The 72,089-nt window shown below is 36.7% G+C and overlaps 1 protein-coding gene and 1 long non-coding RNA gene across 2 annotated transcripts; one reads left to right on the top strand and one right to left on the bottom strand.

Annotated features, from left to right (window-relative positions):
* Window positions 1-28,318: 28,318 nt before the first annotated feature.
* LOC109169122 (probable trehalose-phosphate phosphatase H) lies at window positions 28,319-28,985 on the bottom strand (the record flags this gene model as incomplete). The annotated part of the gene is made up of 3 exons (XM_019317996.1): window positions 28,319-28,590; window positions 28,729-28,821; window positions 28,917-28,985. Coding segments are annotated over 3 exons (231 nt in total), but the record flags the coding sequence as incomplete, so codon positions are not given.
* A 1,900-nt stretch (window positions 28,986-30,885) lies between these two features.
* Window positions 30,886-53,268, top strand: LOC109169151. Its single transcript, XR_002052178.1, has 3 exons — window positions 30,886-30,918; window positions 46,671-46,672; window positions 53,190-53,268. It is a non-coding gene; the product is annotated as an uncharacterized LOC109169151 (long non-coding RNA).
* The last annotated feature ends 18,821 nt before the right edge of the window (window positions 53,269-72,089 follow it).

Raw genomic sequence — 72,089 nt, 5'->3', positions numbered from 1 at the left:
TAAATATCACCACACAAGAATTCCCAAGAATCCCCCCACCACCAAACGTAGGAGAAATCAAGAAGAAGAGATCTTAGAGAAAAGAGCCTTAATAGCCAAGGAATCTAATTAAGGCTAAGACGTAACCCATGTCTCAACAAAACCTATTTTCCTTGCTATAATCTTCTTCTTTGGCTCATTCGATATGTTTGTGTCTTGATGAAATCTTCTATGATAATTATGATATGATCTTGATGATTGATGAGATGATTTTATGTGTGATCTTGATGATCTTGACGATGATAAGTGGATCTTGATGATTGTGTGATGTTCTTGATTAATATGGATATTAAAGATGAACTATGTTCTTGTGGTGGCCACTTTTGGGCCACCATGTGTATAGACACTTGTTTTGATTTAATATACGCCGGTACTTTGTATAAAAAAAAAAAAAGATGAACTATGATCTTGATGATTTGAATGGGATTAGAGCCCTAGGTTAAATTGGGAATTTTATATTGTGATGTTCTTGGTATATATTTTGGTGGGATTTCGCATATTCGGGTGTCAATTATGTTTAGAAGTCATGCTAGGATATGTTCAATATGATTCTTGGTTTTGATCCATTATTTGACTACGTGGTATCGTCGTTTGTGTTTAAAAGTGTCGAAACATGGTTTCGGGTTCCACGAAAGATCCCGGGACCCAAGAATTGAAAAAGAGTCAGTGGGGGGTAGGGGAACCTGCCACCTACCCGCTGCCCCATTTGGGAGTCGCCGGCAGCGGGCAGGCAATTGCCCGCTGGGCACCCGCTGCCCGGTTTCTCGCCGCCGGCGGGTGGTGGACCACCCGCCAGCCACCCGCTGGTTTTCCCACTTCGGGATGGTGGTTTCCCCCGTTTGATGTTTCCCCGACCTTCGTGGTGTCCCAACGGATTCTGTATATCGTGCCTAAGTCTAGTTTGATGTTTCGAGTACCGTTCGTTGGATAAAAGAGTCTTGTGTATCACATTCTAGTCAAATTTGCATCCTGTTGGCCTAGGTGAAAGAAGTATGAACCCCTTAGGATTATTCCTAGTATGTGGATGACCACGCATAGGTTTCATTATACGTTTTCTCCCCTTTCCCAATGTGTTAATATGGGTTGCATGTGCTTGCTATGTGTTATGTGTGCATGATACCCCAATTTGGTTGCGATCAAATTTGTTATACCTGAGCTGCGATTCAGAAGCTGGCTGCGGTCCACCGTTTGGTTGCGATCAAACGTTTTACATGAGCTGCGGTTCATATTCCTGGCTGCGGTCTGAGGTTCACTTTTGGGCTGCGGTCCACTGTTTGGTTGCGATCAAACGTTATGATGAGCTGTGGTTTATCGGTCGGTTGCGATCGACCCCTTCGTGTTGCAATACGAGGCAGGGTGCTGCGGGGCCGTGTTAGCGCTATATGTGCTGACCCCCATGTATGGGCATGCGATTGGTCCTGTGGCGCCACCAAAGTGTGCTTATGTGATAAGATATGAATTGATGATGATATGAACGATGTGAAGTGATTCTGTGACCCTATGATATATGCTAGTGTCTTTATATGCTTGATTATAACTGTTGAATATGCTTATCTCTATTTGTCAAGTCTATTCCTAGTTTTTAAAGCTAAAGTCTCCTAAGTATATACCTTCCTGCTTCAAAATGGTTTTCGTATATCTATGTCTATATATATATATATATATATATATATATACTTATATTGTATTTCAACGCGTTGGAGTGGGTTACCAGCATCATTCACTGAACAGATATATTTGGCTTTCAAGCACAGATGATTAGCTACCGGAGTGCGCTAGAGGACCTCGGCTTAGATAGTTAGTCTTTCCTTTCGGCCTGCGCGCCTTGATGATGTAACGACAATGTTTAAAGGATAGTTAGTTAGAATAGCCTGTGCATCTGAGTTCTCCAGCTCAGATGTGGCATAACACCCCAGACCTTATGTTTAGAATACTCCATTTGGGATTTATTTAATAGAATTGCTTTCATATTATAAGATTGAAAATTTTAAAATTTTGGGGTGTTACAGATGGTATCAGAGCCTAAGTTTGACCCTAGGATAAGACTCTTAAGACCAGACTTTAGGACATTAGACTTGGATTCTAGGTATTTAGGAACATAGGATTCCGAAATCATAGGACGCGCGGTGAGATTGTGAGTATACCCATCATCACGTAACCCTCCCTCACTCTACCCTTCGTTTAATTTAAAGAACTCTCCCCTTCGCTTATCGCATCAAGGTAAGGGTGCAACACTCTAACTCAACATTACTATAAACATTGGCCCAGTAGATCAGCAGCATGGCACCAAACAGAAGACAGTCAAGAACTCCGGAACCCGCCACACACGATCCCCTGGCTGAAACTCTACATCAACTAACACAAGTCGCCCAGGCACTGAGCGACGTAGCTCTCCGCAACAACAGACCACCACCGCCTCCACCAAACGCAAACTCAGAAATCCCTCGACAAGTTTCAAATCATCGACCACCCACTTTCTCGAGAGAAGAAGATCTTGCAATCCTTGAGGAATGGATTCGGACCTACTTCGGACACGAGGCAGACCTTTGGTGGATCCACGAGGGGCCCACTTACAGACAGGAATCAGGGTTCAACTGGGAAAACCTAAAAACACGACTACGAGAACGATTCTACCCAGCACACGTAAAAGCATCCATGCACGAAGAGTTCCTCCACCTGAAATAAGGAATGACTACCGTCGTGGAATACCATAAGCGGTACCTCGAGCTGGCGCGCTTCGCGCCAGAATTAGTCCCCACAGAGGCAACCAAGATAGAAAGATTTATATCCGGCCTCAACTTCGAAGCCCGGAAGGCACTAGTCGTAAGCGGACCCAGAACCCTCAACGAGGCTTACTCCAATGCCGCCAATCTCTATCGAATCCAACTACTACAACGTGGGGTCCAGGAACAGATTAGTAAAAGGAACACATGAGGTGTGGTACCACCTATGAAAAGAACGAGAAACGACACTAACACATGGCCAAGCAACCAAGCTGGCCAAAGGCCACCCCTGGAAAACAACGAAGCCAATACAAGGAACCTCCCTTGTAGAAAATGCAACAAAGACCATAGAGGCAAAGATTGCATGGGCAACCCCTGGCGATGCTTCAACTGCGGGGGAGAAGGATACAAGTCCTTGCAGTGCACTCAACCCCTGAACTCGCGGCCCACAATCATGGGCCAACACGGGGGAACGAACAATCAAGGGAATTACGGTGCTCCCGAAAAGGTGTTCGTCATGAGCCGCACTCAGGCCGAATTCGAAAACGAAGGCAACCTCGACGAAGAAAACATGGCTCCAGGAGACAAGGACCCCACAAACCAATCAGAAGAAAACCAAGGAGACGAGTTCTTTTTAGGATAATTAGTGAACCCCCTATAACCACCCTCATAATAAAAAGTTACTTGTTTAGTTTAACTACTTCGGAATTATTATAAATAAAGAAGCAAAATCGAAATAATTTAGCATAAGGAAAAGGACTAGTCTACCCCAAGAACCCACGAGTCACCAAAGTCAACAAGGAAGACCAGTCAAACCTTTTACCACTAGAAGACAAAAGAAGGAAAAAGACAAAGACACCCAAAAAGGGTACACAACAAAGGGGATTAATGCAATCAATAGGAATAGAACCTTGGACCTCTCACCTACAAAACTAAACCCTTAACCACTACGCTATAAGTGTTTCTTGAAACCTTAGGGGAACACTCCCTTCTTAAACCCCTACAAATCCCCAAAACCCAAAAAATCCCCAAATCAAAACCCTTCTTCTTCCTCCAAACACACAACACACTCTCTCTCTCTCTCCCCCTCCTCTCCACAACCTGCCGCCGCACCACCACTCACTGCCCAATGGTCGCCGCTCCGCTCCCGACCAACAGAACGCCACCGCAATTGGCCTACGACACCATCCGCACGCCGCCACCACAGCCCCGGTAGCCACCTGTCGCTCGCCCACTGCCGCACACCGCCCGGCTTTCTCCCGCTGCTACACGACCGTCTGCTCCGCCTAAGACCAGCCACGCCTCGCCATCCAAAGAAATCGAGCCGCACCGCCGCCGCCCGGAATCCTCGCCAGAACCTCACCGGAGCTTCACCGGAAGTTCGCCAGAGCCTCGTCGGAAAAAGTATCACCTGGAAAACACCACTTAGGAAGATCTCACAATGCTAAAGAAGCCCGTTGGTATCTGAACCCCGGAGTGGAAAAATGCCGACTACACGGTGATCGGAGGTAAAGCCCTCGAACCCGACCAATTCTCTCCGGAGTTGGTCGATATGCTTAAGTTCCAAGGGCTCTTGGACACCTATCTCACAATTAAAGGGGATACGTACCCCGAGTTGGTGAAAGAATTCTATCGCCACTTGACAGCCGTCAAACGGGGTAACAAGTTAGAAATCACCGCCAACGTCCGAGGCAAGGAGATCGTACTCTCCGAAGGCCGCTTGGCCAAACTCTTAAAACTGACCACCACGGGCGTGTCAGATTATGACCGGAAGGGATGGATCGGTACCCAAAGCACGGGGTACACGGAGTACCTCGGTTACCTACTAGGAAAGGATGAAGGTTTCACCTCGGCCACCCAACCTAACAGGAAATGGCTAACCGTTGAACAAAAGATACTAGTCATGATTGTAACTGATAGCTTGTTGCCTACAAACAACAAGAGCAAGGATGTGGGAAGCCTGGAATGTAACTTTGCCTACTTTTTAAAGTACAAAATCAAGTTCAACCTACCGGCCCTTATGCTAAAACACATGGAGTTTTGCAAGACAAGCAACCGGCTTAGTCTACCCTACGGGATGATCCTAAGTTGGATCATGGAGAAAAAGGGGGTAGACTTAAGCCACACAGAGGTCAAACCGGTAAGCGGGATGATTTTCAATGCCCAGAACCTCCGCCGCAACGACATCTACTACACCGATGGGGGACAATACATCACCCTCGAGGAGGTTTGTCTAAAACCGGAGGAAGAACGTAGAGAATTGGTGGACCAACTAGACATCTCCAACAAGAAGCTAAGAAGAGCAATACAAGAGTGTAGAGGGCAAGGGGAACAGGAGGAACAGGAAGAGGAAAGCGAGCCTAACCCGCCAGCCCCCACACAAGAAAGAGAAAATCCAGGGAGCCAAGATCAAGAATCCATCAACGAGCGCATCCTCGCGCAGCTCACCCGGCAAAACCAAATCATGGACGAAGGGTTCTCATCCCTAATCCACACAACGCGTGCATTAGATCGAAGGGTGGCAACAATCGAGGCCATGTTGGGCACGCTTGGGGCATCTAGCTCAGGAGCAGGAAACCAAGGTAGACCCAAAACCCTTCCAAACACCACCGCACCAAAGTTCCACTCTACCCCATCAACAAATGACACGTGGGGCCACATTTCCTAACCAGGGGAGCCAAAGTGTAACACCCCCGAATTTCAACAACTTTTAAAACCAATTAAAGCTTAGAAAAGAGATGCAGTCTAAACATTAACATAAGAAAAGCTTAAGCTAACTACACCAATCCGGGAGATGTTATGCCACACCTACACAACAATAAGTGCACAGACAAACACTAACCACTAAACAGTCTAACAAATCAACTACTTAGGCTCACAGGCCTCAACAACTATTAAAGGAAGAGATCTAATCTATCTACAGACCACTAATGCGCTCTCCAAAGCTACTCAACCTGTAAAAGATAAGGGATAACACCCGGTCAGCGAATAATGCTGGTAACCCACCAATACATGTGAAATATCATACATAGATAAGATATATGTTTGTAAAATCATTTGCGAAACGGAATATGTATATATAAGTTCTAAATCCGAGAGCAGAAGTCAACAAAAGACTCTAAGCAGTCACAATCAACAATACGGGAACACATCCTAAGACACGAAATGTAATAACGACTCACAAGAACGGCTCAAGGCATAATCTACCATCACACAGTAGATTAACACCCGACATGCATAACACAAGAAAATAAGAACACAACCAATGGCAACACATGCCTTTGTGACTACACACGTCACAAGAAGAGATACTCACAACAACAGCTACGCAAGCCTTCGTGACATCACTCATCACGAATTGATATGCCTTCCTTATGCCCGGTTCCAACCTTATGGCTACCCCCAACCTTATGTCTAGTTCCAACCATTATCTCCAGGACCCCTGTACTTCTTAGTCCAACCTTTTCCCTCCTGGGACCGTCGTCCCCCACTAACAAACCACCAACAAGACCACCAATTCATAGTACACAAGGTAGCGATCACACACACGACGACAAACGCCTCGGCGACACACGCCTCTCCAAAATACGTGAACCCGACACACAGGTCACAAACTCCATATTCACATCATGGCCACCACGGGGACCACTGTCGTACCTTGGTGACTAGTGTCCCATACCACTAATCGTGCAATCCAGGTACAGCCACACACAGATCACACCACAATATGAATCAATCAACGGATCACAACGAAGATATGAAAACATACTCAATCAAGGAGTGTATCATAGTCCAACAACAACAACGATGAATAACACAAGACATCATCAACAATAAGAAGGTACAAACAATACACACGCTAGCATTTAAACACTGAACTAGCATGCTTATCAAGCGGGTAAACCAAACGTAGTTCCGAAGAACACACAAGACTCATCATGGTTCAATGAATAACAATGTTGAACGCTTAGCACGATTCAAGAAACAAAAACCTACATGGATCCCTACCATATAGTTCTAGGCATACGAAACATCAAGAAGACGCTCAAATAGTTCTACAAAAGAACAACGGGAAGTCAAAAGACCAAATACCGAGTCAAAAGAATCACGGGGAACAAATCCCCCAACAACCACATATTGTTCCCCGCGGGTGGACCCACGGGTAGGCTCCCACCCGTGGTTCCGCCCGCGGGTACACACCCACCGGCCTTATGTTCCCCGCGGGTGGTCGGCGGGTAGGCCACTGCCCGCCGTTCTGCCCGCGGGTACACTCCTGTGCCCAAAATCATCCCTTCGGGGATTTTCAACATCAAGTTCAAATACAAGTCCAAAACATGCCAAATCTCACCCAATACAGCAAAATGACTTGAATCAAAGGAATAGGCAAGCAATGGCTTACAAGAACCCTAATAACAAGCTCTAGATATGCATTTTCACAAGACAATGCATAAACACTCACATTTCATAGCAAAACACATGTAGAATCCAAGAAATCATCATATAGGTAAGCAAAATAGATTTTGTAGAGCATGGGTTACCTCTTGTAGACCAAGAACGCCTTCTTCAACCTTAAAGCAAGACCAAAGCTCCTCTAGATCAACCTAGCACTTCACCCACCACTTGATCTTCTACAAACTCCCAAAACCCACAAGGTAGAAGAAAGATTTAGAGAAAAGATGGGGGAATCTTATAAGGAAAAGGTAGGGAAGGATAGATGTAACACCCCAAAATTTTGAAACTTTTAAAGCTTATATAATAAAGGTAATTTCTCATAAAATCTCAAACAGAGTAATACTAATCACAAGCGTACGTGGTGCTATGCCACATCTGAGCTGGAGAACTCAGATGCACAGGCTAAACTAACTAATATCCTCAATACCTTATTATGGCACAAAGGCCGAAAGGAAAGACTATCTATCTAATCCACGATCTTCTAGCGCGCTCTGGGATCTACTTGTAACACCCCGAAATTTTTAAACTTTTGAAGTTTATATAATAAAGGTAAATTCTCATTAAATCCCAAAACATAATATAAAGAGTACGGGGTGCTATGCCACACCTGAGCTAGAGAACTCAGGTGCACAGGCTAACTAACTAATATCCTCAATAATGTAAATGTATAAGCATGGCACGCAGGCCGAAAGGAAAACTATCTACTTCTACGCTTCAAGACTCTAGCGCACTCCAGTGTCTACTCCTCTGTGCCTGAAAGCTAAATATACCTGTTCAGCGAGAGATGCTGGTAACCCACTCCAACGCGTTGAAATACAATACATATAGATATATACATAGATATACGAAAAATCATTTCGAAGCATGAAGATATATCCTAAGATACTCTAGCTTTCAAAACAGGGAATAGACTCGACAGATAGGGATAAGCACAGCCAACAGTCATAATCAAGCATATACAATTCACAAGCGTAGGGAACAGACTCAACAGATAGGGATAAGCACAGCCAATAATCATAACCAAGCATATACAGTTCACTAGCATGTATCCTATAGTCATGCTTTCATAATATTCATAACATCAAACCATCCATATCTCATCACATAGCACACTTTGATGGCGCCACAAGACCAATCGCATGCCCATACATGAGGGTCAGCGCATATAGCTCTGACACGGCCCCGCAGCACCCTGCCCCATATCGCAACATGGAGGGGTCGATCGCAACCGACCGATGAACCGCAGCGCATCATAATGTTTGATCGCAACCAAACAGTGGACCGCAGCCCAAGAGTAGTCATCTGACCGCAGCCAGGAATATGAACTGCAACTCATGTAAAACGTTTGATCGTAACCAAACGGTGGACTGCAGCCCAAGAGTGTAAATCTGACCGCAGCCAGCTTCTGAACCGCAGCTCAGGAATAACCAATTCGATCGCAACCGAATTGGGGTATCATGCACACATAACACATAGCAAGCACATGCAGCCCACATTAGCACATTGGGAAGGGAGAGAAATCGTATAACGAAACCTATGCGTGGTCATCCACATACTAAGAATAATCCTAAGGGGTTCATACTTCCTTAACCTAGGTCAACGGGATACCAATTAAACTAACATGCAATATATAAGACTCGTTTATCCTACGAACGGTACCCGAAACATCAACTAGACATAGGCACGATAGACGGAGTCCGTTGGGACGCCACGGGGGTCGGGGGAACATCAAACGGGGAAACCGGAATCCCAAAGTGGAACAATTTCCAGCGGGTAGCCGGTGGGTGAAGGGTCACCCGCCGGCTGCCCGCCGGTGGCGAGGTTCCGGGCAGTCGCCTGCCCGCTGCCGGCGACGTCCAAACTGGCCGCGGGTAGGTGGCGGGTCCCCTACGCCCACCTACCCCCCACTGACTCTTTTTCACAAATAACGCCCCGGGAACCTTTGTGGAACCCGAAACCATGCGTAAACACTTTCAAACGCAATTGATACCGACACATAGACAATTAACGGATCAAAAGCAAGAAACATACGGCACATATCCTATCATGCTTTTCTAAACATAATTAACACCAATCATGCGAATTCCCACCCAATACATTAAGAATAACACCATACGAGTTTCACGTTGCATCCTAGGGCTCTAATCACAATTAAATCATCAAGAACGTAACCCATCTTTTAACATCAAGAAACAATACAATTTATCAAGAATATCTCATAATCATCAAGAATCCGAATTCCTCAAGAATATCACACAATCATCAAGAAACCCTTTTCATCATCAAGATTATCAAGATAAAAGCATATCACCAATTATCAAGATCACATCATCAATATAAACAATTTATCAAAATACAAGAATATAGAGGGATGCCTAAGAGGGAGATCATAGCTAAGAAAATAGGTTTTGTTGAGACATGGGTTACCTCTTAGCCTTAATTAATTCCTTGGCTATGAAGGGTATTTCTTTAAGCTTTCTTCTTTCTTGATTTCTCCTAAGGGGATTCTTGGAACTTCTTGTGTGGTGAGAGATTATTGTGGTGTAAGATTTAGGTGCCTCCTATGATCCTATATATATATATATATATATATATATATATATATATATATATATATATATATATATATATATATATATATATATATTCCTAAGAGTCATAATTGGGGTCTAAATACTATGGGCTTGCTAATTCCATTCCTTGTAGGACTAAGGACTTGTTTTAGGGATAAGGGTCCATGGTCTATAGTGGACCATATTAATTAATTAAAGAGAATCCTAATCATAATCTGAATAGTAAAAGGCCTACTTCCTTTATTCCTAATAGATAACTAGGTCTAGGATTCCTAATTAGAATCTGAATAGTAAAAGGTTTACTTTCTTTATTCCTAATATGCTTAAGACTCTAATTTAGGCAAGGGTTCACGGTTCATGGTGGACCTTATTAATTAATTAAAAGGAAACCTAACCGAATTAAATCATATTTAATTATTATTAACGGGATTAATTAAATAATTAATCCGGGATTGAAGGCCGTAACACGTGGTGTTACACTACTCGTCTGTGCCTGAAAGCCAAATATATCTGTTCAGCGAGAGATGCTGGTAACCCACTCCAACGCGTTTAAATACATTATAGATAGATATATATAGATATAAGAGAAGTTATTTTGAAGCAGGAAGATATATCCTAGGAAACTCTAGTTTCAAAACCGGAATAGACTCGACAGATAGGGATAAGCACATTTAACAGTTATAACCAAGTATGTAAAGATACTAGCATATGTCCTATGGGGTAAGCATATTCAACAGTTATAACCAATCATGTAAAGATACTAGCATATATCCTATGGTCACAGATTCACTTCATCTTATTCATGTCATAATTCGATTCGTATCTCATCACACAAGCATACTTTGGTGGCGCCACTAGATATAGGGTTGCATTCCAATACAAACCCCCTTAAAATACAAATCCCCCTTAAAATACAAACTTGAGCTCGTGCACACATTAACATACATACATGCACACAAGGCGCACTGCCAACCAATTCCTAATTAGGGTCTGAATGGTATGGTTTACTAATCCTATTCCTTATAGGACTAAGGACTTGTTTTAAGGATAAGGGTCCATGGTCCATAGTGGACCATATTAATTAATTAAAGAGAATCCTAATCATAATCTGAATAGTAAAAGGCCTACTTCCTTTATTCCTAATAGATAAATAGGTCTAGGATTCCTAATTAGAATCTGACTAGTAAAAGGTTTACTTTCTTTATTCCTAATAAGCTTAAAACTCTAGTTTAGGCAAGGGTCCACGATTCATGGTGGACCTTATTAATTATTTAGAGGGAAACCTAACCAAGTTAAATCATATTTAATTATTATTAACGAGATTAATTAAATAATTAATCCGGGATTGAAGGCCGTAGCACGGGGTGTTACAATAGATCTTACCATTCCTAGCCTTGTAGTGTTGGAAAGTTGTAATCTTGGTGGAAGACTATGCAAAGCTTGGAAGTTCCCTTTTTGGCTTGGAGAGCAAGCTAGGATTCTTTTAGAGAGAGGTTGGAGAGTTTTTATAAGTTTGGCTAGCATGGAATGAAGACAAGAGGTCTTGCTAGGGCAACATGAGCACCTCTCATTAGTGAAAAGACCAAGTTACCCTTACTAAGGTTTGGATGAATAAGGGATTGAGGTACAACACACAAGGCACAAGGTACACCAAGAAGACTAGTCAATTTCTAGACCTTCGACTATGAAATTTCAGGATTTTAGGAAGAAATTACCAAGGGAGGCTAGGATTAATTCCTTAATTAATCCCAATTAGCATTTAGATTTACGGGGAGTCACACAAAGCACGTGATGTCCCGGGGGTGAAAGAATGGATCCACGCACCGGCTTCGGGGACGAAGCTTCTTGTAGGGGGGGGGGGGGAGTGTAACACCCCGTGTTACGACCTCTAACCCAAACTAATTACTTAATTACTTACCCTAAAAAGAGAATTAAAATCCATTAATTAACTAAGAAGGGTCCACCATAGTCCATGGACCCTCATCCCTAAAACCAACCCCTTAGTCCTATAAGGAATAGAATTAGCAAACCCATACCATTTAGACCCAAATTGGGACTCTTAGATATATAAATAGGGGCATAAGGAGGCACCTAGAACCCACACCATAATAAATATCACCACACAAGAATTCCCAAGAATCCCCCACCACCAAACGTAGGAGAAATCAAGAAGAAGAGATCTTAGAGAAAATAGCCTTAATTGCCAAGGAATCTAATTAAGGTTAAGAGGTAACCCATGTCTTAACAAAACCTATTTTCCTTGCTATAATCTTCTTCTTTGGCTCCTTCTATATGCTTGTGTCATGATGAAATCTTCTATGATAATTATGATATGATCTAGATGATTGATGAGATGATTTTATGTGTGATCTTGATGATCTTGACGATGATAAGAGGATCTTGATTATTGTGTGATGTTCTTGATAAATCTTGATATTAAAGATGAACTATGATCTTGATGATTTGAATGGGATTAGAGCACAAGGTTAAATTAGGAATTTTATATTGTGATGTTCTTGGTATATATTTGGGTGGGATTTCGCATGTTCGGGTGTTAATTATGTTTAGAAGTCATGCTAGGATATGTTCAATATGATTCTTGGTTTTGATCCATTATTTGAGTACGTGGTATCATCGTTTGTGTTTAAAAGTGTCGAAACATGGTTTCGGGTTCCACGAAAGATCCCGGGACCCAAGAATTGAAAAAGAGTCAGTGGGGGGTAGGGGAACCCGCCACCTACCCGCTGCCCCATTTGGGCGTCGCCGGCAGCAGGCAGCCGGCGGGCAGGCGATTGCCCGCCAGGCACCCGCTGCCCAGTTTCTCACCGCCGACGGGTGGTCCTCCACCCGCCGGCCACCCGCTGGTTTTCCCACTTCGGGATCGTGGTTTCCCCCGTTTGATGTTTCCACGACCCTCGCGGTGTCCCAACAAACTCCGTTTATCATGCTTAAATCTAGTTTGATGTTTCGAGTACCGTTCATAGGATAAAAGAGTCTTGTGTATCGCATGCTAGTCGAATTGGCATCCCGTTGGCCTAGGTGAAAGAAGTATGAACTCCTTAGGATTATTCCTAGTATGTGGATGACCACGCATAGGTTTCATTATACGTTTTCTCCCATTTCCCAATGTGTTATTATGGGTTGCATGTGCTTGCTATGTGTTATGTGTGCATGATACCCCAATTTGGTTGCGATCAAATTGGTTATACCTGAGCTGCGGTTCAGAAGCTGGCTGCGGTCAGAAATACACTTTTGGGCTGCGGTCCACCGTTTGGTTGCGATCAAACGTTTTACATGAGCTGCGGTTCATATTCCTGTCTGCAGTCAGAGGTTCACTTTTGGGCTGTGGTCCACTGTTTGGTTTCGATCAAACGTTATGATGAGCTGTGGTTCATCGGTCGGTTGCGATCGACCCCTTCGTGTTGCGATGCGAGGCAGGGTGCTGCGGGCCGTGTTAGCGCTATATGCGCTAACCCTCATGTATGGGCATGCGATTGGTCCTGTGGCGCCACCAAAGTGTGCTTATGTGATAAGATATGAATTGAATGATGATATGAACGATGTGAAGTGAAGTCTGTGACCCTAAGATATATGCTAGTATCTTTATATGCTTGATTATAACTGTTGAATATGCTTTTCTCTATTTGTAGAGTCCATTCCTGGTTTTTAAAGCTAGAGTCTCCTAAGTATATACCTTCCTGCGTCAAAATGGTTTTCGTATATCTATATATATATATATATATATATATATATATATATATATATATATATATATATATATATATATATATATATATATATATATACTTATATTGTATTTCAACGCGTTGGAGTGGGTTACCAGCATCATTCGCTGAAAAGATATATTTGGCTTTCAGGCACAGATGATTAGCTACCAGAGCGCGCTAGAGGACCTCGGCTTAGATAGTTAGTCTTTCCTTTCGGTCTGCGCGCCTTGATGATGTAACGACAATGTTTAAGGGATAGTAAGTTAGAATAGCCTGTGCATCTGAGTTTTCCAGCTCAGATGTGGCGTAACACCCTAGACCTTATGTTTAGAATACTCCATTTGGGATTTATTTAATAGAATTGCTTTCATATTATAATATAGAAAAGTTTTAAAATTTCGGGGTGTTACAATTAGTGGTAATGAATTGTTGGATATTGGCACCACTGATGAAGACATTTTTCACACATCCATCAAGTATCAAATCACAGTATAGAGTTTAGATATCGTTCCACTGGAGATGACTCTTGTAATGTTAGAAATTGATGTAATGTGGAGTTAAGCACAAGCTAGAACTATTCTTTTAGAATCTAGACCTATCGATAAGGAGTTACATTAAGCTAATAACAAATAAGACAAGTAAAACAACGGACCGGGACTTGGTTGATTCAAGCTATGTTGCCAAATATTGTACTAAAGATTAGGTAATTAAAACAAGGCAAAGGGTAAGTGAGAAGCACAAAAGTATCCAAATACCACTCTCGTAGCTATTTGGACTTGCAACATATCCTTAAACTCCACTCTCGTGGCAATTCAATCCATCCTTAAACTCCACTCTCGTGGCAATTCTATCCAAGTTTGCTCAAGCAAGAACACAAAGCATAAATTCTCCTTAATACTCGAAATACTCTCGTATTGAGCATTAAGTGTGTGAATGTGTGGCTAGTGTACAAGCTCTACTCTCGTAGCAACAAACACACTCCAAATGAAGCATATAATTGGGATCCAACAATCATACACAAATTTCTCAACAAACCCATTTCACACAACAACCCTAGATCACCCAAATTATGCCCTTTATGCAATACAACTCAAATATGCATCAATAGCAAGAAATCAAACCAAATCCAAGTCCTAAAACACTTGAAAGAGTAATTGAAAGCATAGATGAAAAGTAAAGAGAAGAGATAATAAGAAAACTTCTCTATTGAAGATTTGGAATCCAAGATTTGCAATGTTCTTGAGCTTGGAAATGGAAAGGAACCACAAATCTACACTAATCAAACCTATTCTAAACTAACCCTAACTAGAGAAGTGAAAGGGAAATGAAAGATAAAATGAAAGATAAGTTTTGGGGTGGAAAAATCCCCTTAAAATGGGTCAAAACGCGCTAAAATGAGTTTCCACGGGCGTGGCTTCACCCGTGGCCAGAAATGCAGATCACACTGCCCAGTGGCCACGGGTGTGGACACGCCCGTGGCCATGCCCGTGGCTACCAGGCAGTGATCTGCCTGTGCATTGCGATTGTCTTCTAGGTACTTTTTGGCCTTCGAAACATTTGTATTAGCCTTTGGTGATAGAATCAAAGTTGTAGCTTTTCAAGTTAGCTTTCCAATGATATAAAATTGATTTGATTTGGACATTCCTACGCAGAGATATGATCAAAAAACCGAATAGTAGACGATTTGTGCGGAAATTTCAACTTCTTGCTCTTTTGCTCCACTTTTGCCTTTGTTTGTCCAAATGACCAAGACCAGTAAACACACCATAATTTGGCTCTCTAAAAGGTGTTTCCCCCATCTTCATAGCTTCTCATTGGCTCCCATTGACTCTACATGCATCCGAAATGCCCCATAAATCATTCAATTCAACTCCTCCACACTTAAACCTTTGCTTGTCCTCAAGCAAAAACAATAACTGAATCACCAATATAGCACTGAAGTTGATCATACTCCCACTTTGCACAACTTAACAAACCACAATCCAATTCAACACAACACAACTTATTTCAAGAATCATCTTAGCATTCCACACAAGTTCCATTCTCAAGCCAATAACCATGCACCAAAATTATTATAGAACGTGAGGATCAAGTGTGCACAAATACTAAGTTGAAATTATGCAAAAATTGACTTTGAATGAGATTCCATAGGCTTGCCCTTCATACTCCCACTAGTTCAACTCTAAGATTTCATGCTAAGATCAAGTAGGACTTTTATTATTAGGCTTGTAATGGGGTTAAGGGTGAATGGTTGACAAAGAAGGGGTAAGGAAATCAAACAAAAGAGAAAACTTCACACTTATTCACAATTGAGATTGAAAGAGATATGACGTCAAAGAACTAAGGAGCAACTAACAACTAAACACAAAAGCAACACTCTAAAGTAGTGAAGGTTGAGAACAAATTTCAAAGCAAACTATCCAACTGGGTTAACAAGGTCATTGGCAAGAGAATAGATCAATCATGCATTACACCTTGACTCATCAATCACAAGTTGCATTGTAACAAGTTCCACCAAGCAAACCACAAACCAACAAAGAGGAGTAATCACAAATTCAAGTATATCAAGGAAATTTATTCAACACATTTACAAAGAGTCATCCAAGCAAGGTTTCAAAAAGTTCAATTTTTTTTTTAAGAAAACAACCAAATTATCCCCTCTCCCACACTTAAAGGCTACATCGTCCTCGATGTGAAAGAAAATAAAGCACAAGGGGGGAAAAGGTGGCACAATAAACACAAGGAGCACATTCTCTACTATCTACACTAAGTAAAGCACTATAGACATTGGAATTGAAAGTAGAGAAGGTAGATGAGACTCCCCTAATGAATCTTCTTGTGCCAAAGAATCATCATGAAGCCTTCTTGGAATTGAGCATACTCCTTAGTGTCACTCTTAGAGTCTAGGGAATATACACATGAAAGCACAAGTGAAAGCATAATATATCAAAATTCAAAATATAAAGAAAAAATAAAATAAAATGCAATAAAGTGAAAGATAACATGGGGTGCCTCCCATGAAGCGCTAAGTTTAACGTCTCTAGCTCGACTCAACCTCTCAAGTGTTCAACCATCAATGGATTGGAGGAGAAAAATTCCCATCTTTCTATCAACCTTTTCTTCTAGGTATTTCTTCAAGGGGTGGCCATCAATAAATTCACTTAAGCTCATCTTCACCACTTGAAAGTTTAAGACACTAAGCTCATCCAAATCAAACTCCAAGAATATCCCTTACTCAAATCCATTTTTGATCCATAAATCAAATGAGGTCTTCTTCTTAAAGATTGGGTCTTGATAATACTCAAGAGCTTATTCATTTCCTTGGTCTCCACTTCTTTTCTCTTCTTGACTTTCTTTTTCATTTGCAAATAAGGAGAGTCTTGGATAATTCTCATGCACCAATAAGAAGTGGGAATCCTTTGATTCAAATATAGGCCAATGCGGGCCTCCACTTTCAAGAACATCAACTCCTCCCGGTTCTGACACTCTTCTAAAGTCTTTACTAATGAGAGTATCATTGATTGGAGAGTATTCATCAAATTCACCGTGCATGTTATCAACTTCACTCTCATTAACTTCTTCTTCAAATGGGGTGCTTTGCAAAAATTCCTTGCCACCATCATCTTGAATCTCAATTTGAGTCTCAATCTTGTCATCTTCTTCATTCAAATGATTGGATTCAAGACACTCCTCAAGCACTTCATTTTCAAGATTTTCCCTTACATTCTCATCTCCATCAACCTCATTCCCTTCATTAGATAAGGGAAACTCTTGTTGAACCTCTTCATTGGATAATGAATCTTGAATCGGCTCTTGAGTTGCCCAACTTTGTACTTGAGCCATCATGTTTTCCGACTGAGTTTGTAACTCATCCACTCATGAAGACGTTTGCATTATCAAACTCATCAACTTGGACATCATCTCGGGCTCTTGATCAAGGGATTGATATCCTTGTTGAGGCTTTGGTAAGAGAGCCCTTGAAATTGGCACAAATGTTGGTAGTTAGGAGCGAATGTATAGCAATTTTCGACATCATGTGATCCTTCACAAATGGTGCACCATAAAGGTTGTGGCATAGTAAATGATGGTGTGCTTCCTTGAAAAGCTTCTTGACTCATGTAGGCAAGATTGAGATGTGTTTCTTGTTGTTCAGTTCCTCCATATGTTTGGCTCATATTCCAATTCATTTCATATCCATAGAGAGGAATTTGGAATGGTGGTAAGGATTCTTGAAACTCATACCCAAACATATTTGAGCAATTAGCACTTGAGCACATAAGGCAAATAAAAAGAAAATAAAAACATAGAAAAAATGGTCTAGTCTCCTAGAATAGTCATTCACTAATGTTAACTACCACAAAAAAAATTCAAAACCAAGCCATCCCCGGCAACGACGCCAAATTTGATGAAGACATTTTTCACACATCCATCAAGTATCAAATCACAGTATAGAGTTTAGATATCGTTCCACTGGAGATGACTCTTGTAATGTTAGGAATTGATGCAATGTAGAGTTAAGCACAAACTAGAACTATTCTTTTAGAAGCTAGACCTATCGATAAGAAGTTGGATCGATAAAGAGTTGGATTAAGCTAATAACAAATAAGACAAGTAAAACAAAGGACAGGGACTTGGTTGATTCAAGCTAAGATGCCAAATATTGTACTAAAGATTAGGGAATTAAAACAAGGCAAAGGGTAAGTGAGAAGCACAAAAGTGTCCAAATACCCACTCTCGTAGCTATTTGGACTTGCAACATATCCTTAAACTCCACTCTCATTGTAACACCCCGTGTTACGACCCCTAAACCAATTAATTATTTAATCATTTACCCAAAAGAAAGAATTAAATTTCATTAATTAATTAGGAAGGGTCCACCATAAGCCCATGGACCCTTATCCCTAAAACCAATCTCTTAGTCCTATAGGAAATAGAATTAGCAAACCCATGCCATTCAAATCCTAATTAGGACTCTTAGATATATAAATAGGGACATAGGAGGCACCTAGAACTCACACCACAATAAACTCCCACCACACAAGAATTCCCAAGAATTCCCATAAGAGAAATCAAGAAAGAAGAAATCTTAAAGAAAGACCTTTCATAGCCAAGGAAATTAATTAAGGCTAAGATGTAGCCCTTGTCTCAACAAAACCTATTTTCCTTGCTATAATCTCCTTCTTTGGCCCCCTCTATATGTTTGTGTCTTGATGAATTCCCTTATGATAATCGTGATATAATCTTATTTGATTGATGAGATGATTTTATGTGTGATCTTGATGATCTTAATATTAAAAAGAGGTTCATGATATTTATATGATGATTCTTGATAAATCTTGATGTTTCTTGATGTTAGAGATAAAATATGATCTTGATAATTTGGATGGGAATTAGAGCCCTAGATTGGATTGGGAATTTGTATTGTGACGTTCTTGATTTATATTTGGGTGGGAATTCGCATGTTCGGGTGTTGTTATGTTTAGAAGTCATGTTAGGATGTGTTCAATATGATTCTTGTTTTTGATCCATTAATTGCCTATGTGGTGTCGTTATTTGCGTTTAAAAGTGTCTACGCATGGTTTCGGGTTCCACAAAGGATCCCGGGACGCGATATTTGATGAAAGAGTCAGTGGGGGGTAGGGGGGGCCGCCACCTACCCGCTGCCCGAGAATCACCGCCAGGCAGCGGGCAGACGTCTGCCCGCCGGCCACCCGCTGCCCGGAAAACCATCGCCGGCGGGTGACCCCCACCCACCGGCTACCCGCTGGTCTGTTACCCACCCCGGGTCCTCGGCTTCCCCGTTTGATGTTCCCCATTCCCCGTGGTGTCCCAACGGACCCCGTTTGTCGTGCTTGAGTCTAGTTTGATGTTTCGGGTGCCATTCGTAGGATAAAAGAGTCTTAGGAATTGCATGCTAGTGAATCGGTAACCCGTTGGCCTAGGAGAAGAATGCATGAACCCCTTAGGACTACTCTTAGTATGTGAATGATCACACGTAAGTTTATTTATACGTCTCCCCCTTCCCAATGTGCTATTATGTGCTACAATGAGTTCTGTGATGCATGATTCCCCAATTTGGTTGCGATCAAATTGGTTGTTCCTGAGTTGCGGTTCAGAAGTTGGCTGCGGTCAAATGGGTTGTTTATGAGCTATGGTTCATTTTCCTGGCTGCGGTCAGTGATTCACTTGTTGGGCTACAGCCCGCGGGCCTCGTGTGCGGATGGTCCACCGACTGGATGCGCCAGCGGTGTGTAGGGCCACCAACCTGAGGAAGCCATAGGCCACCGAATGAGTGATCAGGCGGTGTGTAGGGCTATGGTCGGCTACAATCCACCGAGTGAAGAGCCAGCGGTGTGTAGGGTCTTAGTCTCCGAGGATCTTCGCCCACCGACTGAGTCCCTTAGCGGTGTTTAGGGCTTGATTTGCTACGATCCACCGACTGTGCTCATCAACGGTGTGTAGGGTCGTAGTCCCCATAAGAGGATCGCAGTCCACCGACTGAGTGCGTCAGCGGTGTATAGGGTTGTGGTCCGCCGTCGAGCTATCGGCTGTCTGTAGGGTTGGTTGCGATCAATCCCTTCATGCTGCGGTATGAGGTAAGGTGCTGCGGGGCCATGTTAGTGCTATATGCACTAACCCGCATGATCGGGGCATGTGATTGGTCCCGTGGCGCCACCAAGGTGTTCTTGTGTGAGTTGAATGATGATTGAATGATGATGTGGATGATTTGAAAGTAAACTGTGACCTTAGATACATGTTCTTTATGATGTTGTCTCTATATAACTGTTTATCATGGTTGAATATGCTTATCCCTACTTGCCGAGTCTATCCCTGATTTTAAAGTTAGAGTCCCCTAAGTATATCTCTTCCTGCTTCAAAATGGTTTTCGTATATATATATATATATATATATATATATATATATATATATATATATATATATATATATATATATATATATATATATATATATATATATATATATATATATATATATATATATATATATATGTGTGTGTGTGTATTCAAATGAGGACAAGTATATTATAGAGGATTATGAGGACAGATGTAGTGTGTGCCATTAGCCGGTATGTTGTGTGCATGGCCGAATGTACTCGTGTGCCACAGTTTGTATGTCGCGTGCTAGATTTGTTAATTTATAGAGCCTGGGTTCGAAACCTGATGTTTACATTTATTCTTGTGTGCCATTATGTATTAAGTTGTGTGCCTGGTATTAATTTGTTGTGTGCCCATTATTTGTCCTCACAGTCCTCTATATATTGTTGTCCTCATTTGAACTCAACCCTATATATATATATATATATATATATATATATATAGAAGAGCGCTCATATGCGGCGGGGTCTTACGGTGCGGCGGTGCGGTCAAATTCCAGAATACACCAACAGTGTTAACAATATGCACCAACAGTGTAATAAAAACACACCCCAATGAAATGTAATAAAACATCACAAAATACACCACAGACTCAAAAAAACACACCATATAACTCACCACCCCCAATGATGTATTTCCGAACAGTGTATGCTGTTTTTACTCACACCTAATGGTGTGTGTTTGGTGATGCAGGGCTCTGTTTACTCTGTTTTGTGTGGTGTATTTCCTAACGTTGATGGTGCATATTTGGTGAACTATTGGTGTTGCCGCACCGTAAGAAATAACCGCACCTTAAGACACTGTCGCACCTGAACCCGCCTCTATATATATATATATATATATATATATATATATATATATATATATATATATATATATATATATATATACCTATATTGTATTTCAACGCGTTGGAGTGGGTTACCAGCATCATTCGCTGAACAGATATATTTGGCTTTCAGGCACAGATGAATAGACACCGGAGCGCGCTAGAGATCCGGAGCGTAGATTAGTTAGTTTCCTGTTCGCCCTGCGTGCTATGATTATGTATTGACATTGCTTTGAGGTTTTTTATTTCGTTTGGCCTGTGCATCTGAGTTTTCCAGCTCAGATGTGGCATAACACCCCGCACTCTTATGTTGATTTTGGGATTTAATGAGAATTCACCTTTATTATATAAGCTTTAAAAGTTTCAAAATTTCGGGGTGTTACACTCATGGCAATTCAATCCAAGGTTGCCCAAGCAAGAACACAAAGCATAAATTCTCCTTAATACCCGAAATACTCTCGTATTGGGCATTAAGTGCGTGAATGTGTGGCTAGTGTACAAACCTACTCTCATAGCAACAAACACACTCCAAATGAAGCATATAATTGGGATACAACAATCATACACAAATTTCTCAACAAACCCATTTCACACAACAACCCTAGATCACCCAAATAATGCCCTTTATGCAATACAACTCAAATAGGCATCAATAGCACGAAATCAAATCAAATCCAAGTCCTAAAACACTTAGCTAATCATAATCTAACAATAGATACACAATATTGAAAAAGTAATTGAAAGCATAGATGAAAAGTAAAGAGAAGTGATAATAAGAAAACTTCTCTATTGAAGCTTTGAAATCCAAGATTTGCAATGTTCTTGAGCTTGAAAATGGAAAGGAACCACAAATCTACACTAATCTAACCTATTCTAAACTAACACTAACTAGAGAAGTGAAAGGGAAATGAAAGATAAAATGAAAGATAAGTTTTGGGGTTGAAAAATCCCCTTAAAAGGGGTTAAAACGCGCTGAAATGAGTTGCAGAGCGCTGGCCACGGGTGTGGCCACGGGCGTGGCTTCACCCGTGGCCACCAGGCAGTGATCTGCATGTGCACTGCGATTGTCTTCTAGGTACTTTTTTGCCTTCGAAACGTTTGAATTAACCTTTGGTCCTTGAATCAAAGTTGTAGCTCTTAAAGTTAGCTTTCCAATGATATAAAATTCACTTGATTTGGACATTCCTAAATAGAGATATGAATTAAAAACCGAACAGTGGATGATTTGTGCTAGAATTTCAACTTTTTGCTCTTTTGCTTCACTTTTGCCTTTGTTTGTCCAAATGACCAAGACCAATAAACACACCATAATTTGGCTCTCTAAAAGGTGTTGCCCTAATCTTCATAGCTTCTCATTGGCTCCCATTGACTCTACATGCATCCGAAATGCCCCAAAAATGATTCAATTCATCTAAATCATCAAGAATTACTCATAAGCACACAAATGAATCAAATGAGGACACTTTGGGTAAAATTGTAACAAATAACAAGGAAAATAAGCTTAACTGCAAGGTGAAAATATTAACATTTTGGCACTTATCAACTCCCACACACTTAAACCTTTGCTTGTCCTCAAGCAAAAACAAGAACTAAATCACCAATATAGCACTGAAGTTGATCATACTCCCACTTTGCACAACTTAACAAACCACAATCCAACTCGACACAACACAACTTGTTTCAAGAATCATCTTAGCATTCCACACAAGTTCCATTCTCAAGCCAATAACCAAGCACCAAAATTATTATAGAACGTGAGGATCAAGTGTGCACAAATACTAAGTTAAGATTATGCAAAACTTGGTTAGTTACCCTGTGCACCTAGGTTCTCAAACCTAGGTGTGGCATAGCATCCCGACACTTATGGATAGCTTTATGCTTTGTTTGGTATTTAATTGATAGTTTCGTCTTTATTTTATAAGTTTTAAATATCTCAAAATTTAGGGGTGTTACAGTGTTGACTCAAGAAGTTTAGTCAAAATTGTTAGCAAAAGGGAATCCAAGTTCATAAAGGATAAGCATAAAGGATATAAATCAAAAACATAAACAAAGTATGAATAATACTTCTATTGGGTGTATAAGGATTAGTTAGCTATATAAAGACCTCTCATCTGAGCATTATGATTAGTGAATTCCCTAGCTTATTCTGTGAGGTCTGAGAGTCTTTGTGAGTATTCTAAATTCCCCTAGAAAGTAGTACATGTGTTTAGGTTACAATAGTTTGGTAGAAAAGATCATTCTATTGTGTAATCTCACGTTCCAAACTGTGTACTTTAAATATTGAGCTTTTAGTGGATTTAGGCAAATTCTCAAATTGAGAAGTGCCTCGCAGACTAGGGTTTCCCCGAACTGCGTTACCAACTCCTTGTGTTATAACTGCTACGTTTTACATATTTCAAGTGGTACTTTAATTTCAATGGATTTGATCACAAGAACAAACCAAGGAAAAAGTGGAGCAAAAGACCAAGGAGTTGTAATTCCCGCTGAATTTGGCGACACCTTAGTATTTTCATCATATCTCATGCTAAGAATGTTCGATTTAGGTGATTCTTGCCCCATTGGAAAGAAGACTCGAAGTAATACAACCTATGATGAAGTAGAAAGCTCAACGTGTCGAGAAATTCTAGAATGTTGTGAAAAGATTATGCTGTAAACTCGATGCATTGAAAATTTTGGGGAAATTTTAGAAAGTTGCGCGAAAAAACTTCATAATCTCTTCCTATTGAGCTCCATCTATAAAAAGCCCATCTTCCCTTAACTCTAAGGACTTAGAGGCTGCGTTTTGGAGACAAGAAATAGGAGAATCAAGAGCTACAAGCTGTCTTGGGAAGAAAGAAGAAAAGCTAGGGAGATTTGGGAGAATCACTTGATTTATTCTATTACTTTCTTTGATTACTTGTAAACTCTTTATTTCATTGCAATGAATTCTAGTTTAGCCATGTGTGGCTAAGTTTTCTTAGAGATTCTTGGGTAAAAGTATTTATGAACCTATGTGCCTAGTTCTTTAATTCTTTAATATATTGATATTTGGGTTTTATGCTTGTGTTGCAATTGTGTTTTATATTGTTGTTGCGTATAATTTAGGCCCTAATTACTCGTATCATAGTTACCTTTATGTCATAATGGGAGTTAGGCATATTCGAGAGCACCCACAATTGCACTTAACTGTTGCACCTTGGGAGATGGCATATTTGTTAGGGAGTTAATTCTTAGTTATTGCACATCAGGAGATGGTAGTAGTTAAGAGTTTATTATGAATGCTTGTTCTTAATTTGTGAAGTGTTTATATCACGGGAGTGAATATTCACTTAAGATAGAGATTACGGGAGTAACTCTTTTCTCTGTTTGCATTCTCACACTTGTTTAACCTCAGATTCAATATTGTTCTTAAGGGTAGGCACTAGGAGATTAATTACTTGAATCCCAGGAATCTCATTCTCTCTCTCTACTGTTTTCACAAACCTGCTACCTGGCTTTTAAATTAGTTTTATTCTAAATCAACCACCCATGTCTTTCGTTAGGATTAGCTTCACAAGAATAAATTAGTAGCTAGTGCTTGACACACCCCGCTTCCCTGTGGATCGATAACCCGATATTTCGAGTATTTATTTGTTTGAGAAATTTATTGCAATCAAATTGCCGCCGTTGCCGAGGAAGTGGCATTTTAGTATTGACATTAGTGAAAGATTTATTCTAGGAGTCTCTAACCGAGTCTTGGGAGAGATTTAAGGAGCTAAGAAGGCAATGTCCACACCATGGGATTCAAAGTTGGAATTTAATGATGGCATTTTATGAGGGCTTGCTTCATAACTCAAGGATTTTAGTTGATGCTTCTTCGGGTGGGTCATTCACAATTTTGGAACCAACACAAGCTGAAGAACTATTTGAGAAGATTGCTATGAATGGATCAACATGGTATTCAGAGAGATCTTCACAAAAACTTGTAGGAGGAATCTATGAGGCGGAACAAATTTGCGCCTTGTCTGCCAATGTGGACAATGTGGCTTCTTTGGTTCAAAAGCTAACTCAATTCACTTTCAAAAATCAACCTGTGAGTTATGTTTCTTCTCCTTCTAATCTTGATTTGTGATCTTTGTGGTGGATGACACAATATGGGAGAATGTCTTAATGATTCGAACCCTAAATCCCTCATGGAGCATATTAATTTGATAGGTCTCATTTATTTATAAGAATATAATGGGGCCACAAAAATCTAAAAATCGGTCCTGCTTACAATGTCATCCACTCAATACATGCACATTTGTTGGAACATTAATTTTAATATATATATATATATATATATATATATATATATATATATATATATATATATATATATATATATATATATTGCAGATCAAATAAAAAAGCTTCATCATGTAAAAAATGCGGACAGTTTCCAGCCATAGATGCAATCCAAATCAATAGCACAAATTGAATTTGATTTAAAAAATGTGCGGTGACATATTTGTAAATTTGAGTAAATACGTCAGCTTGTCTTTTGTATCCGAGTGCACATTTTTCCTTCTTCGAGTGCACACTTTTCCTTCTTCAAATGTATATTTTTCTTCTTCAAGTGCATCATTTTTATTTCAGTACTTAGTTTATACTTTGAGTGCACATCTTTGTACCTTTGAGTGCAAATCTTTGGCCTTCAAGTGTACGTTGTGTAGCCTTCAAGTGCATGTTTCCATTTTTAAGAGTGCATAATTAATTTCCTTCAAATTTTCTCTTTTAGTGTTTTTTTTTTCTCTCTTGCTGTCTAGTGTTTTTTTTTTTTTTTTTTTTGTGCTAGACCAAAAACAAAAGCAAACAGAATGAATTGGGGACTATCCCCTTTATGCTTTCAAGTGCTCAATTTAATGCCTACAAGTGTTTGTGTGTATTATTACTGTGTAAAAAAAAATAAAAAAAAAATAAAAAAAAAATACTTAGCATTCAAGTGAACCTTTTTTTTTCTTCGGTGCAGATTTTTTACCTTCAAGTGCACATTTTTATGTCTTCAAACCATGTTTCTTTGTCTTCAAGTGCACAATTCTGGGCAGTATTTGTCATATATTATGCATTCTTTTCAATAACATATAACTAAATTTCTCTTGAAATTTGTAGATTTACAAATGATTTGTATGGGTAATTAGTTTAATAACACTAAAATTGAATAACCTCTCTTTTTGGTACAATAAATTGCATCAATTGCACATCTATTTACCTTCGAATGCAATTTTTTGGCCTTCAAGTGTACATTATTTTTACCTTCAAATGCATGATTTTGAGTTTTTAAGTGCACATACTGCATTTTCGCACGGGAAGTGGCATGCGTACCTGATCCTAGACCTAATATATATATATATATATATATATATATATATATATATATATATATATAATTCAGCAATAATTTCATTATTAAGGTACAAAAACTTCATTGATCACATGTGAGCCGGAAGGACCCTAGCCACATGTTTTTATTAGATGTCCAATAATGTAGATTATCCCATTGGATAATTGCAAAATTAGGAAACAATTTCCCAATATTGAACATTAAAGTTTTTAAAGACAACCTTCAGCAATAATCTCATTCTAAGTACATGTACAAACATTTATTTCGATACATGTGAAAAGAATCCGAGGGAATCCTGTTTCCATATGTCAAATAATAATTGTTCCCAAACAATTTTAGATGTCCAGTAATTAATGTACGGAGTGCTGTAATTTGACCTATCAACTAGCTCAGTTTTCGTGTGATGATTGCACGGTAATTGTCTGAAGGTTCGTATATATGTATGCGTGTATATATAAAGAGTAAATTGAGAAAAAGAACACAAGGAGTAGGGCACAAGAATATATGTCTTTTCATTAAGCCTTCATTCAAATATATACACATCCATATGACCTTTCAATTCCCATGCTCTACATACATATGTACAAGCCCAACACTTTGTGCTCAGATGGCATATAATGACTCTCCCATATAGGAGGGCATGAGATCGAGCCTCAGTTGAAGTAGTGTTAACTTTTTGTGCTTCAATAGATTTAGAAAGTATAGATGAACAGATACTACAATATAATAGAGTACGTAGCCACGTTTAGTTGCAAAATTAGGAAATGATTCCCTAATTTGTTGAAGCAACAATTACTCAAGTTGGGTTAAAGTGAGCAGCAATATATATATATATATATATATATATATATATATATATATATATATATATCTTTTATTCTATTAACCGTAGATAATATAATATTACAAATTAACTGGAGTCCATGCTGCGGATGGAGTCAAAAGGACGAGGGACAAGCTGGGAGCATTATATGTTGTTCATGGTTAGTAATTAGAGCAAATTGTTCACGAACCACGGTTTCTAATTAAAGCACACGTTGTTCAGGTTTTGTAATTAAGTGAAGTAAACGGACAAAGCATGTTGTTCAGGTTTACTAATTAAGTCAATTAAAGTCCATACTGCCAAGGAGATTATGTCTAGTCCGTGAAAGCTATTGCCCACCCCTATAAAAATCATCTAATCCCCATTAGAACACTCTCTTAATTTAATTTTTTTAAAGACAAACAGTCTCCTAATTGAAATCCAAATGACTCAACAAAATGTCGTCCCCAAATCCAATCTGAACATCGGCGCCAAAATCAACTCGTGGGTTGAGTCAATGAGAGCTTCCTCCCCTAAGAGAAATAAAAACAACAAATTAATTGATGGGGTTGGTTGTAACTTGTAACATACAGTTGCAACATCCATCAGCTCTAGACATGTTCGAGCAGATTATAAAAGCTTCAAAAGGAAAGAAAATCGTGATGTTTCTGGACTAACAAGGTTGACAAGTAGCATGGACTCCAATTAATTTGTAATATATTAATTTATTTATTTTTAAAAAAATATTATCTACTATCCTATTCTGAAACATCAAATAAGAAAGGGTTAAATTTTAGTCTGAGATGGGAACAAGTAGACAAGGCAGCTGGTTGGGCTTCGTACATCTCACCAAGGTTGACAAATTTTATTTATTTATTACAATTTTTTAAGTGAAATTTTCCGTTATTATGCAAATTGATTGTACAGTGGTAGAATATGTACTGAATTCTATTTTGCATTTAGACAGGATAGCTGAATTACAAATTGCCCACTTGTACAGTGCTGGTTAAACAAAGCCCGAAAAAAACTTAACTAAACCCTGAAACGCACACCCCTAATTTCTATTGCCAATAATTCCTTAATTCATCAAATTTATCACTTTGTAGATGCCTTCATCTCCTCAAGTTCTCTTCTCAACCTACATTGCCTCTTTAGACCTTAATGCCATTTTTCTGCACTCTACTAACTGACGCAAAAATACCATGACCTGCAAAATACCAAAAAAGACAACAACAACAAAAATAAAAAATAAAAAAAAAAACATTAAAAACAGCAAAAACAAATTTTGAAATTCTTAATATATACTGATGATATGAAAACTTTAAGGTTGATGGATCTATCTGACCTCGGATGGTTCCTGCAAGAAATAGGACGCATGGGTGTCTTTTGGAGTTTTAGAGACAAGAATGTCAAAACCTTGTCCTCTTTCTCTCAACACCTAATCATGATTAATGAGTTCATAATTAGTAATTAGTCACTAATGAAATATAAAAAAAAAAAAAAAAATGATGCTAATCTGGGAGCATTGGATACTTTGAAGGCATCTTCATCGGTTCTATCATCTCCAATATAAACAGGGAAGACGTCAGTACAGTGCAAATTATGCTATAGAAACAGGGAAACGTGTCCATAGACACCAGTGTTTGCCTTAACCTTATAACCAGCCTTAGACAATTCAAATGGTGAAGATGATAGAACCGATGAAGATGCCTTCAAAGTATCCAATGCTCCCAGATTAGCATCATTTTTTATATTTTATTAGTGACTAATTACTAATTATGAACTCATTAATCATGATTAGGTGTTGAGAGAAAGAGGACAAGGTTTTGGCATTCTTGTCTCTAAAACTCCAAAAGACACCAATGCGTCCTATTCCTTGCAGGAACCTTCCGAGGTCAGATAGATCCATCAACCTTAAAGTTTTCATATCATCAGTATATATTAAGAATTTCAAAATTTGATTGTGTTGTTTTTAATTTTTTTTTTTTTTTTTTGCCTTTTTTTGCAAAAACGGCGTCGTTTTACTTTTTAAAAAATCATTTTCGATTGCAGTTAATTACGTAAATATATGTTCGTAATTTTATAATTTCACATTCTGAATGTATAGTTATGAAGTTATGGATGTGTAGTTATGAAATTCTGAATGTATAGTTATTAAGTTATGGATGTGTAGTTATGCATGCAATTCTGAATGTATAGTTATGAAGTTATAATTTCACAGTCTGAATGTATAGTTATGAAGTTATAGATGTGTAGTTATGTAATTCTGAATGTATAGTTATGAAGTTATTGATGTGTACTTATGCATGCAATTCTGAATGTATAGTTATGAAGTTATGGATGTGTAGTTATGCAATTTTGTATGTATAGTTATGAAGTTATGGATGTGTAGTTATGCAATTCTTAATGTATAGTTATGAAGTTATGGATGTGTAGTTATGCAATTCTTAATGTATAGTTATGAAGTTATGGATGTGTAGTTATGCAATTCTGAATGTATAGTTATAAAATTATGGATGTGTAGTTATGCAATTCTGAATGTATAGTTACGAAGTTAATGGATGTGTAGTTATGCAATTCTGAATGTGTAGTTATGAAGTTATGGATGTGTAGTTATGCAATTCTGAATGTATAGTTATGAGGTTATGGATGTATAGTTCAAATTATGCACAACATAACGCCATTAACGGCAATCGAAACTGATTTTTTTTTAAGTCGGACGTCAAAACGACGTCGTTTTTGCATCTGTGTGCACCATGCATAGTGCACACGGTTGCACAACATAACGACTCCCTGATAAGCAACTTTATCATTTGAGTCCAAATACAAAATTTTGTGTATTAGAGTAAAAATTGTGAGTAAAAAATGGGAATACATATACTATTTTCCCCAATAAAATGTAAGTAAACCTCTAAAATTGTAATATAAAATGTGTAATTAGCACCATTTTATCAAAGGTAACATGCTGATTAGACATGCTAAATGATTTTTTAAATTGATTTGGTATATTTTAAGAATTGATATATAATAATAATAATAATAATAATAATAATAATAATAATAATAATAATAATAATAATAATAGTAATTATTATTATTATTATTATTATTATTATTATTATTATTTGATATTTAATTTATAGAAAAAACATAATTGTCAATGCTAGAAAACCTGCTCCCGCTAACATCTGGCGTTTGTCTAAATTTGTAAAAAAACACATTTTTCGCTCATATTTGAACTTGTATCATTCGATCTGTTTCATGTTCGTTTGAGCAAGAACGAAGACAAAAACCATCGTCTTTAACTGCGATGGAAGCCAACCTTTCTTATTTTTAATTTGTAAATATCAAAATCAAATTTATTATTTGAACTTGTATCATTCGATCTGTTTCATGTTCGTTTGAGCAAGAACGAAGACAAAAACCATCGTCTTTAACTGCGATGGAAGCCAACCTTTCTTATTTTTAATTTGTAAATATCAAAATCAAATTTATTATTATTATTATTATTATTATTATTATTATTATTATTATTGTTATTGTTGTTATTATTATTATTATTATTGTTATTATTATTGTTATTATTATGGTAAATGTGCTAAATGCACTATATATATATATATATATATATATATATATATATATATATATATATATGTATATATATATATATATATATATATATATATATATATATATATATATATATATATATATATATATATATATATATATATATATATATATATATATATACGTCCCATTTTATGTGTTTGGTTCGGTTAACGAGGCTTGACTAAATTTATTTTTAATTCAATTTTTTATAATATTAAGTTTAATATTAGTATACAAAATTGATATATTTAAAATCTACAATAAAAATACTATTAAAGACAAAAAAATCAAAATAAAAAATCAGTTAAGAATACTAAAGAAAATAAACAAAGAAGAAAGAGTCAGTTTGACCAATGAATAGGGGACTATATATGTGTCTGGTTCGGTTAACGAAGCTTGACTAAATTTATTTTTAATTCAATTTTTTTTTAATATTAAGTTTAATATTAGTATACAAAATTTATATATTTAGAAACTACAATAAAATACTATTAAACACAAAAAAAAAATCAAATTAAAAAATCAGTTAAAAATACTAAAGAAAATAAACAAAGAAGAAAGAGTTAGTTTGACCAATGAATAGGGGACTATATATATATATATATATATATATATATATATATATATATATATATATATATATATATATATATATATATATATATAGGGAAGGGATCAGGTGCATTTGTTGCTTCCCGTGCGGATGTGCGGTGGATTAATGTGTGTGAGGTTTATACTTAATGTGCGTGAGATTTGTACTCAATGTGCCTGAGATTTGAACTTAGTGTGCGTCATGTTAATACGCGTGAGTTTTGTACTTAATCTGCCAGAGTATTGTGTTTAATATGCATGAGATTTGTGCTTAATGTGCGTGCGTATTTCAGAATTACGAGCTCAGAAATAAGCAGAACAGAAACTCACGCACATTAACGCCCAAACTTCTTATTACTTCTTCCTTCAATTTGGCGATGGATTCTGGATTATCAGCTACCTTCAGTGCAGTTGAATGTTTATATAAATGACAAACGCACAATAAAATTTGCACAGCAGCTAAGTGTGGATTTCTGTTGTATTATTCCCATAATTTTTAACCACCATTGCTCGCCTCCGCATCATCATCATCAGGGAGGGGCCAAATGGCTACTGGGATGGGGAAGAAGCTGACATCAATATTTTCTACTGCATTTTACACATTCACGCACATTAAGTACAAATCTCAGGCACATTAAACACAACACTCACGCACATTAATCCACCGCACATTCGCACGGGAAGCAACAAATGCACCACACATCGGGGTTATTACGCAGCGGATTTGTTGAACGAATTTTAATATTGCTTTGCACTTTTTTATGCTTATAAAACTTTCGATTTAAGGGCTTATGATATGCAATGCACGAAAGTAAAGCAGTATGTAAGTAAAGAGAGAGAGACGAGAGATTTTTATAGTGGTTCGGCCAACCGTGCCTAATCCACTCTTCTTTCACAATTCGTGAAAGGTTTGCACTATCACTCCTAGTACAAACTATGTTAAGCTAGCTTCCTTGATCACTAAGCCGGACAGCTACTTGAAGGTTTTTCAACTCCTAGAGTTTACTCCACCTCTATCAACATCTTCTTCAGAGTTGAGGGTTGGAAACAGATTTGCGTGGTTCTCCAACAGGTTGAAGTCTTGGCTGACTGGTTGAATGATGGATGATCAATGTGTATAAGATGCAAGACTTCTTCAAGGTTGTGAAGGTGAAATCTGATGGCTCTCTTTGAAACTTCACAACTTGAATCACTGGTTTCAAAAGCTTGGAAGAGTGAACTTGTATAAGGAGCTTTTGTATGAATATAATCAGTTGAGTGAAAAAACCAGCATCTTCTTCAATGGAGAAGATGAGTATTTATAGGAGAGGAAATATCTGCTCCGTTCGAGGGAGATGATATTTTAAACCTCTGGACCAGTGGGTAATGCCCGGAGGGCTTGGTGCATTTAATTCTCCATTTAATGTGGTTGTACCATGTAGTAGTTGGTGGCAAGGACTTCTGCAAGTTTTTGTCTTCTAGCTCTGAAAAGAGGTACAATGGCTTTTAATGCATCTTGGTTAATGTGCTCCTTGTCCTTAGAACAACTTGTTCCTAGGATGATTTATCAGCTGAGACTCAGACAACATTCTTCTTGAATAATGAGAAGATGAATTGTCTTGGCAGTCTGATTGTAGACTTAACGTCTCTTCACGAAAGATTGCTTTCGTCCGAGTTGATAGCTGTAAAGGAGCATCTCTTCATTTGTTGCATAACCGAGAGGTAGATTCTCTTGCTAATGTAGCTTCTGCTTCAATCATTCGATCTTCTTTCGTTCAAGTAGTCCTAACTAAAAGATAATAACTCGGTTTCGTGTGTTTAACTATCTTAACACGAATTACATGGTGAGTTATGGCACCTTTCGTCTAGAACGAAGGTAGCAAAAGAAATTATTAAAAAGTTAGGGGTCTACAGTCTAAGTTACATTGGTATTATCAAAATCTTAATACATATGTTCCACACACACACATATATATATATATATATGAAGTTTTTATACTTGAATGGTCTAATTGCACTAATTCAGAAGTTTATTTGATTATTTTTCCTATAAATTATAAGTGATGAATGAAGGATAAGAATTAATTTGATCAATGTTGTAATGCAAGTTTGTTGGTAACTTTTGCAGTCCTTAGCTCGCGGGGAACAGTAAAACAAAGAGCAGTATGGAGAAGATAAAGAACAGTGAGAAGAACAATTTTATTGCCTTGTAATCTGTCATCTCTGTACATGAATACAATAATATATAGAGTACAAATGTAACCTTCTCATTAAGTACAAAAACTGTTTCAACTGTTACAAATAATCATAATAATGTCCATTAAGATTTGATTTATAACACCCCCCCCCCCCCCTTGGACATTATTTTGCCATAATCATGCCTCGTTAACCGAATCGAAAACAAGCAAAGCAAGTGCAAAACACATATTCATGGAAAACGAGAGAAAAAAATATATTTTGTTTGAGGTATTCTGAAAGGCAAAAAAAAACAGTAAAAGTTTTCATGCCTGTATGTCAAATATATTGAAAGTAATGCAATTTTTCACAAAAAAAAATCATATGCAAATTTCTAGATCCAGTACATCTATTAATTGGAAATTTTGTTTGTTTTTTGAAAACACACAATGTTCGTCCAAAAAACCAACATATATACTGCTAATTTTTCATCCTAAGTTCTAAACAGGAATTATGCTGTGTGAACATTAGTTTTTTTTTCTAAGACCAAAAGCTCACAGATCTTTTTATGTAAAAAAAACTATTTTCTTTTACAGATCTTAATAGACAACATGGATTACATTTCTTTTCCCAAAAAAAAGATTCACATATGTATATGTGTGTATATTTTACGGCGCATATTTATTTTTAGGATGTATAAAATTTTCATGGCTTGCAAATATGTATACACATACATACAGTGAACTGCAGACATACATATTTTTACATCAATGTATATACACAAACATTCATAAGATAGACAGACAAATTGCATATATATATGTTAAAGCATATAATAGAAATCAACATGATTTCACAATGTAAATATGCAATTTGTTGGCAATTTGAATAGTTATGAATCAAGTTCACTAAATATATTCATTTGATGCAGATATATGCTGTCAGGAAATAGATGTTCATATTATCAAATTTCACATACCCAGTAAAGCATAATAAAATATAAACATGGACATGTGATTTTAGGCATCCTAAAAGCATAAAGCATAAAAAAAATAATATTACCGTTCACCGGAGTGTATTGAGCGTGCTGATAACGTGTTGTAATGCAAGTTTGTTGGTAAATTTTGCAGTCCTTAGCTCGCGAGGAACAGTAAAACAAAGAGCAGTATGGAGAAGATAAAGAACAGTGAGAAGAACAATTTTATTGCCTTGTAATCTGTCATTTCTGTACATGAATACAATAATATATAGAGTACAAATGTAACCTTCTCATTAAGTACAAAAACTGTTTCAGCTGTTACAAATAATCATAATAATGTCCATTAAGATTTGATTTATAACAATCATGTCCTAGTTTCTTTTAAAAATTGATCAAATCAAGTTCTAAAAATCACAAATTTAGAACATCATATTTCAGTAATATAAATAGTCACATGTGTTCGGTGTATCCTTAGTTTAATTTTCATGTCACTTTTAATTTTTTTTTTGCAACATTAATGACAATAATTAGGTAGCACAGAAACTAGAAAATAAATTTGAAATACAAAAACACATAGAAACAACAATTTTTAAAATGCGTCCTTTAAAAAAATTAGACTATTGATATACGTGTTAGTTAAACCCTTGAAACACAATTCCTTAGAGAGAATGAGTTTTTCATAACCGAACATATTTGAAACATGAAAATAATCCCATTTGAGAGTTTTAGTAAAGAATTTTTGTAAAATTTAAAACAAAATTAATAGTTACAATGACAAGAGATGATGAATAGCTACATCAATGTATAATTAAAAATAATATTAACTTCTTGCTATTACACGTACTTTGGTCCTATCAGTTACACACTTTCTTCCTAGTGAAGTTTACACGTCTTATGTGAGATATAAGTTATAACCATGAATGCCGTTTACTTAGTGTTTAGCCTCGAATAATAACTACAAATTTAATTAATTTTTCTAGTCATCTAAAAAATATTAACTTCTTTCAAAAGGTTGAATCCTCAATCCAAAAAGGCGTTCACATCCTGACCGACAGAGCATTTGGGAGGATGTAAATCATGGTGACTCAATGACTCAATAGACATGGCCAAATGACAGTGCGCACAAGAAATTTGCACACTTTGAACATAATCTCACATTGCCCATGTGGATGTTTGAACCTTGACAATTCCTATCTACTTGACAACAACGTAACAAGTACACTTTATCTTTTAAGAAATCCCCAAAAAGCTAAGAAAAAAAGAGATTTGATCGACAAATAATTGAAAATTAAAAAGTGAAAAATGTCTTTGAAAATAACTAGAGCACATTGTTTTTTTTTTTTTTTTGAATGCAGAGCACATTGTTTAATTCTATCTAACTTTCTAGCTTGATGCATAAAAGACGTGCTGTTATAGGTCACATGTACCAGGGCATCTTGAGCTACAAACGACAATCCAAAGACAGCTATTTTGTTATTTTTATTTAATATCACAAATTTACTAATTAATTTGGGTCAGGCTTATATGAAACCATCTCATAAATCCTTATCCGTGTTATGAGTCGAGTTGAGTTAATATACAAATGTAATATTAACTCAGGAATAAAATGTTTCTTACTTATAAGGGAAAACGTAATAGTTTTGAAGACAAATGTAATACTTTTAAATTTTGATAGATTTAAAAGTATTACTTTTTTTTTTTAATCAAAAATATTATATTTTCGTTTCCCTTATAAGTAATGTTGCATTTATAAAAGAAAATGTAATACTTTTGATGAAAAATGTAATACGTTTACATCAAAATGTAAAAGTATTATATATTTTTTTCAAAAGTATTACATTTGCACATCTAATTTAGGTAATATACATTTTATTCTTAATTTAGTATTATATAAAAAAAATTATGAACATATTACAAAGCAAATGAAAATAGATACGGTGTACATATAATATAGTATTTATATATATTAAATTTTAGTGTAGTGCAATGGACTAGTCAACTAGGAGTTTGGTCCACAATATCACATCGGTACAACATTTCAAATATCTACATGACATGTGGAGATGCTATAACATTACATATATCATTTAGAGTAACTTTTCGTTTACTCTCAATTTTTACTCCACATAATATGTCATACTTTGATTAATCAATTTAATAGGTGGTTATTATTTCTTTTTTCTTTTCTTCTTACAATTAAATTTAAACACAAGTGAAAATAAAAGTTGGAAGTTTATTTTTGAAGCACAAAAAGTATTTTTCATCATTTATTTACACTTTGAGCTCCAAATTGGAATTTTCTGTTAAACCTATAAATTAATAATCTAAACAAAACCTGATATCAAATTCTAAGAAATATATAGAGAGAGAAAGAGAAAATTAAAAGAGTTCTCAATTCCCATTCCCATCTCCATTAAGTCATTTAAAAAAAAAAATCCCCATTAAATCATTTGGTACTTTGTTAACATCATTAATTCATTATCAAGAACTTCTGCACTAGTACAGATATGCACATCCGCTATCCTTGTAAAAAGTCATCCACTACCCTTGTACAAGGGTAGCAGATGTAGGGGACGCTGAAAGTCGTGAGCTTTCCGCTACCCTTTTACAAGAGTAGCGGAAAGGTGAGCATCCGCTACCCTTTTTAATTAAAAAGGGTAGCAGATATTTTTATGTTATTTTATTTTTAAAGTATCTGCTACCCTTCTTTAAATAGAAGGGTAGCGAATACTATTAATTTATTATTATTTTTTTAAAGAAGGGTAGCGGGGCGGATTGTTTATTTTTTAAAAAATCATTTTTATTTTTAAATTTCTCAATTTCTTAAAAAATACTGTACAAAATTCATACACTACATATCTACATACTACTAACCATCAACACAATATTATCAACAAACTATCAAAACACAATATTATCAACACACAACACACTACATATTAACACAATATTATCAATACACTTTTAACCAAATACTATCAATACAAACTTTATATCAATCCAATACTTTCAACATAATATTCAGTTATCAACACAAGATAATATTTAATCTAAAACAAAAGTTACATGCACTCTTTCAAAAAGTATTTTGCCCATAAGTCTTGAATCTCATCAATTTCGTTGGTAGAGTATGAATTTCCTTCAAATGCCTACAAAATAATTTAGTTAATCAAATTACTAAATATGTTAATAAAATATAATTCAACTATACATAATTCTATTTACATAATTCTATTTATAGTCACTTACCTCATCTAAATATGATTAGCATGCTACATTCATCACATAGATCATAAATCAATACTGAACTAAAATTTAACAAAATGGGGGTGTCAATTCCTGTTAGTAACCTATCAACCACTCAATTAAAGTATAAGGTCCAATAAAGCATAAAGGCAAACAAGCTGCAGCAGCTTAGAGTAGTCACTAGTATAGAGCAAAATGCCATATATCTCTCATTAGTAACTCCCAATTTCATTAGCTACTGGCACAACATACTAAAATAAACTACTGACCCATATGGATGATATCAGCACCTCCACGAGCAAGTCCCCAATAAACAGCATCCTGTAAGAGAGATTAATCAATTCTTACGAAAAGAAAGACAAGCAGAGAAACAAAACTCCAAGTCATAAATAAGTATTAATAAGTGGGTGTTAGACATTAACAAAAAAGGAAACTGCATTTTACAAAGTATGGTTTAAGAGGCATACAATTAACTTCAAAGAAAAACATGTATATAATGAACATTCTACAAATGCAAAGAGCAGAGATGATAAGCTCAACTAACATCCTTCACACCAAAGAATTTCAAAACATGGAACATAGATGAATTTCTCACTATTAGAAACTTATGCATGTCAAATTTCACAGAAAGTTGAAGGCACTTTGAGTATCCAGTTGATAGCTACAACACTCTGGGTAGCTATGTTTTTGGATACTCCAACTGAACCTAAGAGTTTTTGTGTTGTAAAAACACTCATTGCTCCTCGACAAAAGTATTGCAACAGAAACATCAAACATAATATTTGAATGATTAAAAGAAACACCTCAATAAATGTTAAAAGCATGCTATTGGTAATTAGGTTGAATTGTAGTCCTCATATAATATACCTTTAAGCCCTCCAACTCATGTATGACACATAAGAAGGCATAAAACTATCCGGGAACCCTTAGCTTCCAAGCACTGTCATCAAATCCAAGCACTGAATTTTGAAATTTTGGCTTTACAGCATGGTTCTGTGCATGAGTCCCTAATAAGCATGGTGAATTCAGAAACTAATCATCAAATGAAAGTTGAAAATGACAAAAGAATCATGATGTTGATGGGGTAAAATACGTTACCATTAGCTAGCATCTGATCAAAGCTTTCTTTCTTAGAAGGAGAGAAATTCTAAAGAATTATAACAATAGACAAATTAATTTCTTCAATAAAATGCAAGACATCATAGAAAATAAAAGTGACATGATGCTTATTGTAATTACAAACAACAATCTTAAGGCATGATATATTAGACACATAAACCATATTCAGTAATCCATGAACATAAATTTGTTGTTCTCTTCAGTTGCATATGAAGAACCGTCACTTCCACTTTCAGCACTGTTAATGAGAATATATTATGTGTAAGCATGTATAAAATGACTATCAATTAGAGGAGGTAAAGAATAAATTTTAGAATGAATTTTACAGAAAAAATTGACATCAAAACCACTTCAAAACACCTTTAATTTGGGTGGCAGCATCATATCCTGAGCCAGAATCTGCTTTTGTGTTGCCTCTAACCTTGTCATTGGAATGATCCACAGGCAAAAATCATGTCTGAGACTTGAGAAACTTAGTAGAGACTAACTTACCCTCACACCGGTCTGCTTACGCCGTCCCTGATATAGAAAACATGTAGAAAATAAAAAAACACTTCGACATACCTTGACAGTTTAATGTTCAACATTCAATTTATTACCTTAGCCCATTGTAAAAATTCGAAATAAAAATTAACAAATATAATATTTATTAAAATCATAATTATAAAAAATAATTTTAACGAAAAAAAATTACCTAACTTCATATTGGCAGATCGAAACAGCCGGAGGCGGTGGAAGTGGCGGCTGGCTTCAGTTCGGAGCCGCTGAGAACACTGGAACTCGCGGCGTCGATGGATGAGTAGAACTGTGGCAGTGGAGATGGCGGATGTAGTAGACCTGAAAGATCAGACAATGAAAGAGAATAGAGAAAAGAAGATTGCAGAAGAAGGGGAAATTTGCAGAAGAAATAAGGGAAGAGAAATTAGAGAGAAGAGGTGAAGCAAAAGCGATAATTCATATTCATTCCTAAAAGATAATTCCAGTACTACAATTCTATCCCTATATTCTAGCCATCCCATTCAACAAACTCCTGATTTTTCGGAAGAAATATTCAGAAGGAGATAACAAAAGAAATAACAATAAGAAAAATTAACATAGGTATTTATACGCTGTCGTATTGCTCCCAGCAGATTCTTGGTTCATGACATTCCCCTCCGCTTCACTTGATCCTTGTCCGCAAGGATAAAAATTTGGGACTGCCTTATTGTTGCATTTAATCTGATTTTTTCTTTACTTTTTTCTTAGTGACCTCCCTCATCCTGGCTTCTTTTGTCCTGCCTCTTAGGAGCACTTCCCTGCCATCTCTAAGGAAGGATATGCTTAGTGGTATGGTGTGTATTTGAATTGGGGCAAATTGGTCTATCCAATCCATGCCTAAGACCATGTCACACCCCTCTAACCTCAGCAACCTAAAGTCTTTGGTAAACTTCTCATTTTGAACCTCCCATTGAAAATCCTTACACACTGCATCACAAGTTAATTTTTGGCCATTTGCCACTATGACACTAAATGGGTTTGCCTTTCCAAACTCCCTCGTTATTTGACTTAGTATGGTGGGGTCCAAGAAGCTGTGGGTGCTGCCAGTATCCACCAAAATGGTAATCTACTCCCTGTTAGTTGTTCCTACCATTTTAATGACATTCATACCTTCACCACTAATAACAGTACACAAGGTTACTTCAACTTCTTCTTCTCCTTGATGATCCCTACTGACATCCTCTTCAAGATCCCGGGGCACAACTTCTTCAATAATATTATAGGTAGGACCTCTACACTTATGGCCAGGGTTCCAAGACTCAAAGCACTTAAAGCACTTGTTCTGCTCTCTTAACTAATTTTTGAGTCTGCTAATTTCGGGGAACTTAGCAGTAGAGTTCAAGGTGTTTGATGCTGAAGATGTGGGTAGATTAGGGGTATTTTGAGGCATGTATGGTTCTGGAGGTTTGGGGTTATAAGGGTTGGTATAATGGCTGGATTTTTGGCTATTCTCTATGGATGTCTGGGTAGTATAGAAGGGTTTTTGAGATTCATTTGAACTAAGCCCCTTTTCATATTGCCTTGCAAGCCAAATAGCATCCTCAAGAGACCTAGGCCTTGCAGATCTTACAAAACACCTAAGTTGCTGTCTCAATCTAGCTATGTAGTTATCCAAGAAGTATCCATCAGTTAAATAGGGGTAAGTTTGCAGTAACAAGCTTTTGAGTTCCTCAAATTTGTCTGTAAAATCATCTACACACTCAAGTTGTTTAAAAGCAGAAAATTCCTCCATTACATTCATACCATTTGCACCAAACCTCCTACATAATGAATCTGCAAAGTTTTGCCACTGAAATCCTGCCCTCAACCCATTAATGTAGCTCTCAAACCACACACCAACTTTCCCAGCCAAGTTCAGATACAAAATGTTCATTACTTCATCTCTAGGAATTCTTGCAAGCATAAAAAACCTTTTACATCTTATTATCCACAACCTGGGGTTCTCATAGTCAAAGGTAGGGAATGCATGTTTATACCTCATCATTTGATCTCCTCCTTGGTTGTTTTGTTCTTGCCTTGCACCAAAATGAACCCTTCTGGCCATCCAATGCCTGCCTGCATCCCTGGAATTCACATTTGGATCGAAATGGTTCTCATCTTGGCCTGCATCTGCATCAGAGACTTCTTCCACCTCAACCTGATCTTCCACTACAGGCTCCTTGCTATGTCTTCTTCCTGGATCAACACTTCCTTCACCAGGGCTAGGTTGCTGAGGCTGGGACTGTCCATGGACTGAAGGCTAATCCATAGTGGGTGGAGGAGATCTGTTCAGTCTTAGCAATTCCATGATCTCATCCTTCCAGCCCACCATGTGAGCTTTGAGCTCCTGGAAGGAGTCTTCTAGGCTTTGCTGCCCATCTGCTATCTTACTGTTTTGTTCGAGCGCATTGGCTTCCAATCTTGCCTCAAACTCAGCTTGTTTTTCCTATAGTGCCCGGAATCTATCTCGTTGGTTACCATCCTTGCCCAGAAAAGAGAGCTCTGATACCAAATGTAGTAGACCTGAAAGATCAGACAACAAAAGAGAATAGAGAAAAGAAGATTGCAAAAGAAGGGGAAATTTGCAGAAGAAATAAGGGAAGAGAAATTAGAGAGAAGAGGTGAAGCAAAAGCGATAATTCATATTCATTCCTAAAAGATAATTCCAGTACTACAATTCTATCCCTATATTCTAGCCATCCCATTCAACGAACTCCTGATTTTCCGGAAGAAATATCCGGAAGGAGATAACAAAAGAAATAACAATAATAAAAATTAACATAGGTATTTATACGCTGTCGTATTGATCCCAGCAGATGCTTGGTTCATGACAGCGGATGAGGGCAAGAACGTCGGAGGTGTGTGGTGAGGGCGACGGCGGAGGGAGGGAGGGAGGTCTGTGGTGAGGGCGACGGCAGATGGAGGGAGGTCTGTGGTGAGGGCTGAGAGGTGTAAGAGAGATTACACAAAGATCAGGTCGATCGAGGGTTTTATTTTATTTTTATTTTTTATTTATTTTTTTGTTTTCAGATCTGGGTTGCCACTGCCTTTTCTTTTAGAAAGGGCAGCGGAAAATAAATTCGTCCCTTTTTTTTTTAAACCGCTACCTTTTTTCTTAAAAGGGTAGCAGTTACTTGTTCATTTATTTATAATTATGTCACCGCTCTTTATTTTTTGAACAATACACTACCCTTGTTTAAAGAAGGGTAGCCTAAAATGCTCCATTTTGTACTAGTGCTCGATCGAGGAAAGTCACGGTCAATTGTATCCCCAACTTATTTGATGAGTTGTTACAATTTTTGGGAGGAGGGTTTGTGACGTGAAACAATGCTTGCTTTCAAAAGGAAAAAAAAGTCAATGGTTACTTTTGTCCATCAAATGGAAGATGTCACAGTTACAAATGGACCGGTTGAAGGAGTTCGTGGGTTGGTTTATGGATGGAAACTTAGAAAGGGCATCAGCGAGGTCGGTTTTTAGATTTTTGTGGTCCTGTTTGGGTAAATAAATGAGGCCCTACTAAAATCAAAATCTTTAAAACTAATACCGTAATTTTTTTCTAATCTATACTATTTTAATCGGATATCAACCAAGTAAAAACATATTCGGGGAGACCGTTTCTGCATTGGTAGGTGGTATTCACACATATTTGAATGAATATTAACAAATTTTGAAAGGATTAAAGAAATAGTAACAATTTTATTATCTAAATATATAATAAAAATTGTTATCCGTGCATCGCATGTGCATTGCACGCACACTGCACGGATAATTGGGCAATTATTTGCTTGAATTCAAGCAAGGATAACATCAAAAACATAATCCATACAATCTATTTCATCAATTAAACTATATAATATTCGTTGTTATAATTTATATTTGTATATTGATCAAAATATTTTTAAAGGTTATAACAAATTTATTCCATGCAACGCACGGGTAAAAATACTAGTAATAATAATGTGGTAAAATGTTACTTGCTCAAAGAAAAAGTCGAAAGACATATTATGGAATAAATTACAATTATAACAATAATAATAGTGTGCATAAGTTTTGAACCTTAGACATCTAAGTTAAAATACAATAAACACATGATCCTACTATTTCTTCATAAAGCCTTTTAAGTTTAATTAAAAACTTTTAGTTTTTATTTCTAAACTAACTAGGTAAAGATGAAATATTGGACTTCTAAAGTTTGGGACCCCTATAAAATTTGGAGCCCTGTACAGTAGCCCAGTTTACACTGTCCAAAATCCGGGCCTGGACACCACGGAGCTGAACAACTTCTGAAAATGTTCTTTGATGTCATCTATAGTATTGTTGAGTTTTAGTTAAGGATGATCAAAATGCTAATCTTGGTCGGCGAGCTGGTTAAAGTGCCATTCCGTTCCAGTTGTATTATATGTATTCATGTTAGATAGCTATTGTCCTTTAGTTTTAACCATTAGGTTTAATTTGTCAAACTATGTGCCACCATCGCTATACCATGGCCCAAGTTATGTTGTTTGTTAAATTGACGTGTGAGATTGTCACATGTCCATGAGTACCTCTATTTTAACTCATTCTTCGTGATGAGATCCCTTTCTAAATCCTAAGTCACTATACTATCTGTATATATATTGGTGGTTATTGTCTTTTATTCTTAGCTAATAAAATTGATTTGTCAAATAACTCAAACTATAGGCTCTGTTTGGCAAACCTAGCTGAAAAGCTATAAGCTAGGAGCTGAAAGCTGAAAAGGAGCTGAAAACTGAAAATGTATAAGCTCGAAGCTGAAAACTGAAGAGCTGTTAAGCTAGCTGTTATGATTGGAAGTGTTTGGTAAAATTAGCTTTTTGATAAGCTGATAAATGTAAAAAGACTAAAAAGGACATCTTTATAAAATTTAAATTAGTTTGTTTACATATTAAAATTTAACATTTTGAAATAAAACTATTAGCATAATCATGATCTAGCATCTCATAATTAAGTAGCAATATTGTAGCAATATCGGCCGGCACACCCGGGGTCGGCCCGGCCTAGCTCCGGGCTCGGCCGAGGACGGGGTCTCCGCGTTGTCCGAGTCATGCGGCGTTTGTTGCGAGCCAATGCGGTTGGGGGCATCTCCAACGGTTTCTCCAGGGTTGTTATGGCGACATAGGCTATAAAATCACTCCTTGATGTCCTAATCAGGACATCTTCTACCTTCTTACTATAGTTGTCTTGTCAATTGTCATTACACGTCCTGAACCTCTGTAATAGCATTATACATCCAATTAATACAATATTTGTCCTCGTGACGCTTATTCGTACGTTATTTCTACCCCTATTATCATTTTATTATTCATTTATTATATTAATGAGTGTTTGTATTTCTGTAGAATAATCATGTTACAAGATTACAAGAGTTTAATATAATAATACTCTAGTCTACTAGAAAGGAAAGAACTAATTACAATCAATATACAATCAATACTCAATCATCCTAATCACTCATAATCAAATCATAATCACTATAATCATGCACATTCCTAATATGTCTAACACACCCCCTCAAGCTCAAGGTGGGATGAAGACAACATTGAGCTTGCCACGCAGCAGTCCAAAACGAGATGACGGGAGAGGTTTCGTAAAGATATCTGCCAGTTGATCTTTCGTAGAGACGAAGTTGACCTGAAACTCTCCCGAGGCAACTTTATCACGAACAAAGTGGAAATCAATTTCCACGTGCTTAGTCCGGGCATGAAAAACAGGATTAGCACAGAGGTATGTGGCCCCAAGATTGTCACACCAAAGCGTTGCGGGCCGACCTGAGTGTAAACCAAGTTCACGCAGCAGTGAAATAACCCAAGTGACTTCAGCCGAAACATCTGCCAACCCCTTGTATTCTGCCTCAGTGGAAGATCGGGCCACGGTTCGTTGCTTTCGGGAGACCCACGAGACCAAGTTAGTGCCTAGAAACACAGCATAGCCACTTGTGGACTTCCGGTCTACTGGACACCCGGCCCAGTCCGAGTCGGAGAATGCATGAATGTCAGTGGATGCAGAGGATTGCAAACGAAGACCATAAGATAGCGTCCCTTTAACATATCGTAGAACCCGCTATAGAAGCCCCCAGTGTTCAATGGTTGGGGCGTGCATAAACTGACACAGGCGGTTGACAGAGTATGAGAGATCCGGACGTGTGATGGTTAAATATTGAAGAGCGCCGGCAAGGCGGCTGTATTGTGTGGGGTTGTCGTATAGTTCATTATTAGGTGCAACAGCTTGAGTAACAGCAGCCGGGGTGGTGAGGGGCTTACAGTCAGTCATACCGGCCCGATTTAAGATGTCTCCCATGTAGCGACGCTGAGATAGGAGAACATCACCGTCGATGGATAGAGTTTCAATCCCAAGGAAGAAGCTTGGCGTGCCAAGGTCCCGAATCTTGAATGCCGTAGATAACCGTTGCAGCAAGGTGTCAAGCAAGGTTTGATCATCTCCCATCATAATGATGTCATCTACATACACCAACAAGAACACACGGGCAAAGCCAGCGGAGTAGTGGAATAAAGAGACATCGGTCTTAGAGGCGGTGAAACCTGCAGACAGAAGAAAATCATGAAGGCGTTTAAACCAGGCCCGAGGAGCCTGTTTTAAACCATACAAGGAGCGTTGAAGGTGGCACACATAATCTGGACGGCCTGGATCTTCATATCCTGGTGGCTGACACATAAAGACCGTCTCAGATAGACGCCCATTGAGAAAGGCATTGTGGACATCAAGTTGACGGAGAGTCCATCGTCGAGATACTGCAAAAGAAAACAACAAGCCTACCATTGTAGGTTTTACAACGGGGCTAAAAGTATCAAAAAAGTCTTCGCCGGCCACCTGGTGAAACCCTTTTGCAACTAGACGCGCTTTGTAGCGCTCAATTATCCCATCAGCTTTCCGTTTAGTGCGATAGACCCACTTGCACCCGATAATATTCATGTTGGGTTTCGGCGGGACTGATGTCCAGGTGTCATTATGAAGCAGGGCATTGAACTCTTGATCCATGGCATCCCGCCACTGCGGGTGACTGACGGCTTGAGTGTAACAGGTTGGATCAGCCGTGTCACTAGCTGCAGCAAGGGCTAAAAACTGTTCATCGGTACCCCGAGTCATGTGACGCAAGCGCATGACGTGACTCTGTTGTACTGGCTGCTTAGAGCGACGGGTACGGGGACGTTCTATAGCCAACGGAGCAACCGTATCCCTTGCTGGTGGGACAGTCGGAGAAGTAGACGAGCCTGTAGTAAGATGTACTACTGGACTTGAACCCCAAGGTTCAGTAACGTCATCTTTCTGTCTTGGACTCTGCACAGTAGCTGCTGTAGCAAAAGGGAAAACAGATTCGTCAAATCTAACATGGCGACAAATAAAGGTTTTCCCCGTGTTAAGGTTTAAGCAACGATATCCCCGATAAGACATGGGGTACCCTAAGAAAACACATGGGGCGGACCGAAACTCTATCTTATGACGGTTGTATGGACGAAGATAAGGAAAACATAGGCACCCAAATACCCGAAGAGAAGTGTAAGTTGGTGGGGTTTTATATAGAAGGAAGTGAGGAGAGTCAAAATTTAAGACTAAGGACGGTAGGCGATTGATTAAGTAGGTTGCGGTTTCAAAGGCAGAATCCCAGTATTTAAGAGGTACCGAGCCTTCAGCAAGTAGAGCTAGACCAGTCTCAACAATGTGCCGATTCCGGCGCTCTACTCGCCCGTTCTGTTCATGTGTATAAGCACAAGATTGCCGGTGCACAATGCCAAGAGATAAAAAAAGAGAATGCAGACGGTGGTATTCACCCCCTAAATCAGACTGGATGGCCTTGATAGAACGAGAAAACAATCGTTCTACCATGGCCCTAAAACAATCAAAAACCTTGTAGATATCAGTTTTTACACGAAGTGGATAAAACCAACAATAGCAAGTGCTGTCATCAACAAATAAGACAAAATAACGAAAACCATCGGCTAAAACAACGGGAGCCGGACCCCAAATGTCTGTGTACACAAGATCAAGGACATTACAACTAGTGTTTATTCTATCCAAAGGAAAACGCGAAGACTTGCCAAGTTGGCAAGCCGAACATAAAAGTGGGGAACTCGATTTATGAGGGATGACCGGACACGCCCGTAGCACACGAGTAAGAACACGATCATGCGGGTGGCCCAACCGACGATGCCAAACCACAGGGGAAGCTCGGGCGGATAGGAAAGCCATATGTGACCTCGGGACTGACAGCTGATACAAACCACCCGAACTGGGTCCCTTAAGAAGAACCGCCTTGGTGATACAATCCTTAACAAGAAAGAAGTTAGGATGAAATTCAAGATAGACGTTATTATCAAGTGTGAAACGAGAAACAAACAATAATGAAGCCGACAGTTTGGGAACGTACAACACATTTGACAATTGTAAGGATTTGGAAACAGTGGAAATCGAAGCAAAACCAACACGAGATATACCTAAACCCGTACCATTACCAACACGAAGAACATCCCCGCCGGAGTACTCCTCGGAATTAGATAGCATGGCGGCATCCGGCGTGGCGTGTGCGGTGGCTCCGGTTTCCGGGAACCAGGTGGTCGAGACTGCAGCACTGCCGGCGGTGTCTCCGTTCACAGCAACGTTGGCCTGAGGAGGAGGCTGGTCACTGTACCGGCGGAAGCAATAGATCGCAGTATGCCCGTGAGACCGGCAAATCTGGCAACGTGGTGATCCTCCTCTGCCCCGACCAGCGTTCCACCGGCCGCCACCGCGATTATTCCCGCGTCCTCCTCCACGCGACTGCCGGCCTCCATCAGTCGACTGCCGGCGACCACGATTCGCAACCATTGCCGTCGGCGAACAAGTCGGCAATCCACCCATCGGAAATTCATCAGAATAAATGAACTCCTGGGCCTGCAAATAATCGGAGAGTTGAGGAAGAGACACCGGGGTACCATTAACGGCCAAGGAAGCTGCCATCGATCGAAACTCCGGCCGGAGACCGCGGAAGACATATAAGTTCTGCTCGTCGAGGGAGATCGGACGTCCAGTCAGTGCAAGATCCTCCACAAGCAGTTGTGCCTTGCCGAGATATTCGGTTGGTGTCATGTTACCTTGCCGGAGGGCTTGGAAGCGGCTGAGAAGATTGAGACAACGCGCTCTGGTGGAGGACCCAAGGGCAGACTCGATGGAATCCCACACTTCCTTGGCGGTTGAGCGGCCGACTGCTAAATACATAACCTCCTCGGAAAGAGAGGAGATTAAGAGAGAAAGTATAGATTGGTCCTGTTGGACCCAACTGGAGAACGCCGGATTTGGAGTAGTCGACATTGCCTCGTCAGTTACAGCGCCGGCGGAGGTGGTGATCACAGCAGTCACCGGCGGTGGGCATAGATTCTCTCCAGTGATATACCCCAAAAGACCTTGACCACGCAAGAATGGAATGAGTTGTGTACGCCAAAAAAAGATAGTTCCGTGTCGTCAATTTGATCGAGACAAAATGATGGGCGGAAGAGAGGTGATTTTGGGTGGAGTTCGGAGTGGGAGATACGGTGGTGGTCGTTACAGTTCGTTCAGAGGAGGTGTTGGCCATCGATGGGAAGGAGAGAAAATAGGAAAGAGATACCTATCACAATCTGATACCAAATGAGTGTTTGTATTTCTGTAGAGTAATCATATTACAAGATTACAAGAGTATAATATAATAATACTCTAGTCTACTAGAAAGGAAAGAACTAATTACATATATACAATCAATACTCAATCACCCTAATCACTCATAATCAAATCATAATCACTATAATCATGCACATTCCTAATATGTCTAACAATATTCAATCATATATTCGAGTTGTATAATCCGGACCCACGGGTTCATATAATCTATCAATATGGATTAAGATTTGTCTACCGTTCTCAAGTTGTTTCTCATTTGATCCAAATTATATATATATATATATATATATATATATATATATATATATATATATATATATATATATATATATATATATATATATATATATATATATATATATAGTTAGGATCATATGAAAACATGTGCTTAGGTGAGAACGTGAGAACACATCATGTGCATCCATCTAATATTTTTTAATGGTGTAGATTAGATTAAGTGTGTGCGAACACACATTAAATGTGTGCAAACACACTAAATCGCGTTTGCACACATTTTATGTGCGTTCGCACACACTTAATCTAATCGAGACCATTAAAAAATATTAGATGGATACACATGATGTGTTCTCACGTTCTCAAAACACATGTTCTCACTAGAACTCTACCCTATATATATATATATATATATATATATATATATATATATATATATATATATATATATATATAGTTGTTAGTGGGAAATAATTGACTACGCACTCAGATATAGGTGGTCTATAATTAAGTAGGAAAGGGAAGACGCCATTGTCCCACTCCAATGCCTGCATTATACAAGTATTGTGTGAAATTTTCTCACACTAAACATATAATATTTTTAGTTAAAAAATAATATTTATTTTATGTATTCAAAAAAATGTTATGAATTAATTACAAATATTATATGTCTTATAGTGATGAGATCGTCTCATGGTAAGACACAGTGTTCACAGTAGACTTATGCATAAACATATCACAGCTGTTGTGAATGGACAGAGGGGAACTTAGAACTATAATTGTGCATAAATGATAGAAGGGTGGTAGACTGGTAGGTTACCACTATTTATGCCCTTTTTAGAGGAATTAAATTCTGATCTTTTGGCTTTCAAAAAAAAAAAAAAATTCTGATCTTTTGCAACAGCGGGCTGGAACGTTTCAGGGGGACCAATATAGCTTTTTCCTTTTTTGAAAAGGATTCACATAGCTTAATTTATTTTTTGTTTAAACTCTTGCAAGCAACGGCCACAAATTTTACTTAGAAAAATCAGCGTGACCACCCATTTATTGATGTATAAATTATTAAATTTAGTGTAGGGTACAAAAAGGTCCCCCATATGCTGCTTGTGCTCTGCATGGAAATATATTCATCAATCCCCATGCATGAGCCTCTCCCACAGCTGATGTATGCAGATGAAACGAAAGTTTTTTTTTTTTTTTTTTTTTTTTTTTTTTTTTTGGGCACATCACCATTCATTAGCCTCTTCAACTAAGAAAGTTATTACCCATATTATTGTTATTGCTGCTTTGGCTCATTTCCTTCAATAAATTATTTATGTTTCAATCTATTTAATATTTAGAAATAACATTACAAAAATAATTTGATTTCTCAAAATTTAAAAGTTTATTAGTTTAAATTTAATTAATTTAATATAAAATATAATTTGTGGTGCAATAATAATATCTTAGTACGTACAATTTAATTTTAGATTTAATCATTTTAATTTTGTTAAAAATATGTTTTATATAATTTAATTTTTAATTAAATTATATACAATATTAGTATTATTTTAATCGTCTTTGTTGGTCCCGGTAGTGAATAAAGAGAGTCACCAAACCTATTGACCAGCTTGTAATGACCTCTGGGTAAGGAGACTTAATTGTAGTTGTATTGTATAGCCGTTGGCTTCAAAAAGCAACCAACCATTTTGTCATTTTGTGCAGACAAAAGGTACTAATCATTAAATGCTCCTTGATATTCGAGATTTTATTCCTAGGACACCATTTGTCTAGAATGATTTACCCAGCTCTGAGACTTGGACAAACATGCTTCTGATAGCATATGAATCTTGTCTAATCAAGTCAAGCTTTTACTTGTAGTCTCGGGTCATAAGATAACGAAAGATTGTCTTTATCGTTCGTTAAATTCTTCATACACGAAAGATAGACCCTTCCATGACTTCGGTCTTAGTTGATCTCTCGGTCTTCTCTTGATCTTCTCTTTTCTTCAACTAGTCCTAGTGAGTTAATTCTTTCCAATTGAGGTCCTTCCGTCAATGCAAGGTTAAGTGGACGTTTATTTTAGGGGTATAATGTACTGTAATTTTTCTTACTGAGGGTATAATCTTCTTCTTTCTCCCCATCTATACGGATATGCACCCCAGATCCATAGCCCTGGCCATCAACCCAACAACAAAAGATGAAGATTCTTAAACATGCCTGAAATATGAATATATGAATGTCCAACAACAACAAAAGATGAAGATTCTTAAACATGCCTGAAATGGTAGTGGCCAAGGCCATGCTTGACACCCCACTTGAATTCGCCAACATATCAGTTACCATCCTCAGAGGTATACACCCCAGAGCCATGGCCCTGGCCATCAACCCAATCCCCTTCAAATATTCCACTCACGTAATAATTGTACACTCTACTCCCATTACATTTCCCCTTATGAAACTCACCCTCATACACATCGCCATTGCTATATGCCTGCACCAACACCCATAACTCACTTTCTTGTCATGCTTTGGCCAAGAACCAATTGACCAGGACCCATGCAAAGGATTTCTGGAGACATGGCTGGATAGAGGGAGTTTGATTGGGAAAGACCTGGCAAGGAACAAATGGATTGAGGGTAGCCTGGGGAGTGCCAAATACAAGGAGAACAAAAGCGCTGCGGAGAAGGAAAAGGCGGAGAGGAAATCAAGAAAGAAGAAGTTAGTGGGGTGGAAAACCAGGAAATAGAAGAAAGGCCAGGCAAGGAGAGGAAGATGATGTTGGGTAAAATAGGTGCGATGAATACCTGGAATGGATATTTGCGACGTGTTGTTGCTTCGGGACAGGAAACCGGCAGCGTTCTGTGTCGTGTTTGGCAACACTATATTAAAGATATTTAACGACAGGGTATCATTATATCTCCGACAGATAACACAGACGGGTAGCTTAAATGAACGCAGGGTGGTGTGTTTGTGAATATGGCTATATTGCCGTGTGTATGTAATGAAGGGTTTATTGCTATTTATAGCAACTTTCCTTCTCTTACAACCAATGCCCAAAATTAGGCAATGCATGGCCCTCATTAACAAAACCAATTCTGACCACAACATATATTACGCAAGTGGTGCTGACCACTTGTGCTGTTCGAATATATGTTGTGTTGATCCATAAAAATAGGAAAAGAAGACCAAGCAATAAAACTAAGCCATATCCCACACCTCGCACGTGTGCCGAGCGGCGTGCAGGGTTTTCCCCTTGTTCACTCTCCATAACACTTCAAGCTTTCTTTAGGGAGTTCAAATATATAAAGGAAGGAAAGCAAAGCTAGCAAAGCAATGTGGGACATTCAATTTAAGTAAAAGACTATTAAATGAGTTCCCACTTGGAGCCTTGCCTTGCCTTTGAATGTTTCCCAACAGATGATGAGGCGGAGGTGAATCGGGACGACGCGGCGGAGGTGGTCGAGCTGGTGGTACACGTGGGAATAGCCCAGAACCTTAAACGGGTACGAGTCATTCGCGGTGGGCGGGGCGGAATAAAACGGGTATTTATGCAGAGAATTGCTTAGAGTGGGGGATTTGGTCATCCAGTTGATGGAAGAATTCGAGGAATTATTCCCGGGAAGGATTCTCTTGGAAGCGGTGGTCTTGCCGCCGGAAAGTCGGCAACCACCGTGGCCGGCGAGGTGGAGGCGGATGCAATCGAGCGGAATGAGAAGAACCAAAGATCAAAGCATGAGGGTCGAGGCGGCAAATTTGGGAGTGCTTTTGGTGAAGCGAGGAAGAGGTGGAAAGTAGAACTAGATTGAAATCGGAAGAGACGCCATCACGCTACTGCTTTCTTTCCTGATCTGAACTTCAGACTTCTGATGATGCATTACCTATACACAAACACACTCTCTTCACTTCATCTCTCTCTCTCTCTCTCTATCTATCTATCTACAACAACTCTGTTATCTCTGCAAAGCAATCTCTGGAGAAAAGTGAACTTCTGGTGAGAGTTTCATCACTTTCTAGAATCTTCATCTTTTGTTGTTGGGTTGATGGCCAGGGCTATGGATCTGGGGTGCATATCCATATAGATTAGGAGAAAGAAGAAGATTATACCCTCAGTAAGGGAAAGTACAGGTTTACCCCTAAAATAAACGTCACTTAACCTTGCATTGACGGGAGGACCTCAATTGGAAAGAATTTGATAGTCAGATGGTTAAATTGTTCAAATTAAAATTCGAGGACTAATTCTGAAAAATCATCATACTCAAGGGACCATTGCTGGAATTAACACAGTCCTAGTTGACTAAGAACTACTCTGATTCATGTAAATATTCTGCTAAGCATGAATCACAGGATGAGCAAAAACAACGTTCGTCTAGCACGAAAGATGCAAAACAACGAGAGTAAAAGAGGGGTCTACATTCCTAATGAGTTTGATATCATCAATGAGTGGCACACTGCACGGATAATTGGGCAATTATTTGCTCAATTCAAGAAAAGATAACATCAAAAAACATAATCGATACAATCTATTTCATCAATTACACTATATAATATTCGTTGTTATAATTTATATTTGTATATTGATCAAAATATTCTTAAAGATTATAACAAATCTATTCCGTGCAACGCACGGGTAAAAATACTAGTAATAATAATGTGGTAAAATGTTACTTGCGCAAAGAAAAAGTCGAAAGACATAATATGGAATAAAAATTACAATTATAACAATAATAATAGTGTGCATAAGTTTTGAACCTTAGACATCCAAGTTGAAATACAATAAACACATGCTCCTACTATTTCTTCATTGAGCCTTTTAAGTTTAATTGAAAACTTTTAGTTTTTATTTCTAAACTAACTAGGTAAAGATGGAATATTGAACTTCTAAAATTTGGGACCTGTGCGGTAGCCTAGCTTGCACTGCCCAAAATCCGGGTCACGGAAGAGGCCGGAGGCGAAGACGGCGCTGACACGGAGGACTTGGTCGCGCATCAGCAAGCCGCAAACCATCTGAGCATACATACTTTGGAAGGAGTCAATGCAGAGGATTGGCTCGTTAGGGCTTGTGTAAACGTTGTAGGGATCGTGCGGCCTGTTCTTGAATTGCAAGCTGTTGTTGTAGCTCGTCAGCACCGGACGTGCAAGTAACCGCCGGGTGTCTTGGGTGAAGCCTTGGTAATGCATGCATTAAGATTAATTACCTAGTGAGGAACTCAGAGATGGGGTGTGAGGAGAGGATTGGGGAGAAATCGCCATTGGCAATACGATTAATGTAAGGTTGAAGATCATCGTATGAGACCACAGGAACCTTTGACTTGAATGTTTCCCGGTCCGTAGCACCATCCAGCTTGAATTGCCCGAGGTACTCCGTTTAATTCCCCATTCCGGCTAAGGATTTCCGCTAAAACCTTCGCTTGTACCGGGTCACACTTCCTAGTCATTTAATTTCCTCAATGAAGTGCAGAGCAACGGCGTCCTTCTCACAGGCCGGAGGGGAAGAGGACGACGATGACGACACAATTGAGTCCATGATCGGAAATTCAAGAACTGATCGAATTGGCAGCCGGAAAATCAAGAACGAATAAACGAATTAAACTGGGCAAGCTAGGAGATGTTTATAAGTTACGCTGCTGCGTAGAATTCGAGAATAAGCTACGCTTTATATAGAACTGCATGGGCTGGGCTTGATATCTTTCAAAGTCTGATATGAAGATTCTGAGTAGGGCAGGCCTCCATCATCATTCAAATACTTGGTCAGTGTATAGCATAATAATAGTATACGACTTGGTCATATCATTACTATTAATATATGTTCAGAAAGTTTACAAAAAAAAAAAAATTAATTGCAACAACACTACAATAATTATAGAACTCTATGTTCATAATTATAAAACTCTATGCTCATAATTTTTCAACTCTATATTCACAATTATGAACAGTTTTAGAACTGTGTGGACCTTACAAGTTACAAAGTGGACATGATTCCACAGCATAATTTGCCACAACAGCCCATTCCAAAAATAAAAAGAGCTTCCAATTAAGCCAAATCAAAATGTAGATTGAAAGTGACGATCTGCCCACTTCGCGTACCTTTTTACGAAAATCGTCAGCACGAACAGAACAAAAGGAAATGAAAAGATGAGATAGCAAGTAAGGTGGTCCATTTTGTTGACTGAATATTTCGTTTCACAACACTGTGATGTACATGCCATAATAATTGTGTGAACGCAAGAAAGTAAATTGCTATAAATAAAACTTCCATTTTTAATGCATAATTACCATAACGATTTTGATTTTTTTTTTTCTTATATATAATACCTATGTAATGACACATCTGTTATTATTCTAAACTAGTATTATCCCCTGTGCGTTGCACGGAATATATTTGTTATAATATTTTAAAAATATTCAAATCGATATACAATTATATAAATTATAATAAGAGTATTATATAGTACAATTGATGAAATGAGTTTAATCAATTATGTTTTATGATGTTATCATTGCTTAAATTCGAGCAAATAATTGTACACAAAAAGTACTACTAGCAACACAAATTTTGACAAAGAAATATGCTTCATCTAAGAATGATAAGTCGGATTTTTACAAATATATGTGACACTCATCTTATAAATTGTTTCAAATTCGAAAAAGAAAAGTTCCCGAGACAAGGAATACATGTGATTGTTGACGATATCTTTCAAATTTACTTTCACAATTACGGACTAGATGTGAATAGGCCGGATGACATATCACATGTAAATTAAAACATTTGCCAATGTACTTTGTGTATTTACTTTGTTCATCCCCCACACAAACCATGCATGCCACTTGCGCTACCTGCCTCCACCAAGTAAACCAAATGCCACTATACATCTTCACATCATGTAATCATTTCACTACGTACAATTTCGGGATCACATTCTACCTCGATTAAAACATCTAAACTTTTTTTTTTCTCACGCAATCTGTGATTCTTTAAAAAGGATGCTATGTTTTAATATTGTGTTATAAAAATATATAATATTATAGATAACAAATAATACGGTAACAACACGTTTAAATAATTTAAAATTCATGAAGAAAAAACTACAAAATCTTATCCTTTGGTTTTGTCATCACTATCGTCTTTATTCTTTAAGTTACTTGTATTAGGCACGGCTGGAAATCAAAAGATTTCCGACCCCCCAAAAGTGGTCGGAATTGAAACAGCCTACATTGGGTCAAAAACATGGTTTCCGACCACTTTTCTAACCACAATGGGGATCCGGAAAAAGGCCCGTCGCTAATTCCGACCACCAGAGACAGTGGTCGGAAATAGCGAGCACATTTTTATAATCGTCAGAAACAAACGACGAGTTTGATACTTGGACGAATCCATATTTCTGACCACCTGGTCGTCGGTAAGTACGACTACAAGGGGGTCGGATCTGGGGCAAGACCATTCTTTGATCCATATTTCCGACCACCATGTGGTCGGAAAGTCCGACGATCGGATGGTCGAAAATCTGGATCCAAGAATTCGTTTGTTCCAGATTTCCGACCCCTGGTGGTCAGAAATTAATATATATATATATTTATTGTAATTTACAGTTTCCATTGCTACTTTTCCTACAAATTATACACTCTTTACCAATTTTAAAACTAGTAATTTCATAACACAAATATTATACATTTCAATAGCAAATTTAATTATACATAATGTTGCAATTCTAATATCCGCCATCATTCAAAATGCTAATACAATAAAAATATTTCCTAAATCACAAAAAAGTTAGATTCTTGGATCTATTGCTCAAGATCATCTAACCCAACACCACTACTTTCATGGCTAACGACTGGATTAGTAGACTGAAAAGAAGGCTGATTTGCACCACGAATTGCAACAAATTCCGCTTCCAACCATGCCAATTTTTCCTTCGTTCATTTGCTTGTTTTCTTCTTTTAGTTCCTTAATTTAATCCTCATAAAATGCATGTGTCAATGATTGTCCGGATTTTGAATTCTTTTGCGTCACAGCCTTAGGGAAGCAGCGCGGTGTATCTGATCCAAATCCATAAACAGATCCTCTTTTCTTGAGGCCACCGGCTGCCACGAACCATGCATTTGACTCTCCAAGCTCAGGTTGAGTTTGTTGTTTTTGAATTGCAGCCTCCTATATTTAACAATTTTTACCAAACACAATCATTTTATAATCTCAAAATCTAATAAATGTTATGACAATCATTTTCCTAGAAATTCCTCAAACAATTACCAACACAGTGTAGCAAGACTTAATAAGACTCTCAAGGCAGTAAGACTTCATAGTAGTAAGACTCTTGAAGTAGTAGAAGGCAGTAACTCAATATCTTTTCTTCATTATAAATAAAAAGATTCAATACAGTAAAGGTTTGCACACAATAAAGGTTTTAGCTAGTATGTAGCGAGACTTCTCCCATAGAAAGGAATGAAAAGCAATACAAGTTTACAAAGGAAGCAAGAGTTAGATGTATCAAGGCTTATACATATAGAGAATCTTATAAGAGATTCAATGTCAAACATTTTCTGCCCTAACAAGATAAAGAGATCATTTTAATCATGAAGTCAACATGTAGATCACAAGATTTTTGACAAGCAATCTAGTATAATCTGGTTTAGTAAGCCCCAGATATGGTGGTCTATGGATTGGAAATTTGGAAGTTGACACAATCTAATAATAGATAGGCTTAAGTTTAAATTGATTTCATCTTTAATTTGTACAACCAAACTTCCACTTAGTGATCTAGAACTGAATGTGTGCATTGTGTGTATAGGGCTGGTGCTATTGTGGCTAAGTATGGTGCCAAGAGTGTTTACTTTGACTTGGAGGATTTGGGCAACACCACGGGCAATGGGACTTGTATGGCTCAGATGCACCTCCACCATACAACTCTCTTCAGGTATATTTGGCTTCATTTTATTCTTATAATATATCATAGTTAGATTAAAAACCAAAACAAAAAAATTAAATACAAAAATGCAAAGATTTCAAGTTGTAGGTGATCTAGATTCAAACTGACAAGTAATACTAGAAAAGTAATGGTGGACACCATCAGGCCAATCCAAGCAATTAACACAGGAAACAGAAAACAGAATTTAACAAAAAACAGAACACATAATTAACATTCACATAATTTAACAAAAAACAGAACACATAATTAGCAGCAAGATTCCATACTTTCATAACTAGTCATTCATATATATTTTCATTGCAATTAATCCCCTAACATGTCTAAAATAAACATACTTTTAATTAGTTCTCAAGTCCGTATAGTTTCTGCTCTAATATAATCCGCATTCTAAATATCAGGATAGGAGGTATTCTTACTACTATATTTGGATGTTGGCACAAGTATATTATGGAGTATACTTTTTAAAACAAGTAAAACTGCTTTACTAGGCCTACACTTTTAATTCTAGGAAAAATTTTAGTATCTTACATTTACATGATCAGCCTTTTTGTAAACAAACTCATTTGCCTTTTGCGTTTGTGAGTTGCTTGGAACAACACTGCATGCGAGGGCTCTTCTCCAAGCTTTTCTTTCTATCCAAGAACAATAAACCAAATATTAATGTTGTTGTTTAACTATAAATTGTATTTAAATAGTAGTAAATGACTTACTAATCTTCTCCTATGCTCATAAATGGAGATTGAACTTGCAGTGTGCAGTGCTGGTCCCAATCCCCCGCAATCTGAATTTCTATTTCTTTTGTTCTTTGCAGCAGTCTTCTTAAACTCCTCCGTATTCCAAATGTTGCGGTATTGGGCCAAAACCTGATCATTCATCCAATTTGGTGGTGCATGGCCTCTTGCCAAATTGATGCGAACCTCCCGCAACGTGTCAGATAATCTTCTAGCAGCCTTTTTGTGGAATATACTCTGAATTACTGCCTCATCTTCTACACTCAAATATCTTGTCTTTCTCTTGCCCATCGACTGACCAGGTCGATTGAATATTGACAAAGTAACTGGCAAGTTCTGATCAATGCCGCCATCATTTAGGTTCAGACCTATCCTTGTTCTTCTACTCTGCACATCATCTTCAAAATAAAATAATGCAAAGTGTGTTGCCTCTTCAAGCATATATGCATCAGCAATTGAACCTTCAACATATCTCTTATTTTTCATTTTGGAATTCAAGTGATTGAGGATGCGTTCAAATGGATACATCCAACGATATTGTACTGGGCCACCTAAACGTGCTTCATAGGGAAGATCCGAAGATGGACAGGCAAGTGTTCCGTGCAATCAAACAGTGTTGGAGGGAAAAACCATTCTAACTTACACAATGTTAAAACAATTGAGTTTTCCATTTCCTGTATTTTGTCTACACGTAGGGATGTAGAGCAAAGATTTCTGAAAAACGCACTTAACTCAGTCAAAGGCTACATGTATAAGAAACTGCATAAAAATATGACAATCATGACTTTTCATCCCTATTAATTTGGAAGATGTGGAATCAACACATGTAGCCAAATTAGAAGAAAATCCATCATGTAACTTCAAAGTTCGTAACCACTCATAGACAGCTAATTGATCAGTATGATTCAAACTGTAGCTTGCCTTGGGCATAAGATAACGTCCATTCTTTTCCATCAACTCAAGTTCGGGCCTATTACACACGTCCTTCATACCGAGACGTGCATTTGGCGTGTCTTTATTTTTAGCTGTGCCTTTGACATCCATAACCGTGTGGAAAATGTTATCAAACACATTTTTCTCTATATGCATCACATCAAGATTGTGACGTAACAAATTATCCTTCCAATAAGGCAAATCCCAAAATATGCTCTCTTTTTTCCAATTGTGTGCTTGTCCAAACCCCTCAATGCGACCAATTGGACCATCAATAATCCTCGGGATATTTTCCAAACTATGAAACAACTCATCTCTTGTCCAAATTGGTTGAGGTCTTGATTCTCAGCTCGTTGTTTGACGAAGGTATCTCGATTCTTCCTCCAGAAGTGATTCATTGGAAGGAATTGACGGTGACAATCAAACCAACATGTTTTATGACCATTCTTCAAATAAAATGATTTAGAATAATGAAGACAATAAGGACATGCTAGTTTCCCGGCTATCTGCCATCCAGATAACATACCGTATGCAGGAAAGTCATTGATGGTCCACATTAACGCAGTGCGCATCATAAAATTTTGTTTAAGTGATGCATCATAAGTTAAGACACCTGTTTCTCATAACAATTGAGGTTCATCAATTAAAGGCTGGAGATAGACGTCAATATTGGTCTTTGGGTTCTTCGGTCCAGGAATAATATAGGTTAAGAATGTGTATGGTTTAGTCATACACATTGAAGGTGGGAGATTATACGGAACAACCATAACAGGCCAACAAGAGTACGGCTTTGCATTGAAACCAAAAGGAGAAAATCCATCAAAACATAAGCTTAGTCTTACATTTCGAGGATCTGCTGAGAAATCAGGGAACCTTCTATCAAAGTGCTTCCATGCTTCACCATCAGAGGGATGACACATAATACCAGATTCGCGACGATTTTCATAATGCCATCGCATGTGTGCAGAGCTATGTGATGCATACAGACGTTGCAATCGAGGAATGAGAGGGAGGTAATGCATTCTTTTGCGAGGCACCTCTTTTGCACGAGTAGATCCAGATGGGCAAGGTTTAAATCTTATCTCACCACAAAACTTACAGTGCTTGTCAATTATTTCAGACTTGTAGTACAACATACAATTGTTTACACAACAATCAATCTTCTCATGTCCAAGACCAAGCTTTGTAAGTAACTTTTTTGCATCATAATGCCTGGTAGGTACTCGATTATCGGGACCCATCAAATGGTTAATATACTGAAATATCTTATCCATTGCTAGCTGCGGTATATTAAAAGTTGTCTTGATATTCATCATCCTCAATGTATATGCCAGCTCTGTTTCTTCCTTAAAATTCATTGATAAAGGTTGTATCGTAGCATCTAACAAATCATAGAAGTTTCTTGCACTACTATGTGGTTCTTCATCTTGGTCATTTCCGACATTTAATGGAAAAATGATGGACCAGATGCATCAAAAACCATTTGTTCATACTGGTTATTTTCACTAGGGCCCTCATTCATGTGTGGTTGTATTGAAGGTGGAAGCTCACCGTGACATGTCCAAATCCAATAACTTGGTTCAAAACCCTTCCTATACAAATGAACACGAACATCATCTGCAGACAAGTGTGCTCTATTCTTACACTTACTACATGGGCACCTAATCTTCATTGAAGCCTTGTATACAGGAAGTGTGCTTGCATAATTTACAAATTCCTCAACACCCAATAAGAACTCATCTGTGTACCCCATTTTTTTGAGTAACAATCGATTATACATCCATTTTCGATGTTCAGGTATATTAGTCATGTAAAACAACTGTAAAAACATATCAATCATTATTGTGCAGATCATGGTCCATACAAGTTGTGTGGACCATATTTTGTATACTATAAAATAATGTACATTCAATACAAAAATAATGTACATTCAGCACAAAAATAATGTACATTGTATTCAGGGGATGTACATTATTTTTGTACTGAGTGTACATTATATTGTATAATGTACATTCAGTACAAAAATAATGTACTTATTGTTGTGGTCCACATAACACTGTGTGGACCATGATCCACACAATAATTTGCCAAAACCTATATACAATTGCTAACACATATATAAATTTATTAGAAATAATACTAATATTTTAAATAATCATATGCACTCATACTAATAATCATGGTTGCAGTAGGCGCTAGGCGCTAGTCGGGCGCCCGGACAGCGCCTAGCGCCTAGGCGGCGCTAGGCAGGGGCCAAAAAAACAGTGGTAGACTTGCAGTTTGACAATTTTAATGAGGTTGTTTTCAACATTTAATCAAATAACACATCCAAATAAATGAATTAATGATAATTCATAAGTCATAATATCAAAACAATGGTTTTCAAAAAAAAAAAACATTAAAACAATATTAAAAATTAAAAATACTGAAATATGAAATACTCAAATACTTAAATCATCAAAGGATTCAAAGTATCAAACTAATCTACGAGTGTATATATGTCATATTATATATATGTATGGGTGCGCGCGCGCACACAGAAACACACAGATATAATAAAAAATAGGCCGAGCAAATCGGGTTAACTCGGCCGAAATGGACGAGTTAACTCGATTAACTTAGACGCTAGGCGACCAAAGAGGCCGAGTTAGGCGCTAGGCGGACGCCTAGGCGGCCGGTAACCTAGGCAGGCGCCTAGGGGGGAAATTGCCACGGTCTAGAGGCGCGTAGCGCCTAGGCAGGGCCTAGGCGGGCGCCTAGACCGATTTTTACAACCCTGCTAATAATTAGACACATATAAAATGTAATTTGTAAAAAGTACAAATATATAAATAATTATAAACATACTCACATATACATATATGCACACTATACATTCTTCAATCATATTAAAATAAATAATTTAAATAAATATTCACAAAAATATAATTAAAAAATCAAAGTAGATCTAAAAAAAATTCATACTACTTAATAGACGCACGTACAAAATGTAATTTTAAAAAAGTACAAATATATAAATAATTATAAACATATTCACATAAATACACATATACATATATGCGCACTATACATTCTTCAATCATATTAAAATAAATAATCTAAATAAGTATTCACAAAAATATATTTAAAAAATCAAACTAGATCTAAAAAATTCATACTAGTAAATAGACACACATATAAAATGTAATTTTTAAAAAGTAAAAATATACAAATAATTATAAACATATTCACATATACACATATACATTCTTCAATCATATTAAAATAAATAATCTAAATAAGTATTCACAAAAATATATTAAAAAATTAAACTAGATCTAAAAAAAAAACAATCTTAATAAATAGTAGATTTAAGAATGTAAACACATACCTTAACTTGATATGATGTAGTACAACTTGATTTTAGCACTATTATGCATGAATTATTGAAAGAAAACCTGCAAAGAAGAAAAAAAGCAATAGAAAGGGGTAAAAAACAGAGAAAATAGGTCTGTAAATACGCAGTGGAAGCATATATATATATATATATATATATATATATATATATATATATATATATATATATATATATAGGGTCCGGATCAGGTGAGGACCTAATCTTAGGTGAGGACGCGAGGACTAATCTAGACCATTAAATCAGAATGATGTATTACTGAGATTAAAAGAAACAAATCACACGGATTAAGAAAACAAACCCCTTTAAAATATTAAAATATATAAATTTAGGGTAAATCAGTCTTATTAAAAGATGTGCATTCCTATACAAAATGTTGTGCATTCTTATACTGAGTGTTGTGCATCAATAACTTCATTGTTGTGCATTCAAACCCCGCCAAAAAATCATACAGTGAACATCCAATGTTCTACGATGCATTGAACTATGTGCTATAATGCACAACTCCCTAGCCTATAGTGCACAACTTACAACACTAGGTTGCACAATCAGCACACACGAATGCACAATCGTACTACCCAGGCATTTATACATATACACGACAATCCAAATATAGACAATATTATACTCAAAAGAACAAGCGAAAAAAAATAAAAAATACTGATTAGTTTGCATGGGCGAACACTCAATCAATGATGAAGAAATCGCGGCTCCAAATTGCAACGGTGATGATCCAAGAAAATAGGAAACCAATTTGGCCAAGGATTATACATGCGTTCGCACTTAAAAAAAATTAGAAAAAGACACTATTATCCCACTTTAACAAAAAATATCAATCCATGTCATCTCAAAAACTCAAATCTGGACCATCCAAATAAAAAAACAAACGCACAAGTTTAGTCCTCACGTCCTCACCTAAGATTAGGTCCTCACCTGATCCGGATTATATATATATATATATATATATATATATATATATATATATATATATATATATATATATATATATATATAAAAAGGTATTTCCGACCACCATTAATTGTGGTCGGAAAAAGTATATTTAAAAGAGCAAATTACACTTTTAGTCCTGTGACTATCGGGGGTGTGTTAATTTGGGTACGTGACTTTTAAAACTAATAATTTAGTCCTTTAACTATCATTTTTTTAGTAGATTTGGTCCTCCCGGCCAAATTGCCGGTGGAATTTGCCCGGAAAGACGTTCGACTTTTTAAATCAAATATTGGTGGGGGTAATTCGGTCTTTTTAATTGTTGAAAAATAGCGCGAAATTGGTTTAAAAAATAATTGGATCTGAAATTAGGTTTGCTCTTCGTGTTCTTCACATATCACCGGGTAATAAATATAATTTGCAGCTATTTTTTAACAATTAAAAAGACCGAATTACCCCCACCAATATTTGATTTAAAAAGTCGAACGTCTTCCCGACCAAATTCCACCGGCACTTTGGCCGGGAGGACCAAATCTGCTAAAAAAATGATAGTCAAAGGACTAAATTATTAGTTTTAAAAGTCACGTACCCAAATTAACACACCTCCTATAGTCACAGGACCAAAAGTGTAATTTGCTCTATTTAAAATTCAAACCGCCGACAGTTTCCGACCACCTACTAAAAATGATCGAAAATTCCGAACCCGTTCAAACCCCCTTACCCATTTGCCGGAAAAATGCGAAAAAGCATAATTTTTCGATGAGTTTTTGTGGTGGTTGGAAAAGTAATCCGAAATACAATGATTTCCATCAGTGAGGAAATTAGTAACATGTCACTCATATAGAGCCAAGAAGAAAAGTTGAAACAATATATAATAATAAAAAATTATAATCAAACTTCTCTTTATGGCATGATGCACGGCAGTGTTGTTAGGTTAAATTGAAAGAAAAAAAAAAAAAAAACAATAAAAGTTTTGGACTTTAGAGAAGCTACCCTCAATATTCATGGTTTTTAATGTGGGACCAACTTGGCATTAAACGGCAGTGTTCTTAGGTTAAATTAAATGTGGGACCAATTTGGCATAAATCAAAATCTCGAAAATAAAAGTTTTGGACTTTAGAGAAGCTACCCTCAATATTCATGGTTTCTAAATGGTGGATGCCGCAAATTATGTTGTGCAATTCTGTGCACAGAGTTGCAAAAACGACGTAGTTTTGACTAAAAACGCGCGTCTCACTTAAAAGAAAAAAAAATCAGGTTTGATTACTAGTAATAGCATTTTTTTGTGCATAATTTGAATTATATATTCACAATGAATGAACTAAATATCCACAGTGAATGAATAACTAAAAATTAAGAATGAATAAACTAAATATCCACAATGAATGAACTAAATATCCACAATGAATGAACTAAAAATCCAGAATGAATGAACAACATAATATTGTTGAGGAGAATCGAAACTGATTTTTTTTTTTAAATTGAGACGTGCGTTTTTAGTTAAAACGACGTCGTTTTGCAACCGTGTGCACTATACGGTTGCACAGCATAACTATTGGATGGATGCAGTTTCCTTGTCATTGTTTGAAGGTTTTGTGTTCCTTCGGGTCTGACATGGGGTACGGTCGTGGCCTGCGGACGTCTTTATATTGTCATATCTATCGTTTTAGGCTTTGGTATTAAAACAGATGAACGTACTCCGAACCTGTCAAAATGACTTGAGAGTGACGACACTTGTAGTTATGGTTTGAAAAAAATGATTTTTTGTTTTTTTTTTTGTTTTAGTATTATTGACTCTGTTACAATATAGTATCATAGTTATATAACTTGACTACAAGTTTCTTTGCAAAAATTGAAAATTTCTTTCTCCTAAGTAAAACTTAATCTTGGGGTGTAGGTATAATTGACTAATTCCTGTTTTTGATAGTTGATTATAATTGAAGCATGTGTTTCATCTCAACTAAAAGCCTAAGCTGATAGTTGAATTGCACATTAATAGTTATATGCTCAACAGTTATTACATTTCATTTTTAAATATCGAGTTCAAAAATAACCATCTCTTAATAATTTCACAAAAAATCAATTTGCAATTTTTTATTTTGAGATGAAATTTCATATTGTAACAATAGAGAAACAACAATGAGTAATAAAGATTGATGTATCCTGCATTAGTTATTAATATAATTGGAGAACGAATTTGGCCAAAAGTTGCTTTATTATAATGTAATGGCTTATATTAAACAGCACTTAGTTTGGGCTGCGCTTAATGGATTGGGTGTTTTCACATGTGACCCAAAAACTTTTCAACAAACAGCTAATACTATCAATTAGTTATACCCACAAACTCAAATCGATCAGCTAACAACAATTTACCAAACACTCCTCATATGTTTTTAGTCGTCCAATGAAACACCAATTTTTTTTTTTTTGTTTTGAAAAATGTAAATAGCAGACTATGATAAGCTATTATTATATATTAATTTAGCTCTTAGTATCAATCATTATAAAGTAGACCATAGCCAAAACGATGTCGTAATGAAATTACATTTTTCATATAATGAAACTAAATAGCAAGTCTCACATATATATTGAATGTATATTGTTAAATGGTGAAATCCCCATAGCAAGTCTTAGAATATTTGGTGGAATCCATAACTTCCAAATATCACACCACACTCTATAGGTATAATTTATATTTAATAATATAAATTTTAAATATAAATATTTAAAAAAATAAAAAAATACATATAAATACATTTGAAATGATCAAAATAAGCAAGAGCAAAACAACAATCTTTCTCTCCCTCTCCCATTTACGACGTGTGAACAGCACCGCGCCATATATGGCACAATATTATTCACCACCGACAAACTTTTTGCCGATTTACGGCTAATTTGTCATTGGCTGGAGCTAGATAAATGGTAGGATGGTAGAATAGTGTTGCCGATTTTGTCATTTTCACGCTACATTGGATAACGTTATAAATTGTTGCTGTAATTCTTACCTTTGATTTTCGCGATAATACTTGTGTTCTTCATAACCCCCTCTCCCCTTAACTGTACCACTCCATAAAGAGTTTTCCTTTTTAGTGTAACTAGTATTTGTCCCGTGTGATACACGAAAAATATATTATAAAAATATATCCTATATAAGGTTTATTCATATATAAAATTTTAGTTATTTAATAATTATCACTCGCAAGATGCACGAGAAAAAAATTATATTATTATAAATATTAATAAAAAATATAAAAAATAAAAATATTTTAAATTGTTTAATATAATAATATTTTTGAGCTTCCATTGGTCAAGTATTTATTATTTTTATAGAATACAAAATTACAATTATAATTAAAATTAAAATTTTGTATAGTTAATATAATTTCTAATTATGTACATATTCAAATAAACTTATAGAGAGAATTTACATAATTACATTGATTTATTCTTAATTGTATTTCATCTATATTATAATTTTCATAATACGAATAATAACTAAGATAATTACATTTAGAAAGTAAATTGCAAATTTTGTATGAGTAAATTTAAACTCTAATTGAACACATTTTTTTATATGATTATATAATATATTCTTTATGCACATGTCATTCCATAAACCCAAATGTCATTCTATAAGTCCAAGTCCACTTTTTGTGGAGATAATTCAAATGTATTTTTTTTTTTTTAATTTTAAAAGTTATAAGTTTAGAAATCCAGAAAAACATTAAAGACTCATACGATATATACATTTATATATATATATATATATATATATGTATATATATATATATGTATATATATATATATATATATATATATATATGTATATATATATATATGTATATATGTATATATATGTATATATCTATATATATATATGTATATATATATATATATATATATACATATATATATATATATACATATATATATATAGATATATACATATATATACATATATACATATATATATATATACATATATATATATATATATATATATATATATATATATATATACATATATATATATATATATAGATATATACATATATATACATATATACATATATATATATATATATATATACATATATATATATATATATATATATATATATATATATATATATATATATATATGTATATATGTATATATATGTATATATATATGTATATATGTATGTATATATGTATATATATATATATATATATATATATATATATATATGTATATATATATATATATATGTATATATATATATATGTATACATATATATACATACATATATATACATATATATATATATATATATATATATATATATATATATATATATATATATATATATATATATCTATATATATATGTAGGGTTGCATTCAAATACAAACCCCCTTAAAATACAAACTCCTCTTAAAATACAAACGTGAGCTCGTGCACACATTAACATACTTACATGCACACAAGGCGTATTGCCAACAATTTCTGGGATTGGCACGTGCACACATTAACATAATTACATGCACACACGCGTAGGAGGAAAAATCACAACCATCCATCAAAACTCGTGCACACATTAACATATTTACATGCACACAGCGCGTAGGGGGAAAAAATCAGGACCGTCCAATACCACCATCCAACGGCGTCAAATTGTCCACAGGTTTTTATTTTAAGATGTGTTTTTACCTGAATGTAATTCTATATATGTATATATACATATATATATATATATATATACATATATATATATATGTATATATACATATATATATATATATGTATATATATATATATATATATATATATATATATATATATATATATATATATATATATATATATATATATAAATTTTTATTTATGGCTCAAATGATTTTTTTTTTTTTTTAATTCTGAAGTCCAATAATTGACCCATGGCCCACGACATTTGCTTTCTTCATCCCTTCTCGCTTCTGCCATTTCTTTGAAGCATTTGAGAGGGAGAAAAATTATATGTAGAGGCTTGCATTAATTGCACTGTTTCAGATATCGAATAGACTTTCATCTAAAATTTAATTAATATTGTAATCCCAAGAAGCACCATATATAACAAAAGCATATCAAATAAACTTTCATTGTAAAGCCAGATATTTAATTGATATTGCATCGTTTCATATTTTCTATTAATCAGGAATTTGAATCCTTAATGCTAATATCATAACATTTAATAACTCCATTCATTCAATAAATGTAATCCTTTGTTATGGGCGAGAAAAAAATAGCTACTTTATTTTTCAAATGTTGTGTTTTTTTTTTTTTTTTAAATAATAAAGGATGTTGTGGCTATTTTATATTTATAACTACTACTAATAATAATATTGGTAATTAATTATATTGTAACATTAATCTTAACTATATGGTTTGGGAAGTAACATTAATTACTTCCCAACCATATAGCTTTATTATAGTTTAGATTAGATGTAGTGAGTTTAACTTAATCATTTTGTGTTGTATTTATGTACAAATTAATTTTTTTTTTGTATTAATTAATTTTGCAATTTAGAGTAACTACCCTCAGAGTATAGACAAATTTGTATGTTGACAATAAAAAATGCACATTTTTAATATACTAAAAATACATTATTTAATACGGAGTAATATATAGAATAATGTACTTTTAGTACTAAATAATATACTTTCAAATGAAAAATACTCATGTATTTTCATTTTTTACTCCCACCTTTCATAAATTTTTGATGTAGACACTTTTCCTAGAACTCACATAATGAAAATATCATAACCTTGTTTGTTGGGTAAAAATGATAGAGTAGAATTTGAGAGTGTATATAGTAGAATTACTTTCAAATAATGTACTTTTTATTTCTGAACAAAATAGCGATATGGATTATCATCCATAAAATAATGATTGCAAGGTATATATACCCGTATAGAGATGATAATTGTAAATCAATTTTACAAATATTCAACCAAATTCGACTAACGTGATATCATGGGCTTCTGGCCAATTCTTCAAAAAAAAGAAGAAGATTGCATCGCAATTTTGAGAGTCTCCGTTGCTTTTACCAGATAGATTTGACGGAGGAGATTAATCAATTATATGCGCAATCTTGAGACGCAAAATTAATTCAGTGAATAGCCAAAAGTTGCGTTCTCTTCACGGGTTGTTATACAATAGACTATGGTCCATACTGCTATGTAGATCATGATTACGAAATGATACTGTAGTAGAATTAAAATGATACTTTAGGGTTATTAAAATAAAACTAGTGTGTATGAAAAATGAAATTAAAAAACAGAGCTCATTCAACAACGTATTGTAAAATGAAATTGTAGTATAATTAAAAATTTTCTCTCACTTCCTTCGCGAGCCTTTCCTCTTGCCGGTTGTGCAGTTTACGGTTTTGAATTCTGATTTGTGTTCTTCTCCGCCGTGATATGGCGGAATCCGACATTGAAAACGCGTGTGCCAATCTCACATTGGCAGATGTTGATGACGACACTACTTTCATGAGCTCCCAAATATTACCGTGGAGCAATTTGAGAATGAACAGGAGTATTATGCTGTGGGAAGGCTGGTAACTGATAAGCATGTGAAGTTTCAGTTTTTCCAAGATACGATGGCGAGCGTTTGGAGACCGGGGCTGGGTGTCACGATGCGGCAACTGCCATCACACCGGTTTCTTATCCGCTTCTATCATGAGGCTGATATAAACAGAATACTGAATGACGGGCCATGGAGTTTTGAACAGAGTCTTTTACTTAAGACCGGAGGCGAAAGAGGATCCGGAAGAGGTTGCACTCCAACATGCTGAGTTTTGGATCCATAGTCTACCTACAGGTTTTCGTTCTGATGCTGTTGTCTCTCTATCGGTTCCTTCTTGGGTAGATTTGTGAAGAATGATGATTGTAACTTTGATGGTTCCATGAACACGTTTTTCCGGGTAAGGGTGTTGATCGACGTTTTGAAACCTCTTAAAAACAAATGAAGTTAAGGAAAGATGATGGTGCCTGGGCGGTTCTTGACTTCAAGTATGAGCGCCTACCGACTTTTTGCTTCCTTTGTGGCATCTTGGGACATGGGGAGAAGTACAAGAAGGTTTTCCAGGGCGTTGATCCATCTGCCGAGAAGCCCTACGGTTCGTGGCTACGTACAGGGCAGCGAATATTGGTACCCACTAACCGTTGGATTGCCCCAGTGATACGATTTCGTATCGAACTAGCACAATTTGGAATGATGACTAACTTTCTTAAAAGAAATAAAACTTAGACAATTAGGAAGAAAGAAGAATGAATACTCAAAGAATTAAATATTGTTCTCTGCTCTCTCCAATGCTAGCTATCAACTATATAAATATAAATGCTTTTTCCTACTCCTACTAGGAAAGTAAATAGCTAATCCTGGTTAAACACTTATGTCACATAATCCTTCAGCCATTGAGGAGGTCTTCTATTCCTTGTTGGTCTACGACTTCTGTTTCCTTCTTCTACTTGGTTTTCTTGGGCTACTTGGCTTCCTTCAGTTTCCATGTCCCTATTGTGTTATCTATTTTCTTCTTCATGCCTATCATCCTGTAAGATTGTATCACTCTCCCTCTCTACAAAAATTTCCTTGTCCTCAAGGTGTAAGGTAGGAAATAGTTGCTCCATGTCACTAGCTGATTCCATGT

Source organism: Ipomoea nil, unplaced genomic scaffold (assembly GCF_001879475.1).
Source record: "Ipomoea nil cultivar Tokyo-kokei standard unplaced genomic scaffold, Asagao_1.1 scaffold3251, whole genome shotgun sequence".
NCBI lineage: Eukaryota > Viridiplantae > Streptophyta > Magnoliopsida > Solanales > Convolvulaceae > Ipomoea > Ipomoea nil.
This window is presented reverse-complemented; position numbering and strand designations above follow the sequence as displayed.